We start from the raw sequence: 72,089 nt of genomic DNA on the forward strand, positions 1-72,089 counted from the left end.
GGCAGCAACAAATAAGTGGTATGGACAGCAACATATATAAATAAAAAAATAACACTGAGTTGAATGTAGCTGGCAACTAAATAAGGTGAGGGTCAATTGTTATCTTTTAAGTCCATGGGTACTGTTTTGCTAATTAGAAAAATCTTAAGGGTACATTATAAAATGGGATAATTGAAAAAAAAGTAATAGTGAGTTGAATGTTGCTGGCAGCAACATGGAATTTTTTGGTTTGCTTTTTGTTTTATAAAAAAAAAAATTGGTATAGTCTTACTAGTTTAGTAGGGTCTCTTCCTTACTAATAGTCATTGACCTCGCCACGTGGCACCCGAAAGAGTGATCTAATGCCACGTACTTGTGGCGGATAAAATTTTGAGATAAAAAATAAATTTCAAGAAAATTTTTAAAAATTAATTCTCATTTTTGAATTTTAATTTCTTAGCCACCCATGTTCAAAACCTTGGATTTAAATATTATTATTATTATTATTAAATTGAATTCTCGGATCCACATTCTTTTCCATCAAAATCTATAAGATTGTGATATTGGATTTTTGACATGATGAACCACGTGGCATAATGACCCTTAGTAATTTTGAAATCTTATTATGATAGTCAAACTAGTTTGGTCTTCGCCCAAAGTGATTTTCGTTTGGATCATGAAAAAATTGGTATTGTTCATTTTTTTTTTTTTTTGAAAAAAATAAAAAAGATTCATCACTACTCCACAGTTACCATTCTATCCTCAATTTGATATTCTTTGAAGTTTCAAATTATTTTGGGTTCACCCAAAGTAACCCTTGATTGGACCATAAAAATTTTAAAAAAATTGTGCTTGTTTCAATGTTCAATCTAATCAATTATTCTATGCCATATCCATTAATTGAGTTGCCATGATCTGATGATATACGTACTTTGATCTCAAATTGAATATATGGATGATATGTATATTTTGTTCAATATGTGTTGTGATGATTAGGCACATTTATCTGAAAAAAGCCACGGGCACACCCTACCCTGTTTTGCACACACCACATGCACGTTTACTATTTTGCATGCCTACATGTCCCAATATAACCAACGTGGCATTAGTGAGTGGCCGGTCTCTTCGGAGATGCGACGTCATTCATGAAAACCACAACTCCAGTCACGTACCTTAGGATATATCAAACTGGGACATCAGTACCGTCTGATCAGGTGACTCTGAAAGGTATATCGATGCACTCAGGCTGGAGCGACCTAAGCCTTTGACCTATTGTGAGCCACACAGTCACATGTCCCGATTGCCAACGTAGTACTAGTACATGGTCGGTCCTCTTGTGGGATGCCAAACCATTTATGAAAGCTACAACTCTTGACTTGTACCCGTAGGTATATACAAGATAATCCAAGTATATCAATTGCACTTCTTGGTTAAAATCGGTGCCTAAGTGAGATCCTGCCCCGCTGTACCCTACTGTACGAGGGGGATAGACTACGTCTATTCTAGACGAGAGGTATTTAAGTGGGTCCTTGCTCAGCATTGTGCGCCACCTCTCAACTGGGATCAAACTGACTGTTTTTTACTTCAGAGAAGTGAGTTGAAATTTTATATTATCACCTATACGGTATATCAAACTAAGTCACCACATATCGAGAGATATATAGGTGTACTTAGGCAAGGGTGGCCAGATAAGAATGTATTACACGTAGTAAATCTAGAGTCTAGAAGCCTTCCTATAGGTCACGACCTGAACTGACTATGGTTGTTCCCGGGTTGCTTTATTCAATCCAACCAATAGGTAAGTGGGCGGACCGATCCAAAATAATCAAACAAAATCCGCAATATCTGTCCGACCCAATCAGTGAAATGTACCGATCAATTTGAATCAATTAAACCAGTTGGCCCAATTGACAAATGGATCAACTAATCAATTCCAAATCAGTTGGACTAATTGGTTTCACTTTTAAAGATCAAGACCACTTTATATAAAAAAATTCAATCTTAGGATCAAATTAATTTGTCTAATCAAATGTTCAATCCCAATCAGGGGTAGACCCGTGACTAGTCTTTCTCACATTCTTGGTCAATATAGACTTATAGTGCATTTGAATTCGATATTTCCCACCGAAGGACTAATTTATATCAAAATTTTAATCATGTGGTTAAAAGTCAAACCTTCAGAATCGATGGTTAATATTAGGTGCTCCTAAACGTTCTAAACTCTCATCTGTGTCATTTTGGGTCCGTCAAAAAAGTTGTCTAGTCAAAATACCAATGTTAAGTCCAAGTAGTTCATCCACCCAGAAGGACCTTCTCGCTTTGTACATAATTGTCCCTGATTTTTCTTTGAGTTTCAATCCAGTTTTCGCCAGTCTTTAAATCCAGTTAGTTGTTTCAGTTACGTCAGTATTTCTTCAACTTTCAAATTTTAGTCTATCTATGTTTTTCAATTCCAATAAAATATAAAAACTTCTGATTATCATGCGTGTAATAATGATTTGAACATAATATCTAACATGAGGATTGACTTAGAGCTCACTAATCAAACTTAATAAATATTGGAATTAAAAAGTACACTCAAAAAGTGCAAATTGATGATACATTATCCTCAGGGGAACATGAGAGAATAATAAATTTACTTGAGAAACTCAACAACGTTCCTACATAGTCTCATGAAGATATAAAGTCAATGATGATTTTCAAAAGTCAAAGTTCATCGATCAAGAATGATGCAGTTGAAACCATCGACAAAGGTACTAAGACCCACAAGAAGGGATCCATCAGGTTTTTCACTTGAGAGAGGAGAGTTCTCATTCACAAAAGAATAAAAGATTTTCTGGAAGTTCTAGAAAAGTTGAACAGTTAAATATAAATAACTCAATCACACTCAATTTCGTAGAAGAAGACTGAAGATTACTCTTTCTCAGAAGAAGACTGAAGATTACTTTTTTTCAAAAGAAGACCTTCCTCGACAGAGTAATTAAGAAATCAAGTTCCTAGAACTTTAACCAAATCAATTAGCACTTCACCAAAGGATGCCTTTTTTGGTTGAACAATTATCATATCTTATCAAAAAAGAAAAAAATAACCTTCTTTAACCCCTCGTAGCTTTAAAAATAAAAAATAAAAGCAATAGCCTTTTCTTTTTAAACCATATCGACCAACCTTGGGAGGGAATCTTAGTATGAATTACGTTTTGACCTGATCCCAAAAGAAAAAAAAAAGAAATATTTGAGATACGTAGGCAACTTGAGAAATTACTTCAGGCTCGGTCATGCAAAAAAAAAAATGTATTCTCTTAAAAAAAAAAGTGTCATCTAAAATAAAAATCCCCTATTGAAAGGTTCAAAAGAAAAGAATGGCAGACTAAGGATTAGAAAAAAAAATCAAAAGAATTGATAAAAGAAAAGAATGCAAAACTAGGAGCATTTAGAAAAAAATCAAAATAATTGATAAACAATAGAGAATATCAAACTAGGGGCATTTTGGGAAGTTGAACTTTATATCTTTTCTTTCTGAACCATATCCTAAGCCTACCTATTAAGTCCTCCTGAATGCTAATTGATCCGGTTAAGGTGTAGGGAACCAAGAAGTTGTAGAGTTGGTTATTCAAGATCATCAAGAAAAAAATAGAAGCCCGCTAAGTCGAAAACCTGAAAAGGCGATTTAGGTAAAATTTAGGGCATAACCATAAAAAAGAAAGCCTGCTAGGTTGAAAACCTGAAAAGACGACCTAGGAAAAAATCAAGGCATCATTAGAAAAAAAAAAAAACAAAGTCCGTTAGATTGAAAACCTGAAGAGGCGATCTAGGCAAAAATTAGGGCATCATCATACGGGAGGAAAGGTCCCATTAAGAAGAAAAATTCAGAAAAAAGTTTGTGCAGAAATTAGAAAGTACAGAAACTAGAAAATGCAGAATCATTCAAGTCACAATATTCGTTTTTAGAACAGCTCACATCCGACGAAGACAATGTTGAAGTCGAAAAAAATCAGAAGTCATCTTGAACATTGTAGGATCTTCAAAAGTATGTTTACTTGTTCAAGTGTTCGCTTATGGAAGATGTAGAATCATCAACCACTTTGAAGAGGAAGATCTTCTATTCTAATATTTATTAAGATTTTTTAAGTCCAGCTCAAACATTTTTCAAAAGAAATTCGAAAGAAAATGATCAATCCCTTATTGCACATATGATAATCTTAAGAGTCTTAAATTTAAGGGAATGTCAGTTCTTCTATCTGTCATACAACAAAGTTCATATTTTTCAAGTGTAATCCATTCCATCAATCTCGTAGTCAAGTTCCAGTAAAAGTCAACCTTGAAACTAGGGGCATTTTTGAAAGTCATTTAATTCCAAAGTTTTGTTCTTAATCACATGATAAAAAGAAAAATCTTACTTAGAAGTCCGATAAAGTCTAATGATAATTATGAATCCAGATGCATGATAAGCCAATAAAGGCCCAATCTTTCAACTTTGAGCTTGATTTTGAATGAATTAATAAGATTGTTGAAGTTCCTATAAATTTAAGCCCGAGAAACGCGGCTTAGTGAGTTTGAGTCCGAGAAACGAGACTCCAACATTTTTTGAATCATAGAATGAATTAATAGGATTGTTGAAGTTCCTATAAATCTAAGCCCGAGAAAAATGGCTTAGTGAGTTCGAGTCCGAGAAACGAGACTCCAACTTTTGAATCATAGAGTGAGTGGGCTTTTTAAAGTTCCTACAAAACTAAGTTCGAGTCCGAGAAATGAGACTCCAACTTTTGAATCATAGAATGAGTGGGCTTTTTGAAGTGCCTACAAACCTAAGTTCGAGTCCGAGAAATGAGACTCCAACTTTTTTAATCATAGAATGAATAGACTTTTTGAAGTGCCTATAAATCTAAGTTCGAGTCCGAGAAACGAGACTCCAACTTTTTGAATCATTGAATGAATAGGTTTTTTGAAGTGCCTACAAACCTAAGTGTGAGTCCGAGAAACGAGACTCCAACTTTTTGAATCATAGAATGAGTAGGTTTTTTGAAATACCTATAAACCTATGTTCGAGTCCGAGAAGCGAGACTCCAACTTTTTGAATCATAGAATGAATAGATTTTTTTTTTAAGTACCTATAAGCCTTAGTTTGAGTTCAAGAAACGAGACTCCAATTTTAATAGGATTGTTTAAGTTCGTATAAACCTTAGTCAGAGTCCGAGAAACGAGACTCCAGCTTTGTTTGAAATCATGTTGAATTAACAGGATTGTTTAAGTTCCTTAGTCCGAGAAGTTTGGTTACAATAAGCTCGAGTCCGATAAACGAGACTCAAATTTTTTCGAACTCTAAAAAAAATTTTCAAATAGGATTTAGCGAAGTTCCTACATTGTTATGACTCCAATTACTTCATTGCTTTCATTGCCTATGCACATCTCAATTTTGAATCATTATCGTCAGCGAGAGAAGAACTCTAGGACCTGACACATTTTTACTCAGTAAACATCACACCATTGCACACACTTACACAGTTGTTACAATAGTCAAGGAGAATTTTCTAAAATTCAAGGATCTGACACTGTCAGTGAGAGTTCTCGCTCAATGACCTGACAACCTTTTAGTTCGAAGAGAGTTATACGCTCAAGGATCCAAACACCGTGACGAATTGCTAAATCAGGCTGCAAAATAAACTGTCACTAGCTTTGACATTCGGATATCGCACTATCTATCAAAATAGATTTGCTATCTAGTTTGCTTCAACCCTCTGCGAAAGAGGGGCATCTGTAGACACCACATTTTTGCATTCGCCTGATTAATCAACTCCTCAACCCGATTGCAACGGTTCCCAATGATGGATGTTTATTCCAATGCTTTATTTTGTTACCAGATATATTTCAGAAATTCGGATGAGGTATTTCGAACTGACAAAACTGTAGAAATCGCGCTACGCTAGGAAAACACGACCCCAGAAACATAGAAATCATTATCTTGCAGACAAAAAGAAGTTTCACGATAAAAATCACTAAAAATGACCAAATTACCAAAATACTCCTAACGTCAAAACAACCCTAGAGCTTGCGTTACGATTAGGAAAACCCTTTCGAACACATAAAATAACAAATCGAAACCAAATAAATCATTTTGCCAATTTTCACAGAATTCAACAAAATTACGAAAATACCCCTCATAAAATTCACGATCATTTCACACAAAAAAATTTTATAAACAACACAAACCAATATTTCCATTGAATTCTTCACGAAAAATCGATTATAAAACATCCTGGAACATAAAAAACCGACTTACAATGTGAAAAATCCTCTCCGAGGGCAAAACGATAATTTCACAATTTTCATAATTAAAATTTTCGAAATTAATAAATAAAATATTAAATAATTAAAGTGAAACATTATTGAAATTAATTTAAAATTTTGAACTCGATCAATCAGGCTCTTAGGCAAAATTGTTGAGGGTTCGCAAGATTAAAAATATTGTTTTCAAAGCAATATATCATTCGAATCTGAGCTGATGTAGGGAAGGATCCATATCTGATCCAGATCCAACTCTGATCAAGGGATATCAACTCATATTCGACCCATTTTTTTAATCAGGTCTACTCCGCAAATCCAAATCCTCTAAATTTGGAATTGGATCACTTGGATTTCAGATAAAATCTGACCCATTTAGGCCCTAACTTTACCCAACTGACCAAGTTGGTACCTTCCCCAAAGAAATCATTACTGATATTAGAAATAATCTGCTCTAAGCCTATTTTAAGTCAAATATTTTAAAATCTGCTAGAAAGTATAACTCAGTCTATTATGTTAAAAGTACACCTGTGACCCACCTGACCTTTACAACTGTAGGTCCAGCACATTCAGAGGTTTCCATCTAAAGAACTTCCTCACCTCTTATTAGCTTGTTGACCTCTATAAGATAAGAAAACAGTCGATCTCAACCTATAAAAGAAATAATTCTTACAATATTCAATCTACAATGTAGGAGAAAGAATGTTAAACATGCCAACCTAAACAAAGGCAACAACAGAAACTCCTCAGATTTCTATCCCGGTTGACCCAAGTACATGCGCCGCGCTTAAAAACACCACGGTGAGAAAATAATGAATAAAAATGTATAAAAAAAAAAAACTGGAAAGAGTATATAACACAGGAGAAAGAAATGAAGTGCAACCTTCACTGAACGATTTGACTACCATAATCGGTGTTAAACTTGTCATAACGATGGGCATGAATATGAGCTGATGGCCTTGTGTTTCTCAACGCAGCTTCAATATCTTCACATCTGATTGGACCAACCTTCGGCAAATCTGCAATCCATAGAAATCATATATATATGTGAATTAACATGATGAGTTGAATATTTTCCGTTTTTGAGGCTGATTCAAAATAAAAAACCCACAAAAAAAAAAAACGTTCTTTTTTATTTGAGAAGGATAAAAATATTAAGAACAAATTCACTTGCAAAAAACAACACTATCTGCCTATTTCTTTTGGAGGGTTGAATGGGATTGGCTGCATGGTTTTAAATCTTGTCCGAGACCAAGATGACTCACTTGAGTCATCTCAGTATCATCCATGAACAGGACAGATTGACAAGGCATCTCACATGTGCAAAATCTCGCGAGACAGACGAGATGACTCAGACAACATTTTTAAAATCTTAGCCGAAACAGTAAAACTTGTCCAAGTCGACCAAGACTTCGTATATTTTAATTAAAAATAATTATTTAAAAAAAATTTTAAATATTTGTTATCTAAATAAAATACAATTTAACAACTAAACATCTTCTAATCTACTTTATTTGATATATATAAAAATATAATTATTTATATATATATATATATATAGGGTCAGGTTCGGCAGCCAACACGTTTGTCCCAGGTGGCTTAAAAGTTTTGGATTTGGCTGATTTTTTGTGAGGATGATCTCTATGGTGAGAAGATCATCCTCACAAAAAATCAGCTCAATCTGAAACTTGCAATCCCATCAAAAATGGTTAAGAAATTGTGGACCATCTATTTTTTACCAAAAATTTGTAAACCACTTTTGATGGACCTAGAAGTTTCAGATTGGGCTGATTTTTTGTGAGGATGATCTTCTAACTATAGAAATCATCCTCACAAAAAATCAGCTTAATCCGAAACTTTTAAACCACATAGGACAAACATGTTGGATCGTAACGTTGGCTGTCGAACGCCACCCATATATATATATGAATAAATAATTGTAAAACAAGTTAAATGGTTTATCTCGTCAGAGACGACTCGCATCCATGAACAAGACGGGACATCAAAACGAGTTTTGAAACCATGATTGGCAGGGAACAACATCAAAAACTTTAAAAATAGAAAAATAACAAAAAATAGAACGCCAATTAATTGGAAAAATTGAGAAAATAATGAAGTTCCTATACATGTCATTGCAAATATCAGTGTTGATATGAATCAACAGATGATCATAAGCTTAGCAGATAAACCATATACATTGAGAACCACTAAAGGTTTGATAAAATTATTCTCATTTCTTATTTTTCCTAAAACAGAGGCATTCTGCAGATTTCTCAATCTATGAAAGTAAATCATTTAGGTAAATTTCATACCCTCCTCAGGAACCACCTCTTGCTCGCCTTCCAGAATTGACATTAGCCTTCTCAGGGGTTGCATGGCAGCCTCTTTGCAGACTAATCGAATATCCGAACCTGAATAGCCTTCTGTCCTTTCCACAAGCAAGTCATATGGAAGCTTCTCTTCACTAGGCACAGATGGCAAGAGTCCCTCAAACATACCTCTTCTTGCTTCTGGTTCTGGAAGAGGTACAAGGATCTAGTTTATCAACGTCAACGGAGAACTGTCGTATTATAGATAAATTGCACTTCATGCTTGCAAGACTTTCCCACCCATTTCCAAAGTAGTTTAAATATTAATTTACTAAGTAGTTTTTCTCAAATAGTGACGAAGTAAGACGGAGATAGTTTTATCTTTCAAACTATAAGAAGGTCCTTGTACTTCAAGTTTCAACTAGAGAAATCTTATAAAATTAAGAAACTTTTAGATGGGGTATAAAATAATGCAGAACTTGTCGAGGCAGGTTTCAGTAATCTAGTGAAATTATGATTTTTTAAATGCCAATCAAAAGGATACTCGCTTCTCAAGACGCCGAAGCATAGCCGCATCCAGTTCCCAGGGAAGATTTGTTGCCGCCAAAACAAAAACAAGTTCATCTGTCCTTGTCAAGCCATCCATCTGCAATCTAATTCGAGTGATCAATTTGAGAAAGCAATAAAGAAACTCAACTGGATAAGATGATATTTGATAGAATGTAGAACTTTCAATGAAAGTGACAAACACTTTCTTTTTCCCCAAGGTTACAATCCAACAATCATTGAAATTGAAAATAACAAACAAATATAAATCTGGGCAGGCATGACAGATATATATATATATATTTTTGGTTAATTATAAGATTCATTAAAGCCAAAGAGAAAATGTACAAAGAGAAGGCCAGGGAGACCCAGTGTACTTCATCCAGAAATGGTAACTCCCACAAAAATATGTAGTTCTCAAAGAAGAAACCCCGAATTCAATGAAAAAATTTACACCTGAAAATAGATATATGGGTCATGTTCAAGAGCCACTATTTGGCCAATGAGTTTTGTCCTACATGGATTAAAAGTTTCGGAATGGGCTCATCCTCACCAAAAATCAGCCCATTCCAAAAAGTTTAACCCATATAGGACAAAACTCATTGGTATAATAGTTAGCCCTTAAACATAACATTATACATATATAATAAAACACAACTGAGTTGGAACAGTTGCGACACAAACGTCCCATCATCTCAATTTTGTAGGCTAAACCTCCCATCAAGCTATAGTGACATGGGACATACTTTATTTCCTTTATTATTCACCTCCTTTAATTTTACCATATTTCCTCTTCTACCCTTTTAATCCAATTTATTTTTTCATCTTTTACCCCTTTAATCTCATTTTTTTTCTTAATAATATCCCTCCAACTCTATTTTTTCCACTTTTAACCCCTTAACCCAAAAGATGATGCCCCCTCTAACTTTACTATATTTTCTCTTTTACCCCTTTAATCCACTTTATTGTTTTTCATCTTACCTCTTTAATCTTAATTTTTTTTAAATAATACCTCTTCCATCAAACTATAGTTTTTTGGGACTCACTTTATTTAATTTATTCTTCACCTCCCCTAATTTTACTATATTTTCTCTTTTACCCCCCCCCCCTCTTAACCCGAGAGAGAAAGCCCATGCCATAAGCACGGATGAACTATACATATATATTAGTGATGACCCCATGAATGGGGTGCTCCTTCTCGTAAAATAATTCCACTACTTCCAAAGATCCCAACAATGCTTGCACACATCTCTTTGTTTGGTGAAAAGTTGTGGTCGACCAAATATAGAAAAGAGAGAACTCGATTGGGGAAAAAGCGAGCAAAGGTACAATGAAGGAGGATATGATTAATAGACTCCACGTAGATTTACATAGGAAACAAAAACTTGACAACAATAATACCCTAAGAAATGAGGCGATCCACAGTCAAGATTTTGTTTAAGTCAACCCTCCAAAGAAAGAAAGACCCATTGGAAACAATTATTGGTCCCTAGTCAAAAGACGTTGGAGGAAACCAAGGATTGGTACGAGGATCTAATTTGGAAAGCAACATTGTAACTCCTCGTCTGCACCATAAGATTATTATTAGTACCAGTGGTTGAGGTAGTAGATATACGACTACTAATAACACTATACAATCCACCTCCCAGTCATTGAAATTTCTAAAACCAAAATCCCAAGATATCACACCATTAGAACAACTCATTGAAAAAAGAGAGCTGCTATTGGCACCCCAACTTTTACTTATGACACCCCCAAAAATAAAAATAAAAATGAGGTTGAGAATAAGTAAAACTTGAGGTGCCAATAGAAGCTATCTCCCCCACTTGGTAGATTTCTATTTTTTCGGTTTAGGATTTTATACGAGCCTAATCATAATTTCAACTACTAAAATTGTTTGAACGTGTTATAATGTTTTGTAATGTTGAGATTATAATTTGAGCGAAACCTTAGTTTGAAGACTAGGTTTTAATCTTTAATTGGGGTGTGATAAATAATTTAAGAAATTGGGTGTAATAAGTAAAAATTGGGGTGCCAATAGCAACTCTCTAAAAAACATCAGAATCGACAGGCAGGGGGAATTCCCAACTCAGCAGTTTTCTAAAACTGGATACCATTATGAAATCCAGGCAAAAAGTGTCGGAAAACCCTCCACACCCTGCACTCATAGGACAATCTCCCCACGCTGCCAAACTCATATTTATACTCTCATATTTAGCTGAATGATGGTCCTACATAAGCTATTTTATTTGATTCCAGATATCCAAAACTACTTTCAAAGCAACACAACACTCATGGTCCTGATGACACAGTACCCCAAACCTCCTTCCAATTTAGGAAGAGCAAATGGATTTCCAATCAACCACATAAAAACTATGAGACCTATTTCAGTTGTTCCTCAAGAAACCGTAATTTTTTTATTTTTTATTTATGTGTTTCTCAATAGACAGAGAGATGGAGAACGTGGAAAAAAAGCACATAATAATATTGGATAGAGTGCTCCTGATGAGAATTGACTTCCTAACCTTGGATATTATTTAGACCTCCAAAATCCTAGGAGAATTCCACTCGTACTATGATTAGATCCCAAATAGATTTAATCTAAAAACCAACACTTAACAACAAACCAAGGAAGCTAGACAGAAAGCACCCTACCTCACATGCCAAGACGTGTGCAAGGAATCTATGTTCAAAACAGGACCATTCCAAACACCTTACTTTTTGAGAAGTGATAGTTGACCCATACAACCTCGAAATGAGGGAGATCTCCAAGCTGATTCCTAGAGGCATCCGCAAATAACAGTGTCAAAAACAAACTGAATAAGGAAAACCATTTTACCTCTTAACCACAAAATCTACCAGACCTACCTAGACCCTCAATCATGAAGTCAAAAAGAAAGAGAAGAGATGAACACCAGACCCTAAGCCTATAAAACCCGTAAAAGACCATATGGGATCTTGTTCGCCAAAATCGATAAAAATGAAGACCAAACAGTTTTTATCCCCATTTGATCCAAAAACTAACATAGGTCATTCACCCGAGCATGTGTCTAAGAAATCCCAATTGACACAGTCATAACTTTTTCTATATAAATCTTGCAAACAACTCTTGGATACTTGATCAAACCCTAGAATTAGCGATCATGGAACCATCAAGGATGCGTTCCCCCAATGAAGGCACCCTGCTCAACAACAATCACGATATCGATTATGAATTTAATCCTCAAACCTAACATTTAGCAAAAATGTTAGAAGTCTCTCCAACAAGCCTGATAAGCATGAGCTTCGAAATATCTCCAACCCAAATTTCTAAGGAAACAGAACCACAAAAGCATTGTTGGAGCAATAATTAAGGAATGAGCTTCTCGGAAATTTCTAATCACCAACCAAGATTTGACAATACCCATAATGGAATCATCCAATCTGGGAGCCTCGTTTACATTCATACCTCTTAGTGGTATCCAATCATCCGTTCCACCAAAAGGTCATTGCAATCAGGGAGGCAAGGAGGTGTCTTGGTAGTTTGGGTTTAGGAGGGTCTTTAATGATTAGGAGATTGGTTGGATTGCTAACTTTTCTAAGCTTTCTATTATGGGAGGGAGGGTAGTAGGGACAGTTTGATTTTGGTGGTGATCATTCTATATCTCACTTTTCCCATTGGTAATGGTTTGGGATACCAAAGTTCCATCCAAAATATCTTTCTTTGTCTAGGTGGCTGAGTTACAAATAATTCTTATGAGGGATCAATTCATTCGGAGGGCTTTCATTACACTTAATTTATGTTATATGTGCAAAGAAGATGGAGAACCGACTAGTCACATTCTTATCCATTGCAAGATGGTTTCATTTGGTATCTTGGGTTGCTTTCAATTGTCCATTAAGTCTTTGTTTGAAGGGTGGATGCATCAGGGCAAGAAATTTTCCACGACTAAGAGGCTTCTTTGGAGCTTGACCCCCTCAATAGTTTGTCGGGTGATTTGTAGGGAGGAATGATCGTGTCTTCGAGGGAAGGGAACACTGTCTTCAGGAGCCTATCTTCTCCATCCTGGGACTTATGGTTTTTTGGTATAAATTTGGAAGGAATTTGGAGGTGTATTTTTTTGGGTTTGTAGCATCTCAAGTGCTTAATTATTGGGGTTCTCTCTATGGGTGCTTGCTTCGTTGTCTGTTTAGGGTTGGTTATCTCAACCTCCCCCTTTTCTTTTAATGAACTTCACTTATCATAAAATAAAAACTAGAACGTGCATCAATTGAGAAAGTTTTTCCCATTAGGCAACTCGATGCCTACACAACTATCACAATAAAAATAAAAAAAGATGATGGATCTCCTCGCCAAGGGTGTAAGGAGCTTCTTATTAATATTATTCATTGATGTTCCCATCGGGGTGAGGAAGGTTAAGGGTATTTTAAAAGAGATACAAATAAAATATTCCATTTATAGGCACTTTGACAAGGGATGTATATGAAATACAATAGTTTGTTAACTAATACTTAAGGGCCCATGCCATTTCATGAGAGAGGAGTAAGTTATAAGATGCACAAATCTGAAGATAAGAACAAATTTCCCAAACAAAAGACTACATGAACCACACACGTTTGATATTACAGAATACATGCTAAGATATGATAATGATACAATGTGTTTAACGGTCAAAGTACAATACCGAAGAAATAAGATGCTGCAGAGAGAAGTACATAAATACCAAAGGGTAAAAGTTAATATTTGGCTTCTAGAAAAAGAATACTCAACACCTATATGCATGCCAAATGCTGAAAGTGGTGGCATTTATGAATTGTGAACTATTTGGATTTGTTAAGTGCTACAAATGGCTTGGTAGATTGTATTGTGTAATAGCTTGCAAGATAATTTAATAATTTAATAATTTATGAATTGTGAACTATTCGGTTCTTTTCTCTATGAGCGGGGATAAGGCTCCGGGGCCAGACGGATTTACGATGACTTTCTTCAAACATTGCTGGGATATTGTTTCGATAGATTTCATGAAAGTCATCAAAGAATTGCAGGACAAAAATTGTTTGGATTACAGTCTTAATAGCACCTTTGTGGCTTTGATTCCCAAGAGAGTTGGGGCGGACAAATTAAGCGAATTCAGACCCATTAGCTTGGTGGGCTCGGTTTACAAAATTATCTCAAAAGTGCTAGCCTCGAGATTGAAAGTTATTCTCCCCAAATTGATTGAAGACGAACAAGGGGCTTTCCTTAGGGGTAGACAAATTCTTGATGGAGTGTTAATGACCAATGAATATCTTGACTCAAGAATTAAGGATAAGAAAGATGGGATGATAGGGAAAATTGACTTACAAAAAGCTTATGATCATGTGAGTTGGGACTTCTTGGAGTATATGATGGGGAGAATGGGATTTGGGGTGAAGTGGATCGGTTGGATTATGAAATGCATTACAACGGTTTCCTACTCGGTGCTTGTCAATGGTAGTCCGGCTGGCTATTTTAGGGGGTCGAGAGGGTTGAGACAAGGGGATCCACTATCTCCCTTCTTATTCCTTATAGTAGCTGAAGCTTTGGGTAGATTGTTTAGAAGAGCTGTTGAATTAGGGAGATTATCGAGGTTTAGGGTGAATGATGGTCCTCTGATTTCACACTTGCAATTTGCGGATGATACTTTGGTGTTCTTAGATCACTCCAGAGACCAAGTGAGGGTGCTTCGAGTTTTATTGTGTTGTTATGAGGCAATTTCAGGTTTACATATCAATCTGCAAAAAAGTAAGCCTTTTTGGGGTAGGAGAAGTGAGTGACATTCATTTGATGGCCGCCACTCTGGGTTGTGGGCATAATACACTACCTACGTCTTACTTGGGTTTACCATTAGGAGCACCATACAAGAGTATAAAAATTTGGGAGGGGGTGATTGAGAAATTGGAGAAAAAATTGAGTACTTGGAAGGCGAAGTATCTGTCTAAAGGGGAGAGAGTAACTTTGATAAAAAGCACCTTAACGAGTATTCCGGTTTACTTTCTCTCGTTGTTCACGCTTCCGAGGTCTATCGAGTTTAGACTGGAAAAGATGATGAGGAATTTTTTATGGAATGATAGGCATGGGAGAAGGAAGTATCACCTAGTCTGGTGGAAGATTATCTGTAAGCCCAAAAAGAAAGGGGGTTTGGGGATTAGGGGTCTTAGACTTGCTAATAGAGCTCTGTTAGGGAAATGGATTTGGAGGTTTGGGGAGGAGAAGGATAGACTTTGGAGGAGGATCATCACGGCCAAATATGGGGAAGAGAGACTAGGTTGGTATAGCAATGAAGCCAAAGGCACGTATGGGTGTAGTATTTGGAAGAGGATTCAAAAAGTAAGAGAGGAGTTTGAGAAAGGAATCAGATTCAAGGCAGGAAAGGGGGACAAAATTAGATTCTGGGAGGATAGTTGGGGTGGCACATCGCCTCTAGCGGCTCAATTTCCGTCTTTGTACGCTTGTTCTCGAAAAAAAAATGAAACTATACAACAGTGTTTGATTAGCAATGATTCCAGCTCTTCTTGGGATTTGGGGTTTAGGAGAAATTTTAATGATTGGGAGCTAACTGAGGTGACATCTTTCCTTGAGCTCTTGAATTCGCGACTTCTCGATGTGAGTAATCAGGACAGGTGGGAATGGACGAGGACGAAGGACTTGAGATTCTCTGTTAGATCTTTTCATAATTGGCTAAACACTCATACAGATCGATCATCCATGGGAACCAGTATTTGATCCAATTCAATTCCTTCCAAAATTTCCTTTTTTGTGTGGTTGGCTTGCCTTGGTAAAATTCTAACATTAGATAACTTGATTATTCGGGGATGGATTACACCTAATTGTTGCCCGCTTTGTTTGAAGGATGAAGAGTCTATTGACCATATTTTAATCCATTGTTCCTTTTCTCACAATATTTTATCATACTTTCTTGGGTTATTTCATATTCAGTGGGTCTTTCCTAGTAAGTTCTCCTCGTTGGTAGAAGGGTGAGCCAATAGTGATTTCTCTCCTAGAAAAAGATTCCTTTGGGCTATTCTTCCCTTGGCTATTGCTTGGGGAGTGTGGAACGAGAGAAATAACAGGGTTTTCAATGGCAAGACGAGAAGTGATCACGGCAGCTTCTTGGAGATCTTGGGTTTGTTGTACTTATGGTCCAAGTAGAACATACAATTCAAGGGGACTACTTTTGATGATTTTGTCTTTAGATGGAGTTCTTTATGTAATTCTTAATGTTTTTACTTTCTTTTTGTAGCTCTTTGAGAGGCTTTCTTGGCCTCCTATAATCTGTTTTCCCTCCTTTTTCAATATATTATACTTTTCAAAAAAAAAAAAAAATTTAATAATTTAATTTTTGGAATGATGTCTTCAGAGCTTGCATTCCCTACTAGCCTACTAAATTACAACACACAATCATAAGTTGGGCGTCCTTCGCGATGTTTCCAAAAATTTCTTATTCATTGAATCTAGATGAACATTTCAGTACTAAACTAAAAATGTTGATTAAGAAATAAGGTGCCTTGACTTAAGATTTCGGCGGAGGTATTCAAGAATTCTCTGGTAAAAAAAAGTGTATCTAGTAACCTAGCAACATATGACAAAAGACATGAGCACGGTTTTGTAAACCTTCTACATTGTAGAGAAAAAACTGTAAACCACCTGAATAAGTAGCTCAGTTTTCAAACGCCTACTTGCTTCATGCTCACTGCGTCCTTCACCTCGTTGACTAATGATTGCATCTATTTCATCAAGAAAAATGGTTGATGGGGCATGGTGCCTAGCAAGTTCAAACAACACTTTTACTAACTTCTCCGAATCACCTGCAATTTTGCATAAACACAAGGAATCAAAAGTTCACACTCCCATCAATAGTAAAAAAATAAACATTAAATCAAGCAAATGACCAGTAAGAAAATCATGTAAACGGCTAATGAACCCCTTCAACAATAGTTATGTGATCAATTTAATTATCCACAATAGAAGGGAGTGTAAACATTGACTTTCATGTTGTTTCAAATATTTGTTAATAGCTACTAAAAACTTGTGGAGGCACTGTGAGTATTTCATCTTTATCAAACACGTACATGTCTTCCAATTTAGGCTACTTGTCTTCTAATATAGGCATGGGATGCAGGTCAAGTTACCTTAGTTGTTTTAGGGTAAAGTTTGAAGTTCAATTAGAATGGATTGAAGATTTAGATTGTTTCAATCTTTAGGATATTCGGTTGTCTATAGAAAATTCATAAGAGATTATTTTGGTGACTTATTTTCATTGCAACTATATTCCTCAGGGCTTTGGTTTGAAGAAAGCTCTTCAATTTACTTGCTTGTCGCTTGAAGCACCAGCCTAATTTGGGTTGACTTGATGCACTAAGTGTAATACCCTAAAAAATTCATCATTCACAGTGAATACCTACAAAGAACAATTTATCGTGTCACTTCCGAAACAACATTTTATTTTAGGATTAATAATTGCGATGTCTGATTTCTTATGTAGCATGAGATGCATAAGAACTCAACATCACATCAAGAACCCGGGAAAACTCTTATATTTTCACTAAAGAACAAAAATATAAAGATAGTTATATAATGATAAGAGTTTCATCAAGGATTGCATGCACAACAGATTAGCATAAACGAAGATAGCTAGTTAATGATCATTAAAAATCTATAGTAGTCAAGAAAGAATGACCAACTGCAGACACTCGAGGCGTTTTCACCAACTTAAATGGCCCATTTCTTAAGTCCCTGATCAACAATCAACCTGAGAAGGGAAATTAGTCACTCAAATATGGCATAGGTTGGCCATAGAATCAGGAACTATCAGTAGGGTTTCACACTAGTGAAGTATTGAATCAATCATATCTTGACTGAGATGTTCACATCAATCGTGACCCTCACCTCTCTATTATATTGCTGTTTGTGTGATATATTATGAGTTGATGATGTATTTTTGGTATTTCAAATTTATTTTAGAATTTTATTATGTATATTAGGACTATGACATAGACATGTGTGTTTCCTACTGGGTAACTCACCTATTACTTACCCTACCAATCATCTTAATTTCAGCATGTTTTAGTAACTGTCAATCAGCTTTAAGATAGTTTTAGTGTAAAGATCAGTAGGTTTGTGTGTCGTGAGCATTTGTAGATGTAGATCGGTGTATTTTGAGAGAGCAAGTTAGTATATATCTTGTAGTACATGTCTATGTTTCTTTTTATTATATATAAATAAAGGGAATTATGAGATAGAACTGTGTTTTTATTTACATATTGTATTTAATTATGTTTCTGCTACAGTATATTGTATCATTCTCAGAAATTGGGGTATTACATGTGTTTATCATCATACGGGAAATATCCTACATCTCGATATTCTAACACTTAAATCATGAGATGCGTGGTAGGATTTTGGGGCGGGACACTAAGCTCCTACCCTTCAGGTGTCTACTTGTGAGACTATTCAAGAAACAACAAACAAAGATTTGGTCCTGTTAACCCTACCACCCTTTCTCAATCGATCTTTTTTCCTTTGTTCATTTCTTCTTGAAAATGGCCGAGAAAATGGTTTTCTCTGGAAATGCAATTTTTAGGTGTATGATTGCACATTTTCCTACCACAAGTGATTTTCTCGTTTGGGCAGGAAAAAAAAAAATTCCCATCCCAAACCCCCGAAGAAAATGCTTCTCTCATCTCCTAATATACTATTCTCTCACGAATAAACCCACTCCCAAAACTAAAACCAATTCTCTTTTTGACATTTTACTAGGTGCAATCAAACACCGGAATTCATTTCCCTTGATCATTTTCGTTTGAAAACGTTTTCTCTGGAATCATGCAGATCATTAGTTTCTTATTATCTCTTTTCTTTTTCCCCTTGAGATAGTTTGGCTACATATCCTTCTTCTCTTTGCAATGTGATTAACTGGGCCAACCAGCCATTTTAGGTCTATGGACTGTCATTTTCAGCAATAGACTGTGATTTGGTTGCATACAACATTCTTGAATAGAATTTCTTGGTGCGGATCTGAATTCACAACACTACAAGATTTGCTAATATAATGAGCATCTCGATTCATCCTTTGTACGTCTTATAGAGTAAGTTGGCATGTTAGAGTGGTCCTCAACTCCTCATACCTAAATTCGGCACATGCTCTGAAGAATGGGAATAGGACATGTGGTGGAGACAAGTGTCGACAGGTCACAGGTTAATCCTGACAGTAGATCAAAGGTTTAGATCGTTCCACATAACACCTCAAGAGGACATAAATGAAAGCTCAGAAAGCAACCAGATCCATTGGAAATGATAAATCTAGATGGCTAAGCAATAGAACAGAAAATCAAGGTGAACAAACAACATCTTGACACATGGACAGAGAAAAATGTTTAGGATTTCAGTAGAAGTTTTATTGGTTGTGAAGAATAATCAAGAAAATTGTAAGGATGAAAAGAAGATGATCAAATCTAAACTCTTGGTCAACCAAGGAACCAAATAGTCATTGGTGCAAGTTTTCTGCATCAACAACATCTGTTCAGAATTCATTTGACTTTGATTGTAATATAAAAGTTTAAGTTGAACCAAGTTTCCTATCATAGATTCATTGTAGTCTACTTAATAGACCAATGATAAATTTTTCTTCCATCAGGAAAAGAAGTTGATCTGACAAGGAAATTGTATCTTGGAAATGAAAAGAGATCGCTCACTCAAGTGGAGAAACCCTGTAGCGGTCCAACTTACACATGGCCAAAGCCAACATACTTGATCGACCAGAAGCTGATGAACATGAGCCAAAACCTTTCAAGTACTTGATCAACCAGAAGATGATGAACATGATGCCTGACAAAGGATACTACAACTCATCACCGTGCCTCAAATGCCCATGCTGACCCCCTAATCAAGTAGAGCCATGCCCGCAAACTCCTTATTTGTGTCATACATTCATACAAGATATTGTTCTTATGTAGTGGCTAGACAGAGGTTAACCAGCCTACAAGCTTTGTTTTATGGAGTCACTTGTGATCCTCATACTACTTGTATTTGTTTAGAGAGCTCGTTCTTGATGATTAACCACATAAAGCAAAACAGCCATAATATGACATGCCCACTGATTCTTAGACAATGGCTGTTACAAGATGGATCAAACTTTTGAGCATTTTCATCCTTCGGCTCCCTTCATTCTCTCTCTTGAATGCTTCTCCCTTAATTCAGTTATGTGCATGAAGTATGATACTGAAGGGCATTGATGTAGTTACATGTTGACTTGGTTCACTCATTACTGTATTTAATATTGGACCTCCACTATTATTATGTCCAACTATAATTAAGGATACTGATATCAGGATCATCTTCAAAAATAAAATCACAAAACTCAAATAAGATAAATAAACTAGCAAATAATTCAAATATCATTGTACAGTCATAGAAACTACCTAGGTTCAATGAAACTATTAATTTCAGATAACAGATCATCTTGAGAGAATGATTGGACCAACTGTGACATACCACGCCATTTACTAACAATAGATGATGCCGAAATGTTGAAAAAGGTAGTCTTGCACTCAGTTGCAACCGCCTTCGCCAGCATAGTCTGACATATTCAAGTAGTGATTCAGTCTCATTATATATATAGCATCAAAAGTTAAGGGTCACAGCTAAAGGATGTACAACAAATATTCTTTTTCCAATAACACAATAAATATCCCTTTTTGCAGAACTGCAACTCAGATGTATACACCGTGCTGGCATGACACAATGATAAGATGTCACGTGCATTTTGTTTTGGCATAATCAATAGGTTGCTAAGATACCCAGATACGGTTACTAATATGTACGATGCAGCCAAGATACTGAATTTTGATTTTGGTCAGCTTGAAAATGGAAATATTTTCATAGAAATATTGCAATCACTATGGAAATTGATACAATCTTGTGGAAATGATAGAAATATCAAGGAAATTTTCATTGAAATTGTGGAAATGATTATGATAGGAATTAAACACACTAAACAACCATATAAAGCGTGAAAATGAAGAACAACAACATTTATTACACATGCACAGACATTAGTTAATGAGATACTACATACACCTTAATATGTAACACACTTGCTTAAATGAAGAAACTAGTAAGTTTTTTTATTGATAAGAGATTGCAGGTGTTTTGAGGCAGTTTCATTCACCGGCTGGTTGGGGCATGGGAAAGGAAAGATGGGGACCGGTGCGAGGACAACCCAGAGATACAGCAGCCTATTTTTAATGAGATCAGTAACTCAGTGTAGGCGGGAATTGAATCTAGGTCTATGGCATCATCACCATAGATTTTCCCAACTAAGCTAGCTGGCATCTGCTAGAAACCTTTAAGTATTTGCATTTACATGTTATTATATTTTATTTAATTTTTAATATGTATGAATAAATTACTAATATATCCAACTAACTACAACATGGATGATTGAATGTGCGTTTATGTGGATGTACTAATATATTTAGAATACATCAAAAGAAGAAGATATAGATACCTAGCTAGCCATAATTCATTTATATTAACGATGAGTACTATGTGCAATTTTTTATTAGTGAAATAAATTATTATCTGTAATTTACATCTTTTTGACAAGAACTTTAAAATAAAGTATAATATTTTTTTAATATTCTTATTTGTAATTTACAAGTCTTATCTACAAGAAGTTTATAATAAAATGTTATATTTATATTTTTATCAATATCTTTGAATAATAATATTTATATTTTTGCTTGGGTTTGATTCAGGATTGATCTAGGGGATGGTCGAAACTCTGCCTTGATTGGCAACTTGGGCTTCCTTCTGCGGCCTCGTAGTCAGGTTGCACAATACCTGTGAAGTTACTAGGCTTCAACCAAGAAATTACTCGATCCTGACTTAATTTGGGAGTGATGCAACTTTGTACTGACATGGTCTTGGAACAGGCTCATTGCAAGATGGGAGCAACTTAGAGGACTTTCTCCGATTTTTTATTTTTATTATTATGTTTTAAACATATATATCAAGAACTATACAAAGTATGCACATGCAGGCATGATCATTCAGTTCCTTTCTTCAAACTTGCTTCCTTTAATAGAGAATTGGGAAGTAGATCACACTTTCCATCCATGTTTTTCACGCATGATTTCCTTTCCTCTCTACCACCCTCCATATCTCTTCTCTTCTCAAATTATATGATCATAATTATAGATAGAAAGCTTACTTGCCAACTTTATACTGATCAGATTCAATGCCTAGCTCCTGATCACTGGACTCCTGTAATTTATGTCTATTGCTCCAAACGCATAGAACTTCACTAGCATTCTTTCAATTGTTCCATACCTTTTGATTTTAAAGAGAATAAACAACATAGGGACGAGCCTTAGTCCTAATGGGTCACGATCGATGCTATCGAGCAGGACCAGTCCCAAATCTTTTACCGTAAAACCTAATGAAAAAAGAGCATAACTCTTTACTTAAAAGAAAATTTCCATGAACAGTGCCAATTTGTGAGGGAAACTTTCGAGATAGTGATGATTCCTTGAGATTTTCCCCAAGAAGTAATCTATCTCTGATGAAAGCAACCAATCACAAACACCAACGATCACAAGAGAATAAGAATAGAGAATGAGAGATAAAGAGACATGGAAGATTTGTTGACGGGGTCGTCACAAATCCGTCAACTATCTCCCTGGACTTTAGAGCCGTTCTACTAGTTTGATATCACTATTACATCCATTTTTCCTTTCTCCATCACATGGTAGCCCATGGATCATTTTCTCTCTTTTCCTTGTAGGAGGTCTCTTTAAATAGATAAAAATAAATTCAGTCCTAAAATAAATGCAATTTATCCCCCAAATCAAGAAATTGTAGTTGCCAATTAATCAATTCCTTAGATATGATAACTTCCACATTAATTAGGGGTTTCTCTACTCCTCTTGCCTTATCAACCACAACACCACGTGACATCTTGGTAGGTACATATTTCTACCTTGGGATTCATACTAGATTAGTCTTAGGATGTGTAGATCACTGCCTTGAGATACACGAATTTCCCCTATGAACAATCATCAAAAAGGTAAATGCCTCTTTTTCTCTTGAAGTTGTCGGAATTACTCGTAATAAGATATTAGCTACAATTGAAGAGGTCTTATCAATAAAATCCCCATTTATCTGCAATATAGGCATAGTTAGCAATCCATTCTATAATTCTTCTCATTACCTCGCATGAGAAAATAATCCCACAAACAAAGGAATTGTACAGTACGAAATAACATAAATAAATAAAAAACTCATTCTAAAAAAAATGCGGACTTTTCACTCAAATTGTTCCTTTTTGACAGGGATCGATAGGAAATATTTGCATCCAAGTGGATTTCATCCAAATCAAATATCCGCATAAAAATAAGCAATCCTGACCATTAAAACATGAAATCCAACTATCAAGGTAAAACATATACCCCAAAGATACCACATATCCTCCGGACAAATCCCAACTATTGAATTTCGTGTTTTAACGGTCAGGATAGCGTGTCACACTGAAAACATCATAAAAGGATCATTCGAGATGGATCAAATATCAATATTGGCATGCACCCAAAAGGGTCTTATTTTATTTTATTTTTGGTGTGTGGAAGAGTCAGTGGCCTGGTTATGATATACCACACATTAAGAAAAATGCAATCTTTGTCTAGTAGCATATCAAGATGATAAAAGACATGAAGTGGAGCAACAGAAAATACAAAAATATTAATCAAACTTCATTATGGTAAACAATCACAAATAAAATTTCTACAAACCTTCCCTGTTCCTGGAGGACCAAAAAGTAGAATCCCTTTCCATGGTGATAGAAGACCAGTAAAGTACCTAAATGTAAATGGAGAATTTATGTTCAGTGTAGCAAGTATATTCGAATTTATTTTCATAAATCACTGTTTCTACAAACCTTCGAAAAGCTAGAAAGGATAGTAATTGTAATTCCACAAAATAATGTATGAATTTCTCAACAGAATTGATGACTCAAACATCACATTAACAAAACAGAACGAAATGGCAACCAAAAGGCATGTTCGTTTGCACGTATTCATGCTACAGTGATTTGTTCAGTTGTATAAATGTAGTTGTAGGCACCAAAATTTGAGGAGGCCTTTACAAATTTTATAAATAAAAATCCCTAATTTTAAAATGGGCCTCAAATCCAAATTGAGTCCATTAAATGGGAACGTGCCTCTTACAAGCCTGGGTTTTGGGTTTTCGCAGATAAAACCCATAATCTATATAAAAGTCAAGTGATCCACACATTAAGTATTGGGCCTTACACCCAAACAAATAAGTTCGGCCCAATAATGATCCATTAAATCCTTAAAATTGGATTTGAACAAATTTAGCTTTTTAAATAAATCGGTTAAACCTTTTTAAGTTGGGGGGTATAATTGAAAAGCTAAATTACCTTTAAGTCTATAAATACAAGAGCCTCTCTCATTGAGAGGGGATCTGGATCACTTTCTCTCAGAAGACAGAAGCTCTTCCTCTAGAGAAGAAGAAGCTCTCAAGCCCTCCTCTAGAGACAAAGCAAAAGTTCTTCAGAGATTCAGACTCCGACTAAAGAGAAGATCAAGCATAAAGCTCTTCTCCGGAAGCCAAGAAAACCTTCTCAGCCGATAAAGCGCGAAGCCCGGAGAGAAGAAAATCTACAGAAGCCTCTACAAAAGATCAAGCACAAAACAAAGCCACCGTCCAAGCAACCTTCTCAACCGATAAAACGCGAAGCTCAGAGAGAAGAAAAGCTACATACATCATCACTATTTTGTATTTGACTGTTAATCAGAGGAAACACTGAGATTTATATCTCCTTTTTATCAAAAATCAATAAAATCATTTGCGATCTTATTTCACGAATCTCAAGGTAGATCCGTTGAAATTTATTGTCGACAAATTTCTGGCACGCCCGGTGGGACCATCTCAACCTCTCATCTTTCAGTCAACTGTAAAAACATCAACTAAAGCATCGATGGCATCTCGCAACGTCAACGCTATCGCATCTACCGCTACTGAGAAAGGTAAGAAAATCCTTTCTTCCAATCTTGAATTTACTCAGGTTATTAGTCGCGATCATCATATGACACGAACAATGACAAAGACTGGTGGATCCAAGCTAGTGGAGCCTCTCCAGCATCACTCCAAGAAACGTGCCCAAAAACGGCACTTACCACGAAAGAATCGTAGGCGGACGTGGTAGAAGACAACTCGTCAGATTCTGGATCTGATTCGAAATCAAGCAAGGGATCGTCTAGATCTTTATTGATCACTTCTTCGTCACAAACTCACACATCCATCAGAGCAGTGATGATAGCTGGAGCGCTAACGATGGAAGAACAAGTTGTTCAGATGGCAGACACCATCAACAAGTTAACAAAAGCGATGGAAGACAAAAATATTCAAATTGCAACTCTCGTCAGCCGTTTGGAGCAGAAAGACAAAGAAAATGAATAGAGTGCTGGACCCTCACATCCTCCAGGATTCACCCCTGAAGCATACGCGGCTCCGCACGAAGAAAAACAACGAGCAGACTATTCTGGTTCACGAAAAGCTACTCGAGATCCACCACAAGAGTCTGTTGCTTCGTTTTCTGTTCAACAACTGCAAGCAATGATTACTAACACCATTCGTGCTCAGTATGGGGGCATGCCGCAGTCCTCATTGGTCTACTCTAAACCCTACACTCAACGCATCGAACAAATGCGTCTTCCGACAAGATATCAACCACCAAAATTCCAACAGTTCGAAGGAAAAGGTAATCCAAAGCAGCATATTGCCCACTTCATCGAAACTTGCAACAACGCCGGTACATTCGATGATTTCATAGTGAAACAATTTGTTCGCTCCCTCCACGGCAATGCATTTGATTGGTACACTGACTTGGAACCCAACTCAATAGATAGTTGGGATCAACTTGAAAGAGTGTTCCCTGGTCGCTTCTACAGCACTAGAAGAACAGTGAGTATGGTGGAACTTGCCGCCGTCAAACAAAGGAAGGATGAACCAGTTATCGAGTACATCAAGCGATGGAGAAATCTTTCCCTCAACTGCATAGATCGACTCTCTCAATCTTCTGCTATCGAGATGTGTGTTCAAGAGATGCATTGGCAACTCATTTACATCTTGAAAGGAATCAAGCCACACACTTTCGAAGAGCTAGACACTCGAGCCCACAACATGGAACAAAGTATAGCTGTGCATCAAACTCCACGACCAAGCGAGCCTCGAAGACAGGAAAAGAAGGATGGCAAGTCCTTCAAAACTAAAGAAGTCTTGTCTACTACCACCAGCAAACCTATCAAGATCACAGGTAAAAGAAGATAAAATCAGCCACGAGTTGATTCAACACAAGAAAAAGGAAAAGCTTAGAAAACTCTCAAAGAGCTTAAGGCAAAAGAGTACCCTTTTCCTGATGCTGACGTCTTGGGCATGTTCGAAGAGTTGCTGAAATTAAAGCTCATTAAACTTCCAATGCCCAAACGACCTAAGGAAGCAGGTCACGACAATGATCCGAAATATTGTCGCTATCATAGGGTGGTTAGTCACCCAATTGAAAAATGCTTCGTCTTCAAAAAGAAGATTATGGATTTGGCACGTCAAGGGAAAATTGAACTTGATTGTGTTGAAAATGTTGCTACTTCCAACATGACCTCTGTCACTTTTGGATCTTTTGATCCAATACTCTTGGAAAGTCAGTATGCTACACAGACTCCATCTCCTCAGATCACCAAAGTTTTACCTAAACCATCACAACTCATATCCGTACATTCTGATATTAAAAAGGCCCATCCCACACTGGGGGCAAGGCCAAATCAAAGAAAAATCATCACATTTCCCACTTCACTTCAACAAGGACCACAATCTCATTCGGCTTCAAATTCAAAGTCAGACATCTCAGAGTCTGCTTCAGTTGATGACGAAGGGTGGACAGTTGTCACTCGTCGAAAAAGACGTCCTACATACGTGCCGACTCTTTCTACTTCAAAGCCAAAGAGAAAGAGAAGAAAGTCAAAACCAAATACAGGATCGAAGAAACGAAAGAGGACAACAAAGAAGAAGGCTTTCTGAGTTCCGCCCGCGGACCCTAAAGATCCTTCAACAACCTCCCCGTGTGCCGATTACTCATTTTCATGTCACCAAGTGGAAGCGGAGGTGCTAGAAGATGATACCGCTAGTAGGTCAGAAAAACATCCTACTACTTCCAGTGATGGAGATCAGAAACTTGATAAAGACAATATCACCTCGAAAATGAAAGATTTGCAGGTTGATTTGGATTTTTCCAATAAACTCCAAAAGGTTCAGTATGCTTCAAAGCAAAGCTCAACTGAATCAAAGCAGGAAGTTCAACCCAACATAGATCCACATGAAGACAGTATGTGCATGGCCACAATCACCTTCACTGACGAGGATCTCCAATTAGGGTCTCGACCTCACAATAGGTCTCTTTATGTTACAGGATATGTGAAGGAAATTAAAATTCAAAGAATCCTCCTGGATTGTGGTTCTGCGATCAACATCATGCCAATTCGTACTATGAAACAAGTTGGCATCTCATCGAATCAACTTGCTCGCAATAAGTTGATGATTCAAGGTTTCAACTTAGGAAGTCAAAGAGCGATCGGCATGATAAGAATCAAGCTCTCTATTGCAGATTTAGAGTCAACAGCGCTCTTCCACGTAATTGATTGTAAAAATTCATATCACTTACTTCTTGGTCGACCGTGGCTGCATGAAACTGGAGTAGTACCATCCACGTTACACCAGTGTTTCAAGTATTACCAAGATGGTGTGCAGAAACATGTAATAGCCGAAGATCAACCATTTGACAAGGTAGAAACACATTTTGCTGATACAAAATTTTATTTTTGAGGCGACATCATTCAAGAAGCACTTCCAGTTTCGGTACCTCATTCTAGTAAGCAAAAACCCGACAAAGGAAAGCATACTATGAATGATGCCGATGAGATTTCTCCTGGTCCTCCGTTTCAGAAAGAACGAAGTAAGAAGCAAGAACTAGAAACTCGACAAATCAAGGTGGGTCAATCAATGGTGGACGCGTCATCTACAATTATGTTGCTAACCCCAATGCTTCATTACGTGCTGCAATCGAGACGAAAGCCGGGACAATCACCTTTCGAATAGATTTCTTCAAAGACCAAGCCTTCTGTCTCTAAAATCGAATTGGAGACGTTGAAAGAAGAGTTAACCTTTCCAATTACACCTCTCCAAAAATCTTACATAGTAAGGACACCCGTGGAAAACGTTGTCCCAACTACGTCAATCACGAAGAACCATGAAGGCAACCTCGCAAAAGTAGAGTCTAAAAGTTGGTTCGGTCCTAAAACTTCAAAGTTATTCAGGATTACCGATTATGGAAAAGGTGAACCTGTGCGATTGGGTGAACTACCACAAACTGATCAAATTCATGGTTTAACTGCAACACAAGTCAAATTCGTTCGAGCTGGAGAAAAAATTTCATTCACACGAGCAGGGCTAGGGTATACGCCAGAGGCTCCAATCAAAATTTCTAAGATGAAGACGGATTCTTCACAACATACTACAGTAGAGATCATCGATGAGTCTGTAAAAGAAACACCAGTTCCACGAACATCGGTCTTTGATCGAATTGGTGGCCACATCTCGACCACGTCAGTATTTGATCGATTGAGTGCTTTAAATGATCATCATGATGTACAAATTCATGAACCTCGTGCGCCTGCTCTATCTAGACTTGGTCAGAATGTTTGAGTAAAAATATGAAGAGAATCGCGACGTCGACCTAAGCAAAGAAATGAATATGTGGAGCATAAAGATAGTAGTGGCTTGCATAGCACTATTCCATCTCGCATGAAATGACAAGCAGCTTTAGAGGTCTCGATATCAAATGCATTGTTTGTGAAGCGACACACCATCATCCTCACAAACCAAACGAGCAACAGCCGAGCTTCAACTGTTAGAACAGACAATTCTGAAGATGTCGTTTCGGTAAACCATATTACCATTGAGGAATTCCCTGAAGAAGATTCTACGTCGTCAGATGAAGAACTCGAAAATGCTCCATCAGTCTTTGAAGAAGGCGGACAAGCCACTATCGACGACTTGAAAGAAATAAATCTTGGGACAATTAAAGAGCCGCGACCCACCTTCGTCAGCACTCTTCTAAACCAGCATGAAGAATCCGAGTACCTCAAGTTGTTACAAAAATACAAAGATGTATTTGCTTGGACTTACAAAGAAATGTCAAGACTTGACCCGAAGATCGTTGTTCATCAACTCGCATTAAACACGGAGTTCACCCAATAAAACAGGCACAACGTCATTTTTGGCCAGAGTTGATACCATAGATTGAGCCAGAGGTCAACAAGTTGATAGAAGCTAGCTTCATCCGAGAAGTAAAGTATCCAACCTGGATTTCCAACATAGTTCCGATAAGAGAGAAGAATGGACAGATTCGAGTATGTGTCAATTTTCGCAACTTGAATAATGCATGTCCAAAAGACGATTTTTTGCTCCCAATCATAGAACTTATGGTTGATGCGACTACAGGATATGAAGCTTTGTCTTTTATGGATGGATCTTTTAGTTACAATCAAATTCGAATGTCTCCAAAAGACGAGGAGCTTACAGTCTTTCGTACCCCAAAAGGTATATATTGTTACAAAGTTATGCCTTTTGGACTTAAGAATGCTAGTGCCACCTACTAGCGAGCTATGCAGAAAATCTTTGATGACATGCTACATGACAAGGTGGAATGTTACGTTGATGACCTAGTAGTAAAATCTAGGAAAAGAGAAGATCACTTACAACATCTACGTGATACCTTCGACAGATTACGACGGTACCAGCTTAAGATGAATCCATTAAAATGCACTTTTGGAGTTACCTCAGGTAAATTTTTGGGATTCGTAATTCGGCATCGCGGTATTGAAATTGATCGAAACAAGATTGAAGCCATTCAAAAGATGCTAGCACCAAAGAACATTCATGAACTCAAAAGTTTACAAGGCCGACTTGCTTACATTCATAGGTTCATTTCAAACTTAGGCGGGGCGTTGTCATCCCTTCAGTCGATTGATGAAGAAAGATACATCATTTGAATGGGATGAAGCTTGTGAGAATGCTCTGAAAAGTATCAAGGAGTATCTTCTCAAGCCTCCTGTTCTTTCTGCACCAATTCCTGAGAAGCCGTTGATTTTCTATATTAGTGCACAAGAAATGTCACTAGGAGCATTGTTGGCTCAAGAAAATGACGAAGGAAAAGAAGGTGCACTCTACTACTTGAGTTGAACTCTTGTTAGAGCAGAAGTAAACTATTCACCTATCGAGAAGACATGTTTAGAACTCATCTTTGCCACAAAGAAACTCCGGCATTACATGTTATCGCACACAATCCAACTCACTGCGCGAGCTGATCCACTCAAGTATATAATGACAAGGCCAATCTTGTCGGAAAGACTAGCTAAATGGGCCCTTCTCTTATCAGAATTCGAGATAATTTACATCCCTCAAAAGGCTGTAAAAGGGCAAGCGTTAGCCGACTTTCTTGCTGATCATCCTATTCTAGCTGAATGAGAATTCTCACGACTTGCCTGACGAAGAAGTATTCCTTATTGATGTACTTCCAGCTTGGAGAATGTTCTTTGATGGGACCGCTAGAAAAGATGGAGCGGGGGCAAGTGTAATTTTTATCACCCCACAAAATGAAGTATTGCCATTCTCGTTTGTCTTGACGAAACTATGTTCAAACAATGTTGTAGAATACCAATCTCTGATCATTGGTTTAGAACTCGGGCTAGAAATGAAGTTACATCAACTCTATGTATATGGGGACTCACAACTTGTCATTAACCAACTCTCAACAGAGTATGACGTTCGAAAGCATGAGTTAGTGCCTTATCACTACTATGCTATACAACTTGTAAGTCAATTCAAAGACGCCATCATCAGGCATATACCAAGAGCTGAAAACAAGCAGGCTGACACTTTGGCTAGTTTTGCTGCAAATTTGACTATGCCAGAAGGAGAGATAATGAGTATCCCTATCTGCCATAGGTGGGTATTACCTCCTTTGATAAATGAAAATTGTGAGTGTCATGAAGCAAACGCCGTCGAAATAGTCGAAGTCAAAGATTGGAGACAGCCACTTGTTGACTATCTACAACATGGAAAGCTGCCAGACGACCTAAAGCACAAAATCGAAATATGTCGTAGGGCACCTCGATTTTTATATTTCAACGGCAAATTCCTCAAACGATACTATGCTTGAAAGGATAATGCTCCCCAACACGAGCCTAAATTGTTTGACAATACTCCCCAGCACGAGCCTAAACTGTTTGACAATGCTCATTATCGGACAAGCTTAAACTACATGATACTCTTGACCCGCATGAGTTAAAATTGTGAAAGGTCCAAAACAAAACAAAATAAAAAAAAGAATTTGAACTCGCTAGATTGAAAACCCAAGAGGGCGATCTAGGCAAAACTTAGAGCATTATCCATCTGAACTACGTTATGGTTTGATACCATTTTTTTTTTGTACGTAGGCAGCCTGTAAAGTTACTTCAGGTTCAACCACATCAAAAAAAATAATAATATACTTGTATAAGGAAAGAAGAATTTTATTAATTTCAAATGAAATAAACAATGTTATAATTTCCTAAGTCCTATACAGTAAAACAATAAAAAAAATTTTAAAAAATAAGCTTAATATAAAGAAATAAGGTTCCAAAACTTCTTCTTCAAAGACTCTCTTTCTGCTTCACAAGCAGCTATTTCATCATCATCAATGATTGGAGCATTAGATGGGCGAGTACACTCCGCTTCAACAGTAAGTAGAGCCTCCTCGTCTTCCTGAACTTGAGTACTAAGAGACTCTTTAGAAGCAGCGACTTGTGGTAGCATTTCTCTGATCTGAGTCAACTCGATTTCTAACTCAACTTCTCGTTTAGTCAGTTCAACTTCTTTCTCTTCAACTTCAGTCAGTTGTGTACGTAAACTATCCACTGATTGACGTTTTACCTAAGCTTCCTGATCTAAGACAGATAGCTGAAGATCCCTATCATCTGCTGACAAAGATGATAAAGCCTTCTCTCGTCTTGAAAGATACGCCTCTACTCCAGTTGTGTATGTAAACTATCCACTGATTCGCAAAAGGCATAGAATCAGTTCTGAAAGCATCCTTAAGAGAAGAGATGATGGCAGGCATATGAAGTGATTGCCATTCTCTTAGGTTGGAAAAGTCAATATTGAGTATCAACTCAACTCTAGATCGAAGGAATTCATCACAAGCTCTATGTAATGCTTTTTGAACGCATAAGTCGATGTCACTATCATGCAAGGAAGCTTGTCGAGTTTGGGTAGAAACAGTAAGCATTCCACGTGACTTCGGAACAATCACAGATGAATCAACCAACTTATTAGAAGTAGATAATGTCAATGCGATAGGAGCTGTATGTGTAGTTGAAGTTGATGGAGTGCCACGAGAATTTTGACAAGGACATGAAGAAACCTCGTCCCCATCACTCTTTGAGGGGTCTTCAGTATCAACCAATTTCAAAATCCCCCTACTAAGATGACTAACATTCCAAACATCTCCCATACCCGAGAAGGCAGGGAGGACTACAAAATCCTCTAAGGCGAACAAATCGACAATGGAGTATATATTGGTTGATGATTCTGCGAGAACAATTAAATCACAAAGGATTATGTGTGTGTGTATATATATATATTTATAGGTACATAAAAAACGTGAAATTTCTAAGAAAGGAAAAAAGTGTGTAAAATTACCTTTCCTAGGAGACACATCATTCTCAACTTCAGCTTCTTGCCTATCTGGAGTCACATTCGTATCTTTAGGCTCAATTTGAATAACAGGCTTCAAAGAATCCACGGGACTTGATCTATGAACAGCTTGTTCTACAAATACCCCAAGAATGTTGGCCTGCTCCGTTTGAGTAGTCGTTGGAGTTGGTAGAATTTTTTTGAAACGCAATTTCAACTTAGGCTCCATAATGACATTCTACGTTTCATCAAGTTGCGTGTATTCTATTCTTCTTTTTCGAGAAGATTTTTGCGTGGCAAGCAAAGTACGATGCGCCTCACGATCTTCAATTCCTTTCCTTTCATCAAAATTAAAGTTCGGAATAGAGACGCTATCTTCAAGAAGTCAAAAATCAAGGGCATCCAAGTGAGGCACTACGTCTTGAACCCACCAATCCCTATAACTTTTATCAAATTGCCGATTCATGTCTTGCACTTTTGGAGGAATAAAAAAATTAACTCGACTTTTGGTCTAAGTTAAAAACAACTATAAACTGTATAACTCTATCCCATCCACGGATCTTTTAAAAGGAATCGGAGTTTCAGGGATACGCTGACGAAAGCCTTGTTGACGAGCAAACCTGTGAGGATTATACATTTCCACCTCGCAAACATTACCATATCGAAACATAACAAATCTAGGACGACAGCTTATCATGAAAGCTTGAACTTCAGAAGGATCATCACCATCATCAATCCGTATCCTTCTATGACCTTTTGGCGGTCAAATCTCCTCAGGATGCCATTTAAAATCACTAGGATCCATGGTGATAATCAAATCCCTTGCATCTTTAGCACTATCTTCCCAATAAAAGCATGAGTTGGAAACACCAGCTGTGCGAACCAAATACGGAGATCCAAAGTCAACATCAATGTTACCAAATATTTTCCGAGGAAGATGAAATCCAACCCACCCAAACAAATAATGAAGGGGGCAATAACTCATTGAAGCACCTACGACCTTCTGTGTTCTCATGCCCCAATAGGTCTGAGTTAAACCTTTGTACAAACAACACAGAAGTGGAGGTACCAAGCTGAACGTAGTACCTCGGGTTATCAATGCTGCTACCTTGAAAGTGCCTGGACGAATAAGATCACCATCCTCACAAGGGAAAACAAAACGACACAACCACAAGGAGAGGTATGCAGCTGTCATAGCTTCATCTTCAACATTCTGATTTGCTAGAAAACCGAGCCTGATGAATGGATGTTCTCCCTCTTTACGACCTCCTTTAGCCAAAGTAACTAGAGAAGAAAAAATTCATCGTAATTTTGTTCTGGGATGCTGACGGCCACTACGATCAAAGTAAAATGATTTTGCCCTTTCTTTGTACTCTACCGTCAAACGAGGATTATAAATTCGTTCAGCTTTGGTGTACCAGAAATCAAGCCATCCACTATGGCGAACACAGTCACTCCCTTTTTCAAAAATCAGTAAAGTATATGCCTTGAACAGATACTGGCAAGAAAGTGGAAGCTTTGGAACACCGTTGCAACCCATGAGTTCATCGAAACTGGGCACCACTTCTTCATAATACTCACCCGTGATAGAAAGCCCAGAAATCTTTTGCATTTCCCATAAAGAAATGCCAACTTCCCCACGACCCGTCACAAAAGTGTTAGTCTCGGGACACCAAAACTCACATAAAACCCGATACATGCCGTTGGGACGATTGTACTCCTTACTAGCTGCAAATATAGCTTCACCAAGGGAAGCTGTCGACTTTTTGCTCTGTAGTTTATGGCTCAGATCCAAACTCCAGTCCCAAAAACCACTGAGATATCGAATGTCGCCTCGAGATTCAATATCTGAACCCCATTGAGTAAAACGTTGCATGATTTTCTGTGCCAAAACAGCCTGTGGACAATTGTGAATTTGGTCATGATGTGGAGGATGACATAAAGAAGGCTGACACTCTGTATCAATCTCATCTCCAGGGAGTAAGTCAGTTGTTGGAGGATGTGGAGGATACGACAGCTTTAAGTGAATATCCTTCAACAACTGGCTTATTCCCTGGAGATGGGATTGATATAGAGCGTCAGCCCTCTTTATGTAATCCTCCACATCATGACCAAATTCGCAATTGTCCACAGGCTGTTTTGGCATAGAAAATCATGCAACGTTTTACTCGATGGGGTTCAGATATTGAATCTCGAGGCGACATTCGATATCTCAGTGGTTTTTGGGACTGGAGTTTGGATCTGAGCCATAAACTACAAAGCAAAAAGTCGACAGCTTCCCTTGGTGAAGCTATATTTGCAGCTAGTAAGGAGTACAGTCGTCCCAACGGCATGTATCGGGCTTTATGTGAGTTTTAGTGTCCCGAGACTAACACTTTTGTGACGGGTCGTGGGAAAGTTGGCATTTCTTTATGGGAAATGCAAAAGATTTCTAGGCTTTCTATCACGGGTGAGTATTATGAAGAAGTGGTGCCCAGTTTCAATAAACTCATGGGTTGCAACGGTGTTCCAAAGCTTCCACTTTCTTGCCAGTATCTGTTCAAGGCATATACTTTACTGATTTTTGAAAAAGGGAGTGACTGTGTTCGCCATAGTGGATGGCTTGATTTCTGGTACACCAAAGCTGAACGAATTTATAATCCTCGTTTGACGGTAGAGTACAAAGAAAGGGCAAAATCATTTTACTTTGATCGTAGTGGCCGTCAGCATCCCAGAACAAAATTACGATGACTTTTTTCTTCTCTAGTTACTTTGGCTAAAGGAGGTCGTAAAGAGGGAGAACATCCATTCATCAGGCTCGGTTATCTAGCAAATCAGAATGTTGAAGATGAAGCTATGACAGCTGCATACCTATCCTTGTGGTTGTGTCGTTTTGTTTTCCCTTGTGAGGATGGTGATCTTATTCGTCCAGGCACTTTCAAGGTAGCAGCATTGATAACCCGAGGTACTACGTTCAGCTTGGTACCTCCACTTCTGTGTTGTTTGTACAAAGGTTTAACTCAGACCTATTGGGGCATGAAAACACAGAAGGTCGTAGGTGCTTCAACGAGTTATTGCCCCCTTCATTATTTGTTTGGGTGGGTTGGATTTCATCTTCCTCGGAAAATATTTGGTAACATTGATGTTGACTTTGGATCTCCGTATTTGGTTCGCACAGCTGGTGTTTCCAACTCATGCTTTTATTGGGAAGATAGTGCTAAAGATGCAAGGGATTTGATTATCACCATGGATCCTAGTGATTTTAAATGGCATCCTGAGGAGATTTGGCCTCCAAAAGGTCATAGAAGGATACGGATTGATGATGGTGATGATCCTTCTGAAGTTCAAGCTTTCATGATAAGCTGTCGTCCTAGATTTGTTATGTTTCGATATGGTAATGTTTGCGAGGTGGAAATGTATAATCCTCATAGGTTTGCTCGTCAACAAGGCTTTCGTCAGCGTATCCCTGAAACTCCGATTCCTTTTAAAAGATCCGTGGATGGGATAGAGTTATACAGTTTATAGTTGTCTTTAACTTAGACCAAAAGTCGAGTTAATTTTTTTATTCCTCCAAAGTGCAAGACATGAATCGGCAATTTGATAAAAGTTATAGGGATTGGTTTGTTCAAGATGTAGTGCCTCACTTGGATGCCTTTGATTTTCGTCTTCTTGAAGATAACGTCTCTATTCCGAACTTTAATTTTGATGAAAGGAAATGAATTGAAGATCGTGAGACGCATCGTACTTTGCTTGCCACGCAAAAATCTTCTCGAAAAAGAAGAATAGAACACACGCAACTTGATGAAACGCAGAATGTCATTACAGAGCCTAAATTGAAATTGCGTTTCAAAAAAATTCTACCAACTCCAGCGACTACTCAAACGGAACAGGCCAACATTCTTGGGGTAGATGTAGAACAAGCTGTTCATAGATCAAGTCCCGTGGATTTTGAAGCCTGTTATTCAAATTGAGCCTAAAGATACGAATGTGACTCCAGATAGGCAAGAAGCTGAAGCTGAGAATGATGTGTCTCCTAGGAAAGGTAATTTTACACACTTTTTTCCTTTCTTAGAAATTTCACGTTTTATATATATATACATAATCCTTTGTTATTTAATTGTTCCCGCAGAATCATCAACCAATATTCACTCCATTGCCGATTTGTTCGCCTCAGAAGATTTTGTAGTCCTCCCTGCCTTCTCGGGTATGGGAGATGTTTGGAATGTCAGTCATCTTAGTAGAGGACTTTCGAAATTGGCTGATACTGAAGATCCCTCAAAGAGTGATGAGGACGAGGTTTCTTCATGTCCTTGTCAAAATTCTCGTGGCACTCCATCAACTTCAACTACACATACGGCTCCTATCGCATTGGCGTTATCTACTTCTAATAAGTTGGTTAATTCATCTGTGATTGCTCCGAAGTCATGTGGAATGCTTACTGTTTCTACCCAAACTCGACAAGCTTCTTTGCATGATAATGACATCGACTTATGTGTTCAACAAGCATTACATAGAGCTCGTGATGAATTCCTTCGATCTAGAGTTGAGTTGATGCTCAATATTGACTTTTCCAACCTAAGATAATGGCAATCACTTCATATGCCTGCCATCATCTCTTCTCTTAAGGATGCTTTCAAAACTGATCCTATGCCTTTTGCGAATTTCTTCGAATCGCTTATAGCTGGAGTAGAAACGTATCTTTCAAGACGAGAGAAGGCTTTATCATCTTTGTCAGCAGATGATAGGGATCTTCAGCTATCTGTCTTAGATCAGGAAGCTTAGGTAAAACGTCAATCAGTGGATAGTTTACGTACACAACTGACTGAAGTTGAAGAGAAAGAAGTTGAACTGACTAAACGAGAAGTTGAGTTAGAAATCGAGTTGACTCAAATCAAAGAAATGCTACCACAAGTCGCTGCTTCTAAAGAGTCTCTTAGTACTCAAGTTCAGGAAGACGAGGAGACTCTACTTACTATTGAAACGGAGTGTACACGCCTATCTAATGCTCCAATCATTGATGATGATGAAATAGCTGCTTGTGAAGCAGAGAGAGTCTTTGAAGAAGAAGTTTTGGAACCTTACTTCTTTACATTAAGCTTATTTTTTTTGTTTTTTTTTTATTTTTTCACTGTATAGGACTTAGGAAATCATAACATTGTTTATTTCATTTGAAATTAATAAAATTTCTTCTTTCCTTATACAAGTATATTATTATTTTTTTGATGTGGTTGAACCTGAAGTAACTTTACAGGCTGCCTATATACCCAAAATGGGATCAAACCATAACGTAGTTCAGATGAATAACGCTCTAAGTTTTGCCTAGATCGCCCTCTCGGGTTTTCAATCTAGCGAGATCAATTTTATTTTTTTGTGGACCGTTCACAGTTTTAACTCATGCGGGTCAGGAGTATCATGTAGTTTAAGCTCGTACGATAATGAGCATTGTCAAACAGTTTAGGCTCGTGCTCGGGAGCATTGTCAAACAGTTTAGGCTCATGCTGGGGAGCATTGTCAAACAAAACAGAACGAAATGGCAACCAAAAGGCATGTTCGTTTGCACGTATTCATGCTACAGTGATTTGTTCAGTTGTATAAATGTAGTATGTACGAATGGGAAAGAAAATAAGATATATGGATAAAACCCTAAATGCAAGGACATGAAAAGCAAGTTCACATCAACAAAACAATTCAACTAGAAGAACATAAGAGGAAAATTCACCTTGTATATATTATACATGTTTTCCACTATATCTCATAGGTTATAAAAGTATTGTATTAACAAATTCAGGCACGTAAGGGAAATGCTAACCTCAAAAGTTTTGACTTTTACAATAGTAACAACAATTAGTACCCATTATTGAACATTTGTGTCATGAGAAGTCCCATTCTGTTATCACAAAGATAACAAAGATAGGAAGAGTATTTAATGGTTGGCAGACTTCGTTCTTTCAGACAAGGCAATTTCTAAAACAAGGAATGATCTTTGAGTTTCCCTTTATGGGTTTATCCCTACTCTTCAGCTTAGAGATTAGTAGATGTGCTTCATGGGTCACCAAGACTAGAGGGTAGGCAAACAGAGGACGGAGACATGCGTGAATTGGGTTGTGTCAAACATCATGTAGGTTAAGAGCTTTTTGTATTTATCCTATGGTGGATATAAAAGAGAGAGAATGTAATGCCCAAAAAAACTCATTATGAATCTTGAGGAATTTTTTTTGAGCGATAAAGATAATTTTATTAAAAAGACAACAAGGGGGGTCGAGAAGATTAATGAAATAAGTAAATTATTGACCAAAGTTGTTATAGGAGGATCTTTTTAGTCAATCAGCCTTCATCAGTAGAAAATACAACCCATTACGCTCATGCCCTCGAGAACCAATTACCCTCTTCGTCCTGAAGTCCTAAAAAACACGAGATAGGAGAAAAGATTATAGAACAGTGCAATGATTTTGTTAGCTGACTCACAAAAAGAAGATTAAATGGAAACTCAAGAGCAAATAAGCCAGAAGTTAGTGTCATGGAATTGGTGGAATGAAGATCACCAGTTCCAAGCACCGGTCAAGAAGAACCATAAGCTAAGACAATATGAGATTTAGAGGAGCGAAAATTAGAAATGATTGAGGAGATACCATACATATGAGCACTAGTTTCAAAATAAATAACCCAAGATGAAGAGGACTAAGCAACTACATAAGAAAATTTACCTGTATTGGCCATGATTGCGGTGAGAGCAAATGAAGGAGAGGGTAGACCTGACAACTTCTAGAGGATCTAACTGAGCTAAGCATTAATGTTGTCCTAAGATGCAGAATCTGTAACCATGGTCTGGAGAGCAGAGGACTGAGGAATAGAGGGTGAGGACATATCAACAAATGCTTGGTGGGCATAATCAGGACATCCCCATTTGTCCCAATAGTAATCCTCTGTATGCCTAGTCTTTCCACAATAGTTGCACTTCCAACTGGATCTATCAATACCACGAAAAGAGCCATCACCACTATGACAATGACCACCACGTGTGCCATTACGGCCACCACGATTACAAACCATGGGAACATTCATCGATGTGCACTAAAAGGCAAATCGAGAAACTATCCAACAATCAAGAACAACCAGCACCAATAATCCACACAAAAAATGCGCTGAAACCCAATAGAGAAAAAAAACAGCACCATTGCTAAAAACTGGAGAGCGAAGAGATCTAACAAAAAAAAATATGTTAACACACCAGTGAGCAAAAACACTGTCAAAGTAGTAACAATAGGTGTAGAGAACACCTATGAAAGGACAGCAATGGTAGATGACAAGCTCAGGCTGTGATTTTTGACAAAATCAGAAATCCCAAAAATGCAAAAAATTATCTAAACACCACCAAACACAGAAAATATGCCTGTAAAGCTCCCAAAACTGATCACGAAACCCCAAAAAACTATCACAAAAACTCACCACCACCAACAAAGTCCTAGATACACATTCTAGGGATTGAAACCCCTTTTTTTTGGAGAAAATACTATTCACAGTACTGTTCACACAGCACTGTTCATGCAAGATTGTTCACACGACACTATTCATGTGCACTGTTCACAGAATATTATTCAAGGATTTGTTATAAAAACTGAATTTTGAGGGTTCAAAAGTGCAACACAAGCTTCACAATCATCGACATACCATAAACAAATTAGAAACTACACCTAAATACACATCTAGGTGTAAAAAACTGCAAACGAAGACTCCTAAGTTGTGTTTTGTACCAAAGCCTTAGGGTTTGGAAAACCAAGAAGAAAAAGAGGAAGACGAAGAGGAATGGATTAATCTAAGAGTAGAAATGCTCTGATACTAAGTTAGAGACCAAGAATCAATCCACGAAAAAAAAAATGAGAGAAGAAACAAGGAGAGAGGGTCGAACTAAAATTAGTTCGGCCCCTCTTCTCTATTTATATTATAAAAGCATGTGGGGCCCACTTACACTTAAGTAAAGACGTGGGCCCACCCAATAAAAAACATTACTTTGAGACGAGATTTAAAATCTTGAAAATAATGATAAATTTTAGATCCACTAGTTGTTTAGAGCAAAAATGGATACTTTTAGTTTTCAAAAAAAAATTGGATACTTAGATATTTTTCTAATGGCATCCATGTTTTTATAGATAAGCAATGGAGGTCAAAAAACCTGCCAAGAAAATACAGAGAAACTACACTACAACTATTCAAGAAGAAATAGCCTCCAAACAAACCGAATCTCAGCCAAATAAAAAATCCTAAAACAGCACCCCTTTAAACTCTCGGTGAGCTTTACATATAAATGCAACAAGAAGATTATAAGAAGTTCACCAAGAGAGTGCTCCATTCCTTCAAATAGCCAGCCATTTTGTTCCCTGCCCAAATGCCCCAACATATTTGCAAAAGGAATCAAGCTCCACAAAAAAAATTCTCTTAAGTGAGCTTGATCCACCAACATTGAACAATAGAGAAGATGTCCAAAGGAAAGAAAGAAAGAAATTCTAAATTTCTTTCCAATTTTATCCATAACTAACTATTTTTACCAAACTATAAAATCCTATTTAGTATAGTCTAAAATTCTTAGGATACCCTTAGAAAAGTAATTTTTTTATTACAAACAATGGAATTTATTACACCAATATAGATGGTTCATGTTACCAATTTACTAAATAAAAACTCTATTATTTTATGTGAAATTTCATTACTTCGGCATCGTGTGCATTGCACACACCCCTCCCAACTATATATAGAAAGAACTTTAGCAATGGCAGTACTTAAGCATCATGAGGATCCTATGTGCATCTACCACTAAGAAATAAAAGGAGATGAAGCTAACAATTACCGATTCAAAGGAGTTTAGATCTTTTTTGTGAATGTACCACTCTTTTGTGAAAATATAGAGTACAAGAGAAGTTAATAATAACACATAAGAAAGATCACGGACCAAGACAAAGATCAGTCAATAATACAATATGCAGTAACAAGTATATAGAAAACAAGCATTGACATCATTCTTTTTGCAGCTAACTGGTTTTTCCTTATGGGTGCAGCTAACTAGTTAGTAATGCTAAAGAAAACATTCTCAAAACAACTTCATGAGTGTTTCTATGGTATGATGAATGATCCATCAGGTGTTGATTGAGACCTACTTGGGATACTTTATTGGCATAACAACTGCTTCCTTAAGAAGACGTTTTGCATTCTCTAAACCCTTGATGCTCTCCCAAGTCACATCTGGACTCCCACGAATGATATCCCTGTAGAAGAAGCAAAGGCGATATGAAACTGCACTTTGGCCCTAGGAAAATTAAAACAATGAAACCTGAAATTGGGTATTGTCTTTGTTGTGTAGTAGGTGTTCTCATTTACCTACTTAAACTCTCTGCTAAGGTACGCATCTCAGCAGACTCAAAAGAAGGAAGCAGCGACTTCTGCCTGCAAAAGCAAATACACAATCAGCAAGTTTCTGACAGAGGAGCAATGATCCCGTGCTTTCTCAGGACCAAAAATGATGGTAACTCCGATATATCAAAAGAAAACAGTCCTAACTATTGTATCAATCAAAAAAAAAAAAAAAAAGTGGTATTACTGTCCAGTTTCTTTAATGCTATGTAACAAAGACAAACATGTGCTTCTATGTCCAATACAGATAAGAAGTGTCAGGGCAAGCTGACCACTGCAAACCCAAAATGCCCTGTCCATACAATTTACTCCATGTATCGAGAGAATACTTACCTCATGCTAAGTATACAGAAAAGAAAGAGTATATAATAGCTGAAGACAAAATATTTGATTAAACTTATATTGTTTGAAAAAGTGTACTAGCATGTGTCCGGCGTATGAGTACCAAACTGTGTCCAAAAAGGAGTGTATGTTATGGACTGTCATTCCTTCTCGAGGTTTCTGGACGTAGTTTGTTCATGCAAATGTATAGAGTAATGAATCAGTGATGACGGGAGTGAGGTGGCTCTGACTCCTACCTAAATCAAGTCGATAGTCATTTGTTCATTATTGCATCAAAGAGGGAGAAGATGAGAAAAAGGGTGGAGCTAAGGGTTAAGTGCAGAGATCCTGGGTACATTTGAAAACCCCGGTAGGTATAGGGGTCTGCTATTTATCGACATAGCAGGTGGGCAGAAAACAGTTCCAACAACTCGTCAACAGCTGCCTCCCATGTAATCCGTATGAAGGCCCCCCTTCCTAAGGTGAGGCATCATTTCCCCCAACAATGAAAAGGAACCTTGCAAGGATTCTCCTTAATCATGGTCTCCAAATCACCCTCATAGCACTCCAGATATGACAGCACACCTTACAAGCATGGTGCATGGTGCCATGGAAGCAATACACATTGCATCTGCTTATTTGTTGGCACCTAATGATGAATTGGAGAACATAAGGCCTTCTCATTCTCTCTTAGACAAGTTCTTATCATGTGCCATCTACCAAATGTACAAAGCAGTTCCCTTTTTTCACAAAGATAACTGTATATAAAGGGACAAGTGTCAAGAATGTACAACAACCTAAGTGATTGAAAAGACTTATTGAGGAAAAAGAAAGACGATAAAAACCACCTTCCCCTAAAACAAGATAATCCCACTATATACAGAATCATCAAAGAAAAAGCCTCTGCATTTAATCACCAAACACAACTTACACAAAAGAGTTTTGGATCTTAGAAATAGCTAGCACCTCCTCCTGCTTGCCATCATACGTTATGTGGCTTCTCTCTTTCCATATGCTCCACCAAGTTGCATAAGGGAGGAGCCTCCAAAGCACAAGACCTCAAGAACGAAAGGCCTAGGAGGGCCAATTCTAAAGAAACCTTGCGAGAGATCTTGACTTAATCCAAAAAAGGTAAGAAAAGAGAAAATATAACTGCACAGCTCCCTAGTCCAATCACAATGATGTAGCAGATGGTCCATAGACTCACCACTTGCCTTACACATGGAGCAAAAGTATACTGTATTCTTTTCAAGACTGATTAGGTGGTCAAAAGTCAAAATCTTATACAAGGAGACACACAAAAAAGGCAATCTTAGAAGAGATCGTGGATCTCCACAGTAAACAGAAATCTGGAGAACATATTGAGGCAGCATAAAAGAAACAAACTACAAAACTATCGTCATGATTCCATCTCTACAATCGCTTGTCCTTCATAGAAAAAGAAAAGGAAACGCCATTGAATACCATGGAGCAAACTGGACTTAAAATCGACCTCCCAATCATTGAGGTTTATTTGTTGTAGGATGTACAGATGAGGTATTGTGCATGTGAGTGTACATGTCAGCCATCATTCGCATGTGAGCATATACACAAGCTTGTTTGCATGTGAGCACCCAGATGTCATTTGCACAAGAATGTCACGTTGGTGGATGGCAGAGTGAGGGGAGTAAGGTTTCTACCTAAACCAAGTAGGTAGCCGTTCAGTCACTATTGTGTCAAACAAAGAGAAACATCAGCAATGATGTAAGGAAGAAGGAAAGGATTCGACGGAAGGATTAAGGATAGCATGAGAAATATTTTCAATGGAGCTCCGACACACTAAGCAATGTCTCCCCTCTTTAAATGACCCTTGAAGATAGTTTATAGAAGTGCACGTGATGTCTTGGCTTATCAATGCCAACCTCATTAGTATTAGTTTATGTTGAGACTTGGTGGCACATGGAGAGTATGTCAACCCACTCGCCCAAATCTAGCACATCCTTAGCTCATTTCTATAATTGACCTTATATGGATAATTTTGTCAGTAGTGGAACGGGTTCCATAACATTGCAAGGAATCTATGGTGGATCTCTTCCCCAATCACCAAACATCATAGCCTTTATTTCCTGCCCGCACACCATTCAAGCCCAATAAATGAGCTACGGATTTTGTATGGTCCACAAATGCTAAATAGTACTTGGCACCTACTATAGTGTACCACACAGTTTTACTATATTTGTCTACATGGCATTTTGATGGCCTGACTAGACAGACACGTAGCAGTTCATACCACATGGTGCAGGATCAAGAATGCAACATTCCCACTCAAAGTTTCAACTCCCATTCTATAAGCCGTTAGGTTCTTCTTGAAACCTTCACAACCATTTACCCATTTGAGATAAGTTCATGTCATTGAAATTCTTATTCCCTAGACCAAAGTGTTACCTTGCTCATCATACAAATTTATCTTTGTATTTATGGATTGATTAAGTTAATATTAAACTAACCACAACCATTTTTCTGAAACTAGATGAGGTAACAACTTGCAATGGTACATATATATTAAGATAAGTTAATGAGAAGGGTAAGGAATTGTGGACAACTATTAATGAATCGTCACATGTTTGCATGAATTTTGAACTAAGGCGAGCAAGGTTGGAGATTTCAAGATTTTCAACATTCCAATTGAAAATTTTGCAACTAAATAGAGAATTAGAGCATTGTTTAAAAGATTTCGAACATTTGGACCAATGTTGGGAATTTTAATTCTCATGGTGTAGCATTTGCATTGGATTCTTGACCCAGGACCACACTGAAGCTTCAATCAAGGCTACAAATTTGATGGATAGAAACAAACCCTCCCAATTTAGCTTTTGTTGATAACCATTTACCCCAAAAGACCGATTTGATGGAGAAGGGGGCAAATATGAATATAAAGGGATCACGGGGCTTAACTGGGGGTATGACACACTTGAGAGTGGAGGAAAATATACACTGAACACCCCCCCTCACCCATAAGGGTGGAAAGGATCGAACCCGTGACCTACATGAACCTAGCGCTCTAATACCATGCTAACCAACCAACTACTCCAAAAGACCTATCTCATGGGGAAGGCACAACAATGAATATAAGAGGGTCACGAGTCGAACTGGGCCACGATACGTGAGCACATGACCTCCAACCCTGGCTCTGAGGGGGAGTGTTAGCATAGTCCCACATCGCCTAGGTATTCTTGAGTTGTGTAATGTATAAAGCGGGGGCAACCCTCTCCTTGTAAGTCGGTTTTCAAGGATGAGTTAGACCCCATGAGCTTTATCATCAGGTTAGTATCTCCAGCCTTGTGTGAAGGGGGAGAGCCAAGTGCCTCCAGCCCTGGCACTGAGGGGGAGTGTTAGCATAGTCCCACATCGCCTAGTTCTCTTGGGTTGTGCAATGTATAAAGCGGGGCAACCCTCCCTTTGCAAGCCAATTTTCAAGATGAGTTAGGCCCATGGGCTTTAATGGTTTCAAAAATAACCAAGACTGAAAGAAAGTGTTGCTAGGATGAGGTAGGCAAACTGTTCTCTCTCTTTAAGGAGAAACAAACACAAGAAAACCTTAAATAAGAAAAGTATGACACTACAATAACCACAATTAGAAAATCTCCCTCAAGTAAAATAACTTTATCACAGTAAGGTTTTCAAAAACATATTTTTCAATTCAAGTTTGTTCATATCCTTTCTCAATACCTCAATCCAAGTTCTTTTTGGTCTTACTCTCGTCCTTTTAGAGCCTTCAACCTGCACATTCATTCTAAGTGGTGTTGTAATTGGCTTTAATTGCATGTGACCAAAATGAAACTAAAAGACACCAATAGTTTTATATGTTCCAAATGGATGAGTGGAACCAATAGACAATAAACTAAGAGAAAGTCAACTAAAATGGTTTGGACATGTTCAACAAAAGCCGATTATAGCTCCATTTAGAATAAATATTCAATTCGAAGGTTCTAAGAGAGAGAGAAACCCAAAAGAACATGGATTGAGATGGTGAAAGCAGATATGAACACACTTTCATTAACAAAAGAAGTGGCTCGAGCAGGATCAGAATGGAGGAACAAAATTCATTTAGCTTACTCCAAATCCTTGGGATAAGGCTTTAATGATGATGATGATGATTTCTAAATCTCACTCATAGTTGTCATAAGCAATCATATATGTTGTTTTTGGTCACTAAATTGCATAAGTACAATTTAGTGATTTTGGATCATTATGCCATTGCATACATAAGTATGTGATCGCATACTACCACAATGGTAAAAAATTAGACCATTGGAGCACTAAGTTAACTTTTTTAACCTATCTTCTCCGATAAATATCCATTCCCAACCCCCCCTCCTTCCCAAATTCCTACATCATTCTAAGCTATTTTTTCACTCTTCTACTCTCGTACTCTCTTTAAATTCTGTCCTTTTATCTATCAATCTCAACCTTGATACAAAAAGAATTGATGATAAAATTTGTATCGTATCCATTTTATCTATAGAATATAGAAAGATTTCACTGCTCTTCGTCAAAAAAATTAGTTTATGCATTCATACATACTTGTTAAACATGCAAATATAATAAATTATAAGGGAATTGACTAAAAAAATATATTACAAAAAAAAATTTCTAGAGTTATAGTAATAAGTGAAATTTTGTTCCTCATTTTTCCATTTTTAAAACACAAAAAATTTGTGCTATGCAACCACATATGCTTCTATGTGATCGACTATGTGCACAGCATATGCTGATTGCATGGCGTAACAAATGCTATTTGACAACATTGATCCTACTCAAAACTTAAAAAACTAAATTTGAGCTCCCTTACTAAAATGTAATCTTTCTAAACAACTACGGTTTCTTTATAAACTTACAACCTATAACAACCTAACTCCAAAGCCCAGAGTGAATGTAACTGGTTAAGTTTCAAAATTCTACTTAAGAAATTTGTATCACATATTCTATTCTTCATTTTCCCCTATTTTCTCATCTTCCTTCTAGTCCTCTCTCTTTAATGATATTACTGCGAGCAGCTATGTCAACTTCCACCAAATGCAAGGGAAGTAACCTGTAATTAATATAAGAAAGCAAGACATGGGATTGCAAACTGCTATATGAACCCTCAAAACTATGAAAACTGTCAAGAAACTAATCAGTCATCGCTTTCTTTTACCACTATAAACTTTTCTGCAGTTCCAAGTAATACTCTTGCAGTCACTATTCTCAGTTGACCTTGAGAATAGCTATCATTGGTTATGGTTGCCAGCTTGTTAGAAAGGTTACAATGGATCTAAGAATTGAAGAATAAAATCGAAGTAGTAGGTTGGATGATGGATATAATACACCTGTTGTTGCTTGGTGACCTGCTCCCTTAGTTTTGTGGCTTGTTTCCTTATTGTGTCCATTCACTAATGTATGTGTATTTGAGAGAGGAAGGAGAGTTCAAAAGGGTGGGGTGTGCAGACAATGGCTGGTCAATAATGCTTACCAAAGCAAAATAGTGCTTAGATGATAGAGGGGGTGAGACCTATTAGATCTGTATGAGAGAGAAAAAGAGAGTCCCTGGTTTTCATTCCCACAAACGTAGAGCTCAGTGGCAAAGCTTTGCACGATAAAAAAATGGCGGCAAAACATTGCTGGACTTTATTTCTTTATTTCAAATGAACTTGTAAAATTTTGCATAGGACCCACTTTCCAGAGGTGGTACCCAAGTACTTGCAAAGACCCAAATGCCAGCAAAACAAAATTTCCGGTGTTTTACAGTGTCAACGCCTAAAAAGGAAGTAAACACAAAACTATAACTCAAAAAAGATGTTTGGATCTGAGGACTTAAGCAGAATTAAGATGGTGTATGTGGATTGCAATTTTAGTAGTGGCACCCATAGTTTAAAGTACCATACTGTCTCGGAATGTTCCGGCCAAGATCAGAACAAAACCTTTACCCTCGTTCGTCTCCATATGTCTCAAAATGTTTCGGTCTAGGCACCCTCAGATTTTCTCCAAACCGAAACATTGCCTCAACGCAAGATTTAAATCTTGGTGGCACCTATTGTCACAGCCTCGCAGGTGCGCCATTGACTAGAAGTGGAAAGAGCTGATGGAGTGTGATTAGTCTCACATCGTATACGAGAACATTCAGAGTTTAGGCTATAAGGACAAACTAGACCCTATATGGTACGACGCGTTTTAAAACAGTGCAAGCTTCGGCCCAAAGTAGATAATATCATACTATTGTGGGCCTAGAGCGTTACACCTATAACGAGGAAAGGTCAATGAAAATTTGTGACAAGGAAATACCTAAAGAAGCTATTTTCGTTACTTTGCTTATATGCTTTATAAAACGGAGAGATTGAGAGGATTGTACGTAGAGTTAGAGTTGGTTGGTTAAAGTAGAGGTATGCTTTTGGTATGCTATGTGACTGATGCATCCAATCAAACTAAAAGGAAAATCTTATAACATGACAATAAGACATGTTTTATGGACTTGTATGTTCGGCAATCAATATCCAATATGTTCATAGAGTGAGAATCATAGAGATGGGATGCTAAGATGGACAATAGGTTGAGGGTCACAGAGATGGGATGATGAAATGGATAACTGGAAAAACTAAGAAAGTTAGGATTAGAAATGAACGAATCCGTGAAAATGTAGGAGTAGCCCTAGGTTATAAACCAATGAAAAGTGTCAACTTAGCCAAGTTGGTAAGACATGGGGCATGTGGAGAGTTATTCCCATGTCCTATGTTTTTTTTTATTGATAAGGAAAAGAAATACAAGAAAGGGGAGGTCGAGGCGACCCACCCCAAAAAGAATAGCAAAGAAAACAATCAACAAACTAAGAAACATGAAGGTCACAAACACTATCCCACCGAACCAAAAAGTCTCAAAAAATACCCCCTTAAACTCTTTGAATATTTTGCACCAATAGAATAAGATGGCAAGAATCGAAAGAACCAACTGTTGATTTGATTGCGAAAATCCTTCGAAAATTCTAGCATTTCTAGCTTTCCAAATACGCCACAAAATCGCTGATGGTGTTAAGCTCCACAACAACCTCTTGGCATGATGAAAGCTCATCCCTAATTGAATCCACTCCCCATAAAGATCTTTAATTGTGCCCAGAGTACACCAATCCACCCGAACAAAGAGAAGGAATGCGCCCACACCTGATTGGCTTTCTCACAATGCAAAAGTAAATGATTGGAGGATTCCTCACTTAACATACACATACAACAAACATTCAAGCTGCAGAACCCCCTTCTTCTCAACAAATCTGGTGTTTGTATTCTTTCCCACTATAGATCAAACAAACAAAAAAACTACCTTGGATGGAACCCTAGGACCCAAACCACAACATGAGGGAAAGAAGCGTCCCCGCGTCTAAGGAGATCCTTGGATAAATCTTTGATCGAGAACATGCCTTAACTATTTGAAACCCAAAATCTCACGTCTTCCTCCATCGGCATTCCTGACACTATATCAAGATAACCCATCAACTCCGTGATCTCTGGCACTTCCCAATCATTCAACGACCTTTTAAGCCCCAAATCCCAAGTTATAGAAGCCCGATCAAACACTCGAAAGCTTGCAACCGGAAGGTTCCTTTTTCTTGAAATTGCATACAACATAAAAAACCTATCCCTCAAAGGACCTCCCCCACACCAAGCATCCTTCCAAAACCTTACTTTGTCCCCCTTCCACACCCCACACCCAAGCAAATTTTTAGCAACGCCACTCTCCCAACCCATAGGATCTTCCCCAAATTTAGTCGTTATCACCTCCCGCCATAGCCTATCCCTTTCCACTCCAAAACCACTTTCCTAGCAAATCCCCGTTTAGAGTATCCAACTACCTGAAAGCAAGGTCCCCCCCAAACTCTTTACCGTGCAAACATTCCTCCAACTAACCAAATGAAGTTTTCTTCTCCCTTTCTTGTCGTACCACAAAAAATCTCTAAACAACTTATCCAATCTCAACTCCACACTTCTAGGGATCGAACACAAAGAAAAAAAGTAAACTGGGATGCTAAAAAAAGCGCTCTTGATCAAGGTTAACTTACCACCCTTAGAAAGATAATTTGCTTGCTAGGAGGTTAATCTTCAAGAAACTTTTTCAACCACAGGCTCCCACATGTTTTTGCTCTTATAAGGGGCTCCCACATGTTTTTGCTCTTATAAGGGGCTCCCAAAGGAAGGCCCAAATAAGAAGGGAGAACACCCGCTTGAAACCCCAATGAAGTTGCAAGAAGCACCACATCGACCACTTGTCCCATTGGAAAGGCCTTACTCTTTCGTAAATTCATTAGCAAACCAGTTACAACTTCAAAGCAGCAAAATAAGCAACCTAGAATCCTCACTTGATCAATGTCTGCATCCAAAAAGGCCAACATATCATCCGCAAATTGCAACTGGGTAACCAAAGGGCCTCATGTACTTGGGTGAAAACCCCCCAAGTCCCCGTTCACTACCTTTTTACCAATCATTCTACCAAAAGCCTCTACCACTACCAGGAACAAAAAGGGAGAAAGCGAGCCTCCATGACGTAAACCCCAAGAGCTCTTGAAGAAACCCTACGGAGAACCATTTACAAAGATGGAAAAAAGAGGAGGAAGAAACACATCTCATTACCCAATAAATTCACTTATGCTAAACCGCATGCGACCCAACAAATACCTCAAAAAATTCCAATGTACATGATCGTAAGCTTTCTTCAAATCTATATTGCACACTAACCTAAACACTTGAGATTTTAACCTCGAGTCTAGACGCTCATTAGTTGTAAGAACTCCATCCAGGATTTGTCTCTTACTCACAAAGGCCCCTTGGCTTAAATCAATGATCTTGTGCAAAACAACTTTCATCCTTGTTGCAAGTAACTTGGAGATGATTTTATAAGTAGCGCCCACCAGACTAATTGGTCTAAGATCTGCAATGTCTTCCACCCCCGCCTTTTTCGGAACCTAAGTGAAAAACAAACAATTCAACCCAATATCTAGCACACCATTTTCAAAGAAATCTAACAAAACTGTCATCAACTCCCCCATAATTGTTTCTCAACACTTCTTAAAGAAGCCTAAAGTAAACCCATCCAACTTAGACGTCTTATCTGAACACAATCTTGATATAGATGTCAAAACTTCCTCTTCCTCAAACGGTCTCTCTAACCACAACCTTTGCTAAATAGAGCTACTATAAAAGTGCAAACCATCAAACTTTGGTCTGACCATCCCCTTCTTTAACCACCAAATTCTTGATTTCTGCCACCAACACACTTCTTCCATATTCACCATAGTTTTGTACTCATCTTGAATTTCCCCCTTCTACCACTTACCCCCGGAGACAAAGGACCCAATTCCTCCACCCTATCTAACCCTTCTAATTCAAACAAAATTTCCTTTTTTCTCATTTTCATCCTCCCAAAAACCTCCTTATTCCACACCTTTAGATTTTCTTTAATGCAATTTAACTTCAAACAAAACTTTACCTCCGGTCTCTCCTTAAAGCTCAACCTCGCCAGCCAACTTTCAATTAACTCCTTAAAATTATCTTGCAACAACCACATATTTTCGAATCTGAGCAGAGTTGGGCATCTAACACTCGTCCCCATCTGGAAAAAAATTGGGTAATGGTCTGAAGCAAGATTTGACATTGATTCTTGAGATACCCTTGAAAAGAATACTTCCCAACTTGACAAAACTAAGATCCTATCAAACTTATTCAAGATAAGAGACTCATGGCTATTGGAGCAAGTAAATTGCCTACCAATCAAGGGTAGATCTACCAACTCATTAATTTGAACAAACTATCCAAACCTCCTCATTTTTAACAAGAGTCTAGAGCCTCCGAACTTTTCAAAAGAAAATTGAATAACATTGAAGTCCCCTCGAGACACCAAGGCTTACCCTAGTTCGAATTCACATCGCTTAACTCTTCCCAAAACTGAGCTCTTTCTTTGTCTTTGGAAGGGCTATGAACCCCTAAGAACACCCACTAAAAATCATTGTTCACTAGCCCGCACAGAATGGAGGCCGAGAAAGCACCTAACAATGTGTCCTCCACTACAACACTTCTTGTGTCCCACATCACTACAATACCCCCAGCAGTCCCAATCGCAGGAACTAAACACCAATCAACATCCTTGCTGCCCCAAAGCTCCCTAATCATCTCCTGCTTCACCTCCTTGAGTTTTGATTCTTGGAGAGTAACAATCTGGGGTTTCAAACTGTAGACCAAAGAATTTATCACCACCCTCTTCCTCGAATCATTCAAACCTCTGACATTCCAAGATAAAATTTTAAGCGTCATAAAAAACAAACTTCCTTCTCTTGAAACCATGTCCTATGTTCAAATCCCCTTGAACCCAATTTTACCATGCAAAAGTACTAACCCTTTACCTATCAAAAAAGTGCAAGTGAAGGACCAAAAAGAGCATGGATTGAGGAAGTAAGAGCGGACATAAACATAAATGAATTAACAGAAGGCGTGGCTTTATGAAAAATTGAATGGAACCCAAACTTTTGCGATAATGCTTTGATGATGATTCCATTAAACTAGGTCGGTCAAATTACACAAAAATATGAAGGGGAAATATCAATAATGAGGGGAGATGTTAGGAACCCACAATCACCAAAGTAAAGGTTAATATCTATGAGTGAGTGGTATATAAAACTATATTCAACAAAAGTTGACTTCCATTTCAATATCAGGAATGTGAACAACACTGGTTACAAAATGAATTTGGCTTTTGAGCATTGCTAAGCTGCATAAACAACTAGAAAAAAAAAAATACAACTAACTCTGAGTTTTAGACTTTTCAAGCTATACGACCTATGAACACATGAAACACTCTATAAGCACTGCTGATATCCTACATTTCATTTTTTGGATTTAATCAAACAACTTGAATGCCCAAGAATCGATAAATATCGCAGAGTCATAAAATGATATTAGCAATTAGGTCATATGTATCAGATACTGTCCACAAATGGTATTCATCGATGAAATACTCAATGCAGCTATCTACATTATAGAAAAACAATCATACGGTTTCTCATTAGATCTCTCAGAAGCAATTCCATTAGTGTGGGCTGAGTTCCTCCCCTGAAATTAAACAGGATAAAGTTTTAAATATACTTCTCGGGAAAAAGTCGTAAAGCCATCACTGATCTATGAGTTAATGCCACCAACCTGATTTTGAAACTGCTCGTAAATGGACATGTCGGACGTGTTTCTAACATTCGTAGTTCCAATGGCGGACACATTCGAAGAATTCCCATTCATAGTACCATCATGTGCCTTCGCATTTTTCCCTTCGGGCTCTCTTTTTCTCCCAAACTTTGAGTCATAAAACATCTTAAAATCCTTCAAAATATAAATTAAACAAAACTGAAATCAATTTACTGTTCCCGAGTCCTGACATAATTTCCTTTTTCTTCAATAGAAAACAACCAAAATCCGTGAAGATTCACGGAAACAAATCAAAAAAAATGAAATTGAAATTGAAACAAGAACTAAGATCGAACTCGACATTTAAGTAGAAAACGAAGGTTAATTGGCAAAATTCACTAATAATTCACGATTGTGGATGAAAAATCTCGACACAAAAAAAGATCCAGATCAAGAGAATAAACAAGAAAAAATAAAGGGGGTTAATTAGAACACATATAGAGCTGAAGAGGAGATTTAATACCTGAAATGACCAACGAGTAAGAGAAGGCTCGTCCGACATTGCTGAAGTAATGAGAATGAAAGACAGAGATCTGCAAGAACTACTCTCTCTCTCTCTATCGACTTCAAGAGGGCACTGTACTGTGGAACAAAAGAAGAAAGAGACACGAAGCTGATATTGTCAGCTGCGATGAACTGTCGTCCCTAAGGTCCAGACCACAGGATGAAAGAAGCGAAGTTGGGTAATCTTGATATTGTTAATTATTTATTTCAGGATGACTGTGTGCCGTATCTGACGGCAAGGATTGCCCTCCTTTGGGCTTTGTACAGCTCAGATTTGAAAGCAACGTGTATTGTTTAGTGGAAATTTTAGTATACTACGATGTTGGACACACAACGTTTTGTCAACGGTTGTGATGGAGAAACCTGTGTTTCTCTTCCCACTGGTATGCTACGGGCGGGTTCGGACTTCGGACTTCGGACTTCGGACTGGGCTTCACAAGAATTCATTCAAAAGGTAATCGATAAGACCAATTAAAGATGCAAACAAAGTACAATTAAACAATGCAGATAATAAAATCTCAATCCCACCTAGCAATAAATTCATCACAAAACACTCTCCTAAACTCATCGAAAATTTTACACAAAATATAAGAAATGATGATACTCCGCACCCTTCCTTTCAAAACACCGGTTACTCCACTCCTTCCAAATCTCCCAACAAGTCATAAATGGACTCCCACCAGATCTGAGGTGGGGAAACAACCCTCCATGTCAAACAAACTCAAGAAAAAACTACAGAATTGTCGCAAGAAAGCACAATAAAGGAACAAGTGATTTGCGGACCCTTCAACCCTCGTACAAAGTAAACACACTTTAAGTTTGAATCTTACCCAAAGATGCACACCAAATGAAGTAGGCAACTTTCGAGAGAACCTTATTAATCTAAATTGTCTTAGTTGGGACTCACTAAAGATTCATAGAAATAACTAACAGAGAAGATTCTAGAACAAATGCCAATCCATGTTCTTCCATCCCCTGCTTCAAAAGATAAGGTAACTCCAATAAGAAGATTGAACAAAAGTTTCACCTCATCCACCTCTCAATCATTGAAATTCCTTCTAAACCCAAGATCCTAACCACTAATCCCTTCCATCACCCACTCACTCTGCCTTCTTGATTCACAAAGGATATAATTGGCACCCCATCTTCAAAGACAACAAATATCCTCCCAAAACCAAATACTTATCCTCGACCCTACAAAAAATCTAATGCGCTTGCAGAACTCCAGTAAAACTTTGAGGATCCCTTTCCAAACCCCACAACAAAAAGGAGCCCACGAGCATCTGTTTTCCCACCTAAAATGATCAACTCCAAACTTGGCTTCCACTACTTTTGTCCACAAATTGTCACCTTCCTCTCCAAACCTCCCTAACAACACTTGATTCATAACCCAAAGCCTTCTTATCCTAAGGCCGCCTTGTACCTCTAGACAAAACACCTTTTTCCAACTCACCAAGTGGAACTTACTCTTGTTGAACCTATCATGCCTAAAAATTTCAAACAAATTTATCCAACCTAAACTCCACACTCCTGGGCATATAGAAAAGAGACAGAAAATAAACAAGGATGCTAGGCAAGACACTTTGACAAGAGTAAGCCTCCCCCTTTTTTAGAGGTACCTTGTTTGTCATGAGAGGAGTCATGTACTCATTTTTCCACCATTGTGTCCCACATAGCCTTACACCTACAAGGTGCACCTAATGGTAAACCAAAATATGTAAACTGAAATGTCCCCACTTGACAACCCAAATAAACCACCAAAAGCTGAAGTCTTAGAACTTCCCCTACAACAAATACTTTACTCTTATAGAAATTAACCACCAAAATCAAAATTGCTTTAAAATAACAAAGAATCCCCCCAAGGGAATCAACTTGTTTCTAAGAAGCCTCCACAAACACCACCAAGTCATCAACAAAACTATAAGTGAGAGATCGTAAGCTGCTCATGACCTAAAGAAAATCCTACAAGATCACCATTCTCCATTGTCTTACTAAGCATCCCAGTATGTATCTCAAAACAAGAAAGGAGGTAAGGGTCCCCTTGCCTTAGCTCCCTAGAAGCCCTTGGGAGAATCGTTCACCAAAATAGAAAATAAGGCCGATGAGACACACAACTTCACCCGACGAATCCACCTGTCCCCAAACCCCATACGCCTTGGCATATATCTAAGAAATCTTTAGCTAAGATGGTCGTACGCATTTTCCGTGTTTATCTTACAAACCAATCCCATAACCCCTAACCTCTTTTTCGAATCTATACACTCGTTGGCAACATGAACACCATCCATGATTTGCCTCCACTCAATGAAGGCCTCTTGAGTCAACTTAATGATTCCTTCCAATACCAACTTGACTTAGATGCCAAGAGCTTAAAGATGATCTTGTACACTAAGTCAAATGCTAATCAACTGAATATCTGGTATATCTTTCACCCTTTACTTTTTAGGAAACAAAGCCATAAAACAAAAGTTAGATCCAAAATCTAAGAAACCATCATAGTTTGCACTGCCTTCAGCAAATGTCCTTTTATCATCTCCCAACTACTCTTAAAGAAAGTCATAGAAAATCCGTCATAACCTGGAGCTTTGTCATCACTCATGCGTGTAATATCTCCAAACATTTATGTCTCCTCAAATGGTCCTTTTAGCCACACCTTCTACTCATCTAAGATCAGATCAAAAGCAAGTCCATCTAGCTTAGGACGATTCTGATGAACCTTAGAATAAAGGTTTTTGTAAAAAATACCATCGCATTAGCCACATTTTCATCCCCAACCACCCAATCCCTGATTTTGAGATATGGTTATTACGATTGTCTTGACTTTCCACCTTATGGAAAAAATTGGTATTATTATTACCATCCTTCAACCGCTTCACTATGGACTTTTGCCTTCAACTAATCTCCTTCATCAAAGTCAACCTTTGAAAGTTTGTCTTTGCCCTCTCAACCCTCTTCAAGATTTCATTTTCCTCCTTCAAGTCAATAAACTCGACCTCCTTCAGAATATCTTTCTTTTTTAGCTCAACCCATCCAAACTTCTCCACATTCCAACTCTTCAACCTCTCATTGATCGTATTTAGCTTTAAGAAGAGATACTTACGTTGAAAATGTGTTCAACTAAGGCAAATGGTTTCCTACGGTTAAAGAAGACTCCAATAATGGTGGGATACTTAGGAAGCAAGATTCACTAAATTTGATCAAACCCAAATGAAGGAAATTGTCTAAATTATAAAATAAATTTTGGTTGGGTAACGGATTTTTAACGGTGGCCCTGTCAACTTGTTGTTGCCAAGAAATTTTTATGAATTTATTGGCTCTTTGAGTGGAAATCTAGCAAAGGACAAGTTTAAGTTCAATTAAAAAGTCACCTAAGGATTTTATATACCTAATTAGGTTAGCACACACACATGGGCATTTGTCAAGGTGTCTATAGATATGTGAGCTTCGAAACTTTTGAGGAGGTTTGAGTTTATCTAAGTAGGTTTAAGAGTCACCACTATTCAAAGAGTTTGGTGTGAATTGACACTGTAAAAATATTTTAAAATTCTAATTTTCTTGGCTTGTAATGATTTACATATCCAAAGGTTAAAGAGAAAGGTCTACCTAGATAAGTAAGGTAAGGAGGTTCAGTTGAGGAACAAGAAAGGTGTAAGGTAGCTTGTCACTCTCATCCAAAGATGATTACCATTAATTGACTACATGGTGAGATTAAAAACCATTTATTTGGTTTTGAAAGTAGAGGGGGTTATAAAGAAAAATTCAAAAAAATTGACTTTGGTCTAGTTTAGGAAATGCAAATTTTAAACTAATGAGCAAGCTAAAATAGAATTGCTAGAAATTTTTTGTGAACCTAAGATTTTTGTGGAAATTCATATGATTTTCACCATCTTGGATTTTAGAACTCTTTTAGAGGGTTATGTGCTCACTTGGGAGTATCTTTTTATTGGTATAACATTTAAGAAGCACCCATGAATCGTATTCTACCAATGAAAGTCTATGAATCATATGCATGAATTGTGTCCTCTATGAGACTATTGTTGTTGGTTTAGAGAGTTAGGTAGGGATCTAAAGAGACCACCACCTTTGACTCTTAACCTCTTTGAAAATAAAAGAGTGGTGTATGCAAATGTGTATGCATAGAGTATTTCAAAAATAACTTATTATATAGTTTAATAGAGGACAGGTTACATCATATTAAGGAATTACTCTCTTTCACCTCAACCATGGAAAGGAAAGAAAGTTAACTAATAAATATAAAAAAATTTGCAAAAATAAATGTAATTAAACTAATAAGTACTTGAAAATTAAATGCTCACTAAGAGCTTATTGAGGGCTTGTAGGGAGGAGATTACCTCTCAAAGGAAAATTACTCTCTCTCTCCCTCTTTCTCCTTTTCTATGCCTCAAGTTAAAGAAACCTCAGATCTACATTATGTGAAAGTACAAGAACATAAAGTAAAATTATTTGTAAGTAAAATAATGGGATTAGATAGAAGTAGAGAATGAGATGGGGATTACATTAAGAAAAATTAAAAAATAAGCCTTCTCCCCAGCTTGGTCTTCTTCTTGGTTAAAGTTTCTTGGATGGGTGAGATGAGATTTGGGCAAAGTGTTGGTAGGCTAGAAGATTTTGAGGAAAGGAGTTGATAGAATTTTGGATCACTTAAGATCTTTTTCATTTGTCTTAAATGGATCTCCTATTTATAAGATTTTGGAAGATTCTTGGGGATAATTTGATCATAAATCCTAAACTTCCCATAATTCACAAAAAAAAATCATATGGAATGAGTCATTTTACCCCTTATCAACTTGGTCTCTATAGATCTAACCAATTAAGATGATCAAGGGATAGACTAGTACAAATCCAATAATTTCTAGAGAATTCTTTGAGAGGGGTAGAGTGGTCTTAGACCTTAGGTTTTGAGTCAATTGAAAGATATTCAAGCTAAATGACATATAATTTGGTGCTTGAGTTTTGGGTATTAATGTCATTTATCTTGGCTAGCTCTCCAACAACCTAAGGATAATTTAGTCTTTGAACAAATTCTAAAGAATTCTATACGTTGGGAAAAATTGTCAGAAACCATGGAATTTAGTCAAATTACCTTTAATCATAAGAAAGTTAGTTGAATTGAAGGTAGGATCAATGGGTGTAAATACAACTTACCATTTCTTAGGCTAAACAAGATTGGGTTAAGATAGTAATTACACTCATGTAGGAATTGTTAGAGCTCTTATTTAATGTCATGTGGGCTCAATACTTAAGCCCACACAACCAACCACATGTTTTCAATATAAAAGAGATATTGGACCCTATTAGGAGTGACGTACTCATTCTTCTCTCTATGTTCCTCATTTTCTCCTTAATCATAATCTTCTAACATGGTATCTGAATACTTCTACCTTTAAATCTATTTGATTTCTCTTCTTTTTTTCTATTTTCTTAATTTTTTTCTCTTTAATCTAATACTTCAAAACCCTAAGGCCTTAGTTCCAAAAAAGGATTAGGTGTTTAAGATTTATTTGTTTGCACCTATATATCTATTTAGGACTTCGTTTGTCTTTGTTTAAAGTGTTTATGACTGATTGGGAAATTGACAAATAATTTTGAAGCCTGAAATTCAGTTTCAAAAAATATATGTGAATAATGCTCGTAAATAGTATTTCTGCGTGACCAATATTTTCTACCAAAAAAATCAACTTCTTGATCAATAGTTTGAAATTTTACCCGAATCTCAATTTGGATTTTGGGATTTTATTCCAATCATTGTTTTGTTGGCCTCTCAACCTTAGTCTCATATCATAGAATATCTCAAGGGATATTCTATTTTTGTTTAAGATTTTTTTACCTCTTTACGGATTTTCAGTTTATTTTTCCCCAAATGAAAATTTTGAGGATTTTTTATGGTGTTGGTACTCAAATCACATTTGTCAAGCTCAACGACACTAATTATCTCTCATGGTCACATTATATGCAAGTATTCCTTTGTGTCAATAAGAAATTAACATTTTTTATTGAGGATCTACCTCCCCGAGATGACAAATGGTATGGAGATTGGCAAAGTGATAATTCCCAAGGTATGATATGGTTGTGGTATAGTATAAAGCCTTTTATTTCCTCCAATGTGATGTATTTAAATACAACAAAATAGATCTGGCTAGTCATTAAGGAGATGTACTCTCAAGAAAAGAACGTTTGTAGGGTATATGATCTATTTGAGGCCATGTTCACTACTAAACAATGAGACAGATCCTTAAGTGACTATTATAATTCTCTTTGGGGTATGTGAGAAGAATTTCAGTAATATCAACCTTAACTGCAGACCTTGAGATTTAGAAAAAATTGCAAGAAGAACTTTAGGTTCCAATGTTTCTTTCTAACCTAAATTTAGAATATGCTTCTTTAAAGAGATAGATTCTTGCTAGAGAGTATTTACCAACTACTGCCTAGGCCTTATCTTGTCTGCAACGTGCTTCTCTTGGAAGTGTTTCGTCTACAACTCCCAAAGAGTCATCAGTATTGATTTTTAGTGGTTCATCCGACTCTCTTCGTGGTCATGATAGAAGAGACAGTGGGAATTATTTGAAGTGTACCTATTGTGGTTATACTAACCACATTTAGTAGTTTTGATTAGATAAATGGGGTAAACCTATTTGAATTAATCAGGATTGAGAGGAATCTTATATAATTTCTATCGATTTTACTTCTCAGACTACATCTAACGCTGCATTTCCTGATCTTATCACATAGTTGAGAGAGATTCTTCAGAAGTTGACTACTCTAACTGTATGACATACTCCACCCACAATTACTATGCCTACTTTAGGTAATCCCACATTTATGGCTACTAAGTCTCATTCATCCTCGGTTATTGATTCAAGGGCTAGTGCCTACATGTCTAGTATGTCTCGTTTCTTTTCTAATTTTTATTCTCTTAATTCTCACATTATACTAGTTGATGGGTTCACTCATAATGTTGTTGGGAAATGTGATATTTTTCCAAACTCATATCTTTCCTTATCTTTTATTCTTTTGGTCATTGATTTTCCTATTAATCTATTTTTTATTAGTTAACTTATAAAATTGCAATGATCTGTAACCTTCTTCCTTTCTTATTGTGTTTTTTAGGATCTCAAGATGACAAAGATGATTGGTTTAGGGTATGAAAAAAATGGATTATACTATCTAATGTGCAATATGCATATTTCTACCTTGAGTACTTCCGTTTCACCTCTTTAGTGGTACTATCGGTTGGGTCATGTATCTATGTATAATTTATGTCGTGTTATTCATAAGTTGAATTCAATGTCAATTTTATAATGTGAAGCTTACCAATTGGGAAAGCATCACAGTAGTTCTTTTCTTAATCATACTGAGAGTCGTCAATCACATTTTCTTTTATGTAATTCATATGAATATTTGTAGTCGTCAAGAATAAAAAGTTTATATGATTTTCATTACTTGGTGGTGTTTGTGGATGATTATTCTTGTATGACATAGTTATACTTATTGAAAGACCGCACTAAATTACCTTGTGTTTTGCTTACTTTTTATAAAAAAAATTAAGTCCAATTCAACAAACTTCTGAAAATTATCCATTTTGATAATACCTTAGAATATATGTAATCTTCTATCCAGTCTTTTTGTTCAGATAATGACATTATTCATCAGATCAATTGTGTTAATACTTCTCAACATAATGGTACTACTGAATGAAAATATTGTTATTTATTTGAGTTACTCGTATCATTATATTTTAGATGCATATACCTAAGCTTTATTGGGGTGATGTTGTCCTTACAGTTTATCATCTTCTTAATCGCATGACATAATCAATTTTAAATAGTCAATTATCTTTCTTTCTGGTTTCTCCTCAAATTCATTCTTTTGTTGTTATTCCTAGAGTCTTTGGTTGTATTTGTTTAGTTTACTCATTTGAACTTGGGTTGAATAAACTTTACCCAAGATCCATCAAGTGTGTCTTTCTGGGTTACTTTCATACACAAAAGGGTATAGGTGTTATTATCCTATCACTCAAACGATTATGTAAGTGTTAATGTGAAATTCTTTGAGGTTACACCTTATTTTTCTTCTATCGGTTCATCATTTGATTTGGATTTTGTGTCTTTTCATCAGGATGAGCTATCTCTTATAGTTTTCTCATTTCCTATGCTTTTAATTCTTTTTACAGATGATCCTTCCATTATACCTCTTAAAGTATATCAACGCACTTGTTTCCGAGTACCTTTATCTTCTCTGGCAAGCCCAAATCCATCATTAGCTTCACTTGAGGTTCCTTCATATCCACCAACATTTACATCTACCTCTAGTGATCTTCTTATTATTTTACGAAAAGGTATTAGATCTAGCACTAAGCACCCAACTCTTAATTTTGTATCATTTTATCGGATGTCACCTTTATTTTGCCAATTTGCACTTCTTTGTTTGCTATTTATGTTCCTACTTCCTATACGGATGCATTATCCTCTTCTGAGTTGAAACTAATAATGGATGAGGAGATTGCAACACTTCATCATATTCATCACAATCATACTTGGGATCTATCTCCGCCTTCAATTGGTAAGCAGGTTGTGGGTTGTAAACGGGTGTATACATTCAACTCTCTTTACAATGGATCTGTTGAGAGGTTGAACTCGTCTAATAGCTTGCACACAGACTTATGAGTTTGATTATAGTGAGACTCTCTCCAGTGACTCGCCTGAACTCTGTTAGAATTCTTATTTCTATTGTAGTGTGTTATGTTTGGTCTCCATATCAGTTGGATATTAAAAATACCTTTCAACATGAAGACTTGCAGGAGAAGATATATATAGAACAACCATATGGATATGTTGCTTCTAGTAAGATTGGAAAAATGTGTCGCCTATGGAAGACAATCTATAGACTGAAACAATCGCCTAGAACTTGGTTTGATAAATTTAGCTCAGTTGTTCTGGCTTATGGATTTATTACGTTTACTTTTGATCATTCAGTGTTTGTGAGGCACTCTTCTAGTGGAATTATTGTGTTGATAGTTTATATGGACGATATCATCATCACTTGAAGTGATCTTAATGGTATCTCAGATTTGAAGACTTATATAGCCAAACAGTTTTAGACTAAAGATTCGAGTCTTCGTTACTACTTCTTGGGTATTAAAGTAACTTGCTCTAAAGAAGGTATTAGTTTGTTTCAAAAGAAGTATGTTCTGGATTTATTATCTAAAACTGGTACTTCGGGTTCTAAGCTAGTTGATACCCCTATGGATCCCACTACTAAGGTTGATGCTGAACATGAAGATATTTATCCTAATGCCGGACGTTATTGTAGGTTAGTTGGCAAGCTAATCTACTTGACTGTTACTCGTCTAGATATTACCTTTGTTGTAGGAGTAGTTAGCCAATTTAGGCATGCTCTGCGACAAATTTATTGGGATATTGTGTTTAGGATACTGAGGTATCTGAAAGGATCACCAGGCAAAGGATTATTATATAGACTCTCACCATTTATATCCATTATTGGTTTACCAGATTTTGATTAGGTAGGGAATGGGACTAATCGTAGATGTATTTCTAAGTATTATACCTTCGTGGGAGGTAATTTTGTGACTTGGCATAGTAAAAAAATAACAAGTTGTATCTTGTTCTAATGTTAAAGCAGAATACAATTCGATATCACATATTACATGTGAGATGCTTTGGGTTCATGATCTTCTAAAGAAGATGGGGATTGAAGTTCCTCCTATGCCTATGTATTGTGATAATCAAAATGCTAGTTATATAGCAAGTAATCCAGTATTCCACAAGAGAATCAAGTACATTGAGGTTGATTGCCACTTTATTCGTGATATGGTGATGGCTAAGAAGATATCTACTCCTTATATCAAGTCAGAAAATCAGGTGGGAGATATTCTCATCAAACCATTGTATAGGAGTACATTTCTTACTTTTTATACTAAGCTGGGCATGTCAGATTTATATACTCCGTCTTGATGATAAGTGTTAGAGTTCTTATTTAATGCCGTATGGGCCCAATACTTAAGCCCACACAACCAACCACATGTTTTCAATATAAACGAGAGGTTCAACCTATTATGAGTAACCTACTCATTCTTCTTTCTAAGTTCCTCCTTCTCTCCTTAACCCTAATATTCTACTATGAACCAACACTTGATCAAGAGTCTTTGTTAGAAGAAGTGATTAATTACTTGAAAATCAAAGTGGTGGAATTATTGAAAGGTTAATGTAGGGGTAAAATAGAGGGATTTCTTGAGGGAAAAATCATTAAAGAGGGGGTTTAGAGTATAATTTTTCTTACGAAAATTCGAGCACACATGGGCTTATAACTGTCCAATAGAATTGACCTTGGGTGAGCCAAGGCTTGAACAAATTTATGCTTGGCCAAGAGTGAGGTTCAACTAAATTTTTACCTTGGCCATAGGTGAGGTTTGGCCAAACCAAAATATGGTCTGACGAAGGGTCATCCACGGCCAGGCTTGAATTTAGGATTTAAAATGGTTCTCTCGACCTTGTAGTTTCTTTAAAGTTGGATTTTAAAGTTCTCTTGAAATATACGTTGGGTCAAGCTCATTCTTAGAAGGTTTCGGTGCTCTTGGGCTCAGCCCAGGCAAAAATAGGGTGTCTACAACGACTTTTAATATTGGGTTCAAATTTCATGTTTTTGCTATTAAGCTTAAGATAAACCTTGTATTTATTATCATAAACATGGTTTTTCCTCACCCAAAAAACAATTTCTTCCTTTTGATCATGGAGTCAAGTTTTTTCTTTTATACGAAGTTGGACTATCAAACTTTCCATAGAAATTCTTTGGATTTATGTCAAAGGGAATTTCTAAAATTCTTCCAAGATGGAGGCAATTTGTCTATCAACATAGCCACTAGGAATTGTTCATCAATTACCATCTATTGTTTAAAATTTCAAGAATAATTTTCTGTAAATCATGGGATTGGGATATTATGGATTTATCATTTGTCATTTGGAATTTAAGATATATACTTACATTATACTTTTTAGATCCAGCCTCTTCTGTGTCATATGGGTTGAATGTTAAATTGGTGGAGCAGATTTCCCACACTTGAGGGAAAAACTTGGGTGCCCCTTGGGACTAGGATTGCAACTTGGGCAAGCTAGCCCAAAGTCAACTCGAGCCCAACCCAATTAATGGGCAAGCCTAGGCCGAGTTATGTAGAAGATGAGTTAAGGGGTTAGAATATCTCAACCTGATCACAATTCGGGTTGGGAAACTCAATCCGAACTCGATGTTATATACTAATTTATAAATATTTTCCTATTAGTTATGTATTTTTATTTATCTTTAATAGTTTTCTTTTATATTATTCCTTTCTATAACTAAGGAAAAAAATCTTTTTTGTTGTATTTTCTTTCAAGAAATCTATTTAGTCAACTGTTATATATATTATCCATAAATTTCTTGAAAATGAAGACATTAAGGACTAATGAGTAAAGGGAAGCAAAATCAATAATTTTTTTTCAATTTAATTTTTTGATTTTATCTTAGTGGCATGGCTTGTTGACAATTGGATATTATTAATGTGGGGTTTAATTTGGTATGATTTGTCTAACTACTCTTTCAATGATGGATTTGGAGGTTGTATCTGATTTTATTTACCAATGGTTTTGCATTTATTTGTTGATCAAAATGAAGTTAAGGTTGTTCAATGAGTCCAACCACTAAACATGCACAACCCGTCCAAAATTACCTAATTTGGACTAATCTAAGCTCAACCCGATTTTAGAAGCTCAAACTTGAATTGAGTTTGTGTTAATAAACTCAAGCCTAATAGTTGGGTTGAATTTAGCTCCGGTTGAGGATTTTGCAACTTGGGTTCTCCCTGGGTTTACCCTCTAACCCGTCCAGGATCTACCCCTACTTGGGACCCAACCCAAGTACCAAAAAAAACTCCACTTCAATACTTTATTCAAACTCTCTTTATAATCCATGTGGGACTAACGTGAAGGAGAGAAAAGCACAAAACAAACTCTAAAATTCTAAAAATTCACATTTCAAAAAAAACCTTTACTCACAAAAGGACAAAAGACAATATACTTTCTTTTTCAAATACCAATATCATTTTTTTATGAGACGTGATAATCTGAGGTCCCATCACAGAACCGTAGATCATTTGCATCGGGATACACAAGAAAAAGATTTATGATTCTATGTATCTCGAGGCAAATGAGTTACAATTCTGTGATGGGGGCATAGGGGTAATATGCCAGAGGGGGGCATCAAAAAAATCATTATATTAAAATATCAACAGTAACAGTAACCTCATCACCAAAATTTACCCTGGGAACAAAAATCTGAGATAAGTTCGATGGCGTAATGCCCGTTTTTGAATCGCCTCTTTTTGCAAGCTTCAAAGCTCTATAGCCTTTTGGTGAAGAAGAGTTCGATTAAGGTGAAGAATAAACCTCGAAACTCTTTGAGGGTATTTTAAAAATAATAATTTGTTAATAAGGAAAAAAAATGTCCAAGTTGCATGAGTTTTGAACAGGTCCACTGCTTAGTGCAAATAATAGCACTCAGCGTTAAGCAGCCTAAAGACACAAATTTTTGAGAAAAAATTCAGCACTGCATGCTGAGGTTTTTTAGTAAAACAAACGTGCTAAATATGCATAAAGTGCTGAATTTTAATTTTTTTTTTTCATTGTTGAAAAACATGGTAAAAAAAACACCTAATCAATCCAATAAGACTTTCATGGGTTAATATACTCTTTTAGAATTTGTTTAATTTGTAGGATCCAGGACCCCTTAGAATAAATGATTTTGGTCCTTGGTTCATTCTTCCATGATGTCTCAGTATAAACGAATTAGCTCAGAGTTCATTATCCAATCCTACCCAATAAACGGTAGGATTCATTTTCAATATAATATTTGACTGTCACTGGTTTATGTCGATGACATCCCTTCTCGATTAATGGTAACTATGAAATTGAGCTCTTTGGTGAAATTTGCTTCTAATTCAACCTCGTCATACTTTATCGACTCAAGACTCTATAACTATATTATTTTTATCCCATAAAGCTTCAAATCTTCTTAACTTATCTACAATAAGATTGATAATTGGATTTGACACATAGAATTGGCACAACCATGCATGAGGTGCAAATAAGAATATATGAAGAGCTGCTTTTTATTTTTTATGATTATGGTCTCCCTATAAATACCATCACTCTTTATGGAAAGTGAAACACATATGGCAAACTTAGAACCAATACTTCAAATAATAAGATGTACCAATTTGACAAGAAGTTTTATTACAGAACCAATCTTTATGAGAAGTGGGTTCCACCAATAATTGTACCCTACTTGGGTTCCGATAAGTAACATTAACATTTCCCTGTCTAAGCCATCTATTTAAGTAGGAGTGAGAACAAGAGGGAATCAAATTATTACTAATTTGCCCCATTGATACAATCACACCAACTCAAAACCACCTATTTTCCTTTTTTGATATTGGTACATGGAAGCACAAAAAACTATAGAAATACAGTCAGCATATCAATAGTACCCATAAAATGTTGCTAAAGCCATGCAACACCTTGTCCATTTGTTCTTGGTCGAGCCTCCGCTAACGAAACAGCCATGGCTAGCATCATCTGCTCTTCAAAACTCTCAGGCATAATAGACCCTGTAATGTTGGATTGGAATCGATCTCCAACACCATCCCATGTCTCCCCAGCAGCATCAGAGATAGCATAGCTGGTCCCTGCCTCAGCATCTTCCCCCTCCATGGACACTGCCCTCCCGTTATCTTGTTGGACCTCAACCCAGCTGTCTGCTGCTAATCTCTCCTCCCCAGACGACAAGGGAAGCATGCTGAAATTCGATACATTCTCAGCATCATTAGTGGAGTCCCTATCCATTTGTTGACGCTCAGCAAGGGCAGCAATTGCACTAGCTAGACCACCAGAAGGGGAAGATGATGAAGTTTCCGCTTGCCTGGCTATGCTCGGAGAGACGTAATTATCTTCTATAACAAATGGTTCGGATGGAATGGCATCACCATGAACTACATATCTCCGAGTCTCATTCTCCTGTTTATTGTTTTTTAGTAGTCCAAACAAAGCTTTTTAGTAAAACAGAAACCATAAACAGAAAAATCCCACTGTTTCTACACAACCAAATATAAAAGAACATCAATTCGTGCCAGCAATAATAATTTTGAAACTAAGGAGCAAATTCAACAATGCAATGTTTGGCCTTGGGGCTATCAATATAGTTTGTTTGATTAAGCAGAAAAGAAGTAGAAGTGGTGACATCATTTGGGATGGAGGGGGTAAAGTTCTGTATGTTTTCTAAAGTTAGGTTCTGAATGACTGTTTAGAGATTGAATCTTTGCATTATGAGATTGAAAAAAACACATAGAAACTAATAGGTTGCCTATCACAAGTGGCAGAATTTGATACCCTTCAGGGACAAAATGTCAGAAGAAACAGAAAGGAACATAAGCTTCCATATGGAAAGAGACCAGGCCAACTATATAAAAAAAGTAGCAAAGATGTTCTTGATGAACCTTCGGGGAAAATCACTAAAACAAAGAAACAAGAAGGTAGAGTGTTACAGAATTACAAAAGTTTATTAGCAAAAACAGGTCCAGTCACAAGGCTTGGTGGATGCAAGGGAATTATGAACTATATACAAGTGCTAAAAGAGTCGGGAAATAGTGAGGCCATGCATAAGGAATATAATGACCTCTATGGTTAGATGGGCATAAGAAAATATGAGAAATATGTCTAGAAACTAGCAAGAATGAGGAAAATGAATCACTTCTATTTCTTATTTGCTGCTGAACTATAGCAGCACGTGCTACTACACATCAGCAACACAACATATTCTTCTTCTTCCGCACTATTTACAATTTTACTGTGCATTCCTTCACCCAGGCGTGCACCCCTCCTAGTACTCTAACTACAGCCATAAATTTTCAGAAGTCATCAAAGTAAATTGCCTATAGACTTCACTGATGCAAAGTTTCCATTGAAATCAGTACTCGTTTAGGAAAATTTTTGATATATTTCCACTGGAATTTAGCATTTGCATTTTTAAAATTGCATTATTCACTGGAATTTACATAATAAATTAGAACACTTCTAGGGAAATCGGATATCTCGAGACTGTTAACTCCATCAAAACCTTATCATTTCTTCAAAAATTTATTCCAACATTCATTTAGGATAGCAAATAAAATAATACTCTAATTAGTTGAAAGTATTCATATTTTATTAATTAAGATTAAAAATAAATTACTATGCATGCACTTACTAGTTAAAAGTCTATACAGTGTGCAATATGTTTGAATGAAGTGAGATGACTGATGTACAGGTTCTTAAAAGGCCAGACTAGAAAACAACACAAAAATTAAGTTTTGTGAGACGGTGGTAGCTCATAGGCATCAGTGTGTATATAAGGGGAAAAACGTCCATGTAGATATGGAAAATACATATTTTCCTTTGATATAATTAAGATCTGGATTAAACTTTCATGTCGTATTGGAATGTTTCATAGAACATTCTAATTTTGTTCAAGATCGAAATGAAACATTGAATGATTCAGGAATTTTTGAATTCTCTCAACATGTTCCGGTTATAACCATTTCGATTTTTCTCCTTACCAAAACATTGCATAGGAACGAGTTTTTAAACCTTGATTAGGATGACATGATTATGATCATTTTCATGTATATTCATAGCTATTTTTGACTGCAAGGCCCTTAAATACTAGAGCCATCTTTTAATAATACTAGAGCCATCTTTTAATAGAATGCCATGGGCATTCATTTTCACACTCAATATAGTTATTTATTTTGATGGGTTAGGAAGGTGTTTTCATGCTTCTTTTATTATTTTATATTTCAAAGAAATTTTTCACAAAAATTCCATAATTTCCATTGTTTCCATGAAAATTGCACTATTTTCACACTGGGTCAAAAGTCTCTTTCCCATGACATTGAAATATACCTCAGCATAGGAACTTAATACTAGGATTTGCAAGACCCCAACTTTTTTACACCAGTGGCCAACCATAAATAATTCTCATTTATAGGATTTGAGACCGACAACGGTAGTCTAACGTTCCCGTATGCTTTTTTTTTCTATCATTTCCTAAATTATCGATTTGTATTTCCAAGGTTTTTCATAATTACTTTAATTTTTATATTGTTTGCAAATCTTTTTAAAATATTTCCACACTAATCACAATATTTTCATTTGCAAGTTACTGAAAAATAAGTAGCAATTGAAGACTGTACTCAAAGGACTTTGTCCGTTCATGAAACATAGTTTTTGTTAGCTTTTGGGACAGAATTCTTTCTCACAAACATTCCATTTTCTACAAGTTTTTAACTTTTATTCAACACAAGTTCCCTTTCAAAAAAATATACAGGAACTGAAATTTAAAACATGGTGCAAGTACTACAAGAGTTCTTAAAATTCAGGCTAGAAATTGAAGGAGAATCTCCTTCTATTGTAGGTACAATCCTGCATAAATTATGTGTTTTGAATAGGTACAGGTTTAATTATTATTTTTTTCTAATTTCAAGAGCACAAATCGTTGATAAGATCATTCACTAACAAAGGAAGGGTATACAAAGTAAATGGATCTCAATCAATGCAGTAAGATTTATTGTTATATTGAGGGTAGCTCTAGGTCCAGCTCCAGATGATATATCATAGGGGTTTGGTTAACCATTGAATTCAGAATATGGTAAAGTAGCTCCAAGATGGAGAACTATGCCTTTGATGGGTGTCGTGATGACTATAAAAACTAAAAATAAAAGTACTATATAATATAAATAGTAAATTCCTTGTGGACAGCTCTTTATGAAGACTAATGCACTAAACTGATCAACAATTCTGAAAAAGCAACATTTAGAAAGCTAGGCAAGATGAACATTTAACTAAGGTGTTAAAATTTCAATGAGACAAAAAAAATATAACCAGGCATTTGTAAATTGTTGGAGGTCTTACGCATAAGGCTAGCCCCCAACATTTCTCAATAATATTTATTTAACTTCTTTGCAGATAAAATTTATTTGATTATTTTGATGTTGAAATGCTCAACATTTTTGCAAATGTTTCTAGACATAGTGCCAATTTAATCAGTTAATTACCTGAATGGAAAGCCAGATTGCTTCCATCACCATAAGGTCTTCAAGATCCACATCAAATAGACCTTCCCTGTATTTCATAGCCAGATTTAGTATAAAGCGCATAAAGATTGGAACAGGTCAGGTCCAATTAACAACATCAAATGCAAACTAAAGGGTGTATGGATACAAAGTGTGAAAACCATATCCAGAGATAATCAATTGAATGAATTGGCACTCATCTTTCACAGAATCCATGCCGAATCTTCACAACACCTGATCATACACTCAGATGCATTTAGTTTCGTCTACATAAATCTTATTATCTCTGAAGGAAAACCCAAGCATGAACATGCCTTATTTCGAGTTCTCTTCATCACCCAATTCTCCTCAAGTCCTCGAGGAAAAAGTGTTGGTTAGGATCAATTCTAAGCTTTTTTCTTCACTCGCCATGGGATTGCCCAAGACCATAGTTGTAGAGGTAAAAGCCTTATCTATAGTGGAGGAAGTAACAAAGGTTCTTTCCGGATGACAGAAAGAGGAAGAAAAAGTAAGAGGATGCCATTCTGAATGAGAAAAAGATGGAATAACACCCGTGGAAAAAAT

At 36.9% G+C, this 72,089-nt stretch overlaps 2 protein-coding genes across 3 annotated transcripts in view; both read right to left on the minus strand.

Annotated features, from left to right (window-relative positions):
• Nucleotides 1-6,707: 6,707 nt before the first annotated feature.
• Nucleotides 6,708-54,549, minus strand: CCP1 (P-loop containing nucleoside triphosphate hydrolases superfamily protein). Its single transcript, XM_086440108.1, has 11 exons — nt 54,312-54,549; nt 53,810-53,983; nt 53,667-53,722; nt 42,267-42,332; nt 42,047-42,154; nt 23,900-23,966; nt 20,604-20,688; nt 16,758-16,918; nt 9,111-9,212; nt 8,570-8,792; nt 6,708-7,276 (listed from the first exon to the last, which is right to left on the minus strand). Exons 1-11 carry the CDS (start codon nt 54,348-54,350, stop codon nt 7,143-7,145), a joined length of 1,215 nt encoding a protein of 404 aa, XP_086296234.1. The 5' UTR covers nt 54,351-54,549; the 3' UTR covers nt 6,708-7,142.
• Nucleotides 54,550-67,598: 13,049 nt separating this feature from the next.
• LOC147410789 (E3 ubiquitin-protein ligase DA2-like) overlaps nt 67,599-72,089 on the minus strand; it is a 17,658-nt gene continuing 13,167 nt past the window's right edge. For both annotated transcript variants that reach the window (XM_086440129.1, XM_086440121.1), the window contains exons 7-8: nt 71,508-71,574; nt 67,599-68,433 (exon numbers count right to left, since the gene is read on the minus strand). In XM_086440129.1, the coding sequence (XP_086296255.1) occupies nt 67,921-68,433; nt 71,508-71,574 (580 nt within the window). In that variant the 3' untranslated portion in view covers nt 67,599-67,920. The remainder of the gene's footprint in view (nt 68,434-71,507; nt 71,575-72,089) is intronic.

The sequence above is a fragment of the Akebia trifoliata genome, chromosome 1 (genome assembly GCF_017979445.1).
Source record: "Akebia trifoliata isolate Shusen 1 chromosome 1, ASM1797944v1, whole genome shotgun sequence".
In the NCBI taxonomy this organism is placed as follows: Eukaryota; Viridiplantae; Streptophyta; class Magnoliopsida; order Ranunculales; family Lardizabalaceae; genus Akebia; species Akebia trifoliata.

Excerpts from the sequence above, each read along its gene's own strand:
- CCP1 (XM_086440108.1), bottom strand. The coding sequence starts at position 54,350 with ATGTCGGACGAGCCTTCTCTTACTCGTTGGTCATTTCAG. Across the intron at positions 23,967-42,046 it reads ATGCCAATAAAGTATCCCAA|GTACTTTACTGGTCTTCTAT; the intron begins GTAGGTCTCAAT and ends ATTTACATTTAG. Across the intron at positions 20,689-23,899 it reads GTCCTCCAGGAACAGGGAAG|ACTATGCTGGCGAAGGCGGT; the intron begins GTTTGTAGAAAT and ends TGAATATGTCAG.